General features: G+C 41.4%; 2 protein-coding genes and 1 long non-coding RNA gene across 3 annotated transcripts; 2 read left to right on the top strand and 1 right to left on the bottom strand.

The window, feature by feature from the left end:
- Nucleotides 1-4502: 4502 nt before the first annotated feature.
- Nucleotides 4503-13553, top strand: LOC131723002 (uncharacterized). The gene is made up of 3 exons (XR_009320096.1): nt 4503-4539; nt 12470-12583; nt 13012-13553. It is a non-coding gene; the product is annotated as an uncharacterized LOC131723002 (long non-coding RNA).
- Nucleotides 13554-25410: 11857 nt separating this feature from the next.
- Nucleotides 25411-30901, bottom strand: LOC131722934 (neoverrucotoxin subunit alpha-like). The gene is made up of 3 exons (XM_059016091.1): nt 30747-30901; nt 27823-27943; nt 25411-27257 (listed from the first exon to the last, which is right to left on the bottom strand). Exons 2-3 carry the CDS (start codon nt 27920-27922, stop codon nt 25411-25413), a joined length of 1947 nt encoding a protein of 648 aa, XP_058872074.1. The 5' UTR covers nt 27923-27943; nt 30747-30901.
- An 11108-nt stretch (nt 30902-42009) lies between these two features.
- LOC117965793 (tripartite motif-containing protein 16-like) lies at nt 42010-63773 on the top strand. The gene is made up of 10 exons (XM_059016198.1): nt 42010-43045; nt 45822-45917; nt 46065-46298; nt 46446-46605; nt 47527-47592; nt 52146-52220; nt 54602-54637; nt 56091-56120; nt 61703-61768; nt 62868-63773. The coding sequence occupies exons 1-10, from the start codon at nt 42464-42466 to the stop codon at nt 63395-63397; spliced, it is 1875 nt and encodes a 624-aa protein (XP_058872181.1). The 5' UTR covers nt 42010-42463; the 3' UTR covers nt 63398-63773.
- Nucleotides 63774-65000: the final 1227 nt, after the last annotated feature.

Raw genomic sequence — 65000 nt, 5'->3', positions numbered from 1 at the left:
TGTCTTGAGAATCAAGGCAAGCTGCTGTGTCTTGAGTAGGGGCCTCTGGCTTGCAGACAGACTGAACTATGTGAGCTACTGATTAGAGGAGCGGTGCCTGGACTGGATTAGGCTGAGCGGACAGTTGAATTATGGACAGATACTTCACACGGGCAGCAACAAGCATTTTGACGCAAGGCAGACATAAACTAGCACTGTCCCCGTGGAAAAGGACATTAAAACATCAAAGGACTGGGAGTTTAAAAAAAGGCACGATACACAAATGATCTCATGAAAGTGGATATTTAGCAGAGTGAAACAGACTATAAATATCCAAGCAAAGCTAAACATGTTGCGCTCCACATCGAATGATAAACAAGGTGCTGTCACTCTGAAAAGCAAAACTGCAACTCCGGGACTCTGCCTGAAAACAGAATCAAGAAGAGGAATCGAGCTGCAAGCGAGTCCACGACCACAAGCAACGAGACTGAGGCCCGGCTGGGCACTCTGAAGATGTGAAAAACCTGCTTTTATTTGATCCACAATATTGTCCCGTCTCCTTTCATTCAGTTTGTAACTTTGTTATCTTTTTGGTGTTTGTCTATCCAGAGCGGACATTTCAGTTCTTCTATACTTCACACCCTCAGCTTCTGGGAGGATTCAGGACTGTACCTGTAGTGTTCTTTGAGCAGCTTCACAATAGTATTACCCTGCTATCATTGGCTCCTTCAACTGGCAGGCAAACCTTTGAAAGATTCAATAGGCTGAATCACTCTGTTTTTTTCTTCTTACATCAGACCCAGCAGTCACTGGACAAAGACCTGTATGAAATAGGCTGGTCTGCTGGTATAGTTTAGTTACAAAGACCTGTATGAAATAGACTGGTCTGCTGGTATAGTTTAGTTACAAAGACCTGTATGAAATAGGCTGGTCTGCTGGTATTGTTTAGTTACAAAGACCTGTATGAAATAGGCTGGTCTGCTGGTATTGTTTAGTTACAAAGACCTGTATGAAATAGGCTGGTCTGCTGGTATTGTTTAGTTACAAAGACCTGTATGAAATAGGCTGGTCTGCTGGTATAGTTTAGTTACAAAGACCTGTATGAAATAGGCTGGTCTGCTGGTATTGTTTAGTTACAAAGACCTGTATGAAATAGGCTGGTCTGCTGGTATAGTTTAGTTAAAGCAACACTGTGTGGTCATTGTTATATATGTTATATATATATATATATATATATATATATATATATATATATATATATATATATATATATATATATATATAAACAGTCTTTAAAACAGCGCTTAGAACAGTCCTCAAGGTTGTGTGAATAGCTCTACATTTCCCAAGTGAAAAGAATGGATTTCAATCAGGCTCTGCGCAGCTGCAGAGTTTGTCCTGAAGAGGGCGACAAAGGCCAGGCTTAAAACATGTTTCTGCTTTTCCACTGTGGGCAGATTGCACATGTAATGCAATTTGATTGTGATTTACGAGATCCATGGAAATGTCTTCTTTCTTGTGATGATATTTCACTCACATTGTTGTTCAAGTAAGCAATAAATAAATAAATATTGAAACTTTGAACTGCCTAATGAGTAGACGAAATGCATCTAATTAAGTGCTTGTTAGGGCAATTATCCAACCATTTCAACCATCCGATGAGATAATTTATAAACAATTAAAACACAATAATAATAATAATAATAATAATAATAATAATAATAATAATAATACAAGGAAAAACATTATCCAACAATTTCAGAAATCCAAAGAGATAATTTATAAACAACTAGGGCAGCAGTGTGGAGTAGTGGTCAGGGCTCTGGACTCTTGACCGGAGGGTCGTGGGTTCAATCCCAGGTCGGGGACACTGCTGCTGTACCCTTGAGCAAGGTACTTTACCTAGATTGCTCCAGTAAAAACCCAACTGTATAAATGGGGAATTGTATGTAAAAATAGTGTGATATCTTGTAACAATGCTGTTTGTAACTCTGACATATTGATGGAAACTGAATATGAAGAATTGGGATCAAGGAATTTTGTGCCAAGTAACTCAACTAACATTCATGAAACTGAAGACATTCAGCAAGAATCATCATATTATTCTATTGAAAATGGTGATGATGCACTTTTCCACGGCACCACGGTCACCAAGGCACAATCGATTCTATTGGGTTATGCTGTTATTTTGAAACATGGTTTAAGTACAGAAGCAACAACAGATCTATCACAGTTATTAGATGTCATATGTCCAGGTGTGTTTCCTCCTGGTGTTTTCCAACTGTTCAAACACTTCTCTAACTACAAAGATTGTTGTGAAATTCTCTTTTATTGCCATGTCTGTTTTTCTTATGGTGGAGCTGATCCATCACGCACCAGCTGCCCAGACTGGAATGAGGCCTTGTTACTTGATAACATGAAGAGCTATTTTATTTATTTGCTAATTGAAAAACAACTTAAAAGATTTCTTGCAATTTACTGATGCAGCTACACACATCATAGACTGGGAAAAATGTACCAAAAGTCATGTCTTTTGTGATGGATATGATGGATTGTGTTTTGAAAAATTGGTTGACAGTTTGGCAAAAATGACTTCTCCCTAACATGGAATTGTGATGGAGTAGCAGTGTTTAAATCATCCTCGTATTCAATTTAGCCCCTACAGTTCCATGGAAATGAAATGGCTCCAGAGCTGCACAGGAAACAAACCTTTTTAACAGCTTTGTGGTGTGGCACCTCCAAACCACGCATTGACACGTTCCTTAAACCATTTGTTGGAGAAACTGTAAAGTTGGGTAATGAGGGGTTTGTGTGGGAAAACCCTTCCACTCCGAATTCTGTGACTAGCAGGGTTTTTCCTGTAATTTGTACATGTGACAGGGTTGCAAGGCCTCTTTTACAGAATCTGGTACAGTGTAATGGAGAGTGTGGATGGAGCTGGTGTGAACAGAAAGGGGAGCATGTGCCCAAGGGGAGGGGGTTTGGTCATGTATATCCCGATGTCTTTTCCAATGTAGTGCAAACTCATGATTCAGTGGTACAATGTTCTTTGGATGCCCTGGATGGGTGTCAGCCCAAAAAGGGAGTGAAGGGTCCGTCTCCTTTGATGCTTATTCCTTGTTTTGATTCAGTTGATGGCTATGTACCCGATTCTATGCATGCAGTGTTGTTAGGTGTAGTTAAACAAATGGCATCATTGTGGTTTGACTCTTGTCATCACGCAGATCCTTGGTATATGGGTAGTAAGATTACAGCCATAGATGATGAGCTACAGCGCTTGACGCCTCCAGAGGAAGTGACTAGATACCCACGGTCTGTAAAAGTACAGAAGTACTGGAAGGCAAATGAATGGAGAAGCTTTTTCCTTTTTTATTCCCTACCTTTGTTGCAAGGACGTTTGGGGTGGAAGTTTTATGTTCACTGGTCATTGCTAGTTGCATCAATTTATGCACCACTCCAAAGAGAACTCTATCATAGAGCTAGATGCAGTGCTGCTACATCTCAATTCTTTTGTAGAATTAGTCCAGCCTTTGTATGGAAAGGAACACAGTTCTTTCAATGTTCATCTGTTCTTGTATATTCCTCAAGCTGTCCGCGATTGGGGTCCTATGTGGGCTTGGTCATGCTTTCCTTTTGAATCATTTAATCATTGTATTCTTGGTTTCTGTCATGGGTTCAAAGGTGTACCAATGCAAATATTCAGAAATGTTTGCCTTCTGAGGGATTTGCCATTTAATAGCAGTTTTTATTTTGCAAATGCTTGCCATGAATGTGCTGTTATGTTGCATCAGCTCTTTAAGTCCTTCACTCCCAGGGGTATTTTAGCAGTGCGTACAGATGTTGAATGTCTTGGTCATTGTCATGAAGTGGGCATTTCTCATAGACTTGTGCTTGAAGTATTATATAATGTGAGTTTATCAGGTTTGTCTTCAGAGGAGTACACTCGATTTAAAATTGGTAATGTAAAATGTTCCTCTATTACTCACACAGGGCAGACTAGGAGAACTAATTATGCTGTATGTTTTAACGAAAGATTTGCATTCATTACTGCTTTGGTTCAAGTGTCCTTTCCAGACAGGAGAGATTGTGTTGTCATCCTAAGAGCTTTGCAGATTGTGAAGAGATTTAATGTAAAATGGAAACATTTCTCAATGAAATGTTCCTTTTTATGTGAAGTGGAGGATATTAATCAGGAGACTGCAGTTTCACCTTTAGATTTGGGGGGGAATGTGTCATTACATCAGCCAATGACAGAATGTATATTTGTGCTTTGCCAAATGTTCTAGAGAGAGACGAGTTCATGTGTTACTCAGGTTGGGCTGATAGTCGATCATACCGGAAATCATGACGTTTGAAAATATTATAGATTTATATGTGCTTTCCCTGCTAGAAAAACTATCAGAAAACATCAGAGATTTTACAGCTAACAAAATGGCTGCAAAATTCCTGTTGGTTTTATCTATCTATCTATCTATCTGTTCTGTCTAGTGGTGCATGCTGGGAGAGTGAGGAGTGAGTGTGTGCTGCTGCGGGAGAGTGAGAGGTGTGTAGAGTGAGTAGGTGAGCGTTTGTTTTTTCTTACTTTTTGCTTTATGGTTATTTACTTTTTCTTATAGGTGTTATATCGGGTTTTGTTTTCTGGGGTGTTTGTTAACAAATAAGCTGACTTTTTGTCAGCTTAATAGGCCAGTATGGCCAATTCAAAGGGGAGAGAATCTCCCCCAAACTTTGTGTTTGAAAAGCTAAGCCGCCGCCATGGGGTAAAAATGGTGACGGAGGGGTTTACCTCGTTGGAGCAGTGTGTGCTAGCTTTAGGTAATGTGGTTGGGTGTGAGCGTATCGTGTCTGCGTCTCGAATGAACAGAGCAATTGTTGCTTTTTTATGTGATGCCAGTCTTGTTGCAAAGGCTGTTGAAAAAGGCATTGTTGTAAACGATACTTTTGTTGCGGTTACACCGCTGTCTGTACCGTCCCGAAGAGTCATTCTTTCGAACGTCCCTCCGTTTCTAAAAAATGATTTAATTGAGCGTGCGCTTTCCCGGTATGGTAAGATTGTATCCAGCCCCAAGAGAATACCGATTGGTTGCAAATCCCCGCAGTTAAAGCATGTAGTGTCGTTCCGAAGACATGTCAATATGATTTTTAATGACGTGAATCAGGAACTGAACGTTGCACTTAAATTCAAGGCAGATGATGTTGAATATGTCATTTTTGCCAGTACTGATGTAATGCGATGTTTTCACTGTAAAAAGGAGGGACACATTGTTAAGAACTGTCCTGAGAAAGGAGGTAATGCGGGCGAGGAGAATGAGGGTGAGCAAGGGGAGAGAGAAGCAGCTGGGCAGCCGGAGGAGCGTGGAGCTGAGAGCGGTTCCGTGGTTTCTGAAACCCCGGCTAAAGAGGGAAGTAAGGCGCAGGACACAGTGCAGGCTAGCGGGAGTCTGAATCGGGACAGCAACGCTGAGGAGAGTGTGAGTGAGTCGGCCGGGGTTGAACAACCGGGCAGTGGGCTTACTGACACTAATACTGGTGAGACTTCCACACTGGCTGCAGTTGCTGCAGCAAGCGTCAGTGTGGAACAGAAAAGTAGTGACCAGATTGAGAAAGCAGGTGTCTCTGCTGAGTCAGAAATGGAGACTCAGGTAGAGAAAGACGAAGTGACAGAAACTGAGAGAGACGATAAGAGTCTGAGAATGGAGCGTAGTGAGGTGCAGGAAGCGAGTGGCGGGGCGTTTCATTTTAAAGTCCCGAGAAAAAAGAGGCAGAGAAAAGTGACTGCAGATGTCGTCACTAAGAAAAAAGCAAATTACACGGATGATGGTTCAAGTGTATCCGATAGCTCTCAACCTGAAAAAAGCCGCGAGAGCACACCGTGGAGTGTTCGCATCGCCTGCAAGGATCCCGAGGAGAGCTCAGAGTTTGACAGTGAGGAGGAGGGGAGTCAGACTGATTGTTCGCTGACGGCAGAGCCCCCTTGCACTGAGGCTGGTTACAGCGTGGGCAGTATTAAAACGTTTTTAGAACTTACTAAAGGTAGGAGGGGGGTCAGCGTTGAAGACCATTTTCCTAATATTAAAATGTTTTTACTGTCGGCACGTTTTTTGTTACAGAAAGTTTCAGGCTCTGGTCTTTCTGAGCAGGAGCGCTGGCGTCTAAAGAACCTAATTGCAAAGGTTAATAAGCAGTCTAAAACTGCTTAAAACAGTTGACCGTTTTCTTTTCAATTTTCTCCCATGGATAAGTGGTTTCTTATCTTCTTTCTTGTTTGTATCTTTCTATCTCTCCCTAAAATGAGCTCTCTTAAGATTGGGTCATTAAATATAAACGGGTGTAGGGATGATTTAAAGAGAGCCGCATTGTTTGAGTATCTGCAGCAGAAAGATTTGAAAGTAATTTTGTTGCAAGAGACACACGCTGATTCTAGGAATCAAATAGACTGGGCCAGGGATTGGAAGGGTGAGGCTTTTTTTAGTCACGGATCTAGTGTGAGTGCTGGGGTGGCAGTCCTTTTTTCAAAAGACTTTAAACCAGTTTATGTCACTGAGGTAGTGAAGGGGCGGTTACTTAAAGTGCAAGCGAAAGTCGGTGAAATCTCGCTTGTCTTTATTAATATTTACGCACCAAATGAGGGCAGAGAACGGATTGCTTTCTTTCAGATTTTAGATACAGTTCTGAACGGTTGTGGAAGTGAGGAAGTCCTGTTTTTAGCCGGTGATTTTAACTGCACTGTACATTGTTCAGATGATCGAAATCACCCTGAGCCACACCCACAGTCTGCCAAAGAGCTTTTAATGATTTTAAATAAGCACGACTTGTCTGACGTGTGGAAAGCATTCAATGGCACAAATAGACAGTACACATGGGTCAAAGTGTGTGAAAAGACGATCTCTTTAGCGAGATTAGACCGTTTTTATACTTTTAAGCAGCATCTTAGCCTGTTTACCAAGTGTTTTATTTCTCCCACCGGTCTTTCTGATCACAGTCTTTTAACAGTCAATGTTTTATTGCCTTCCCAAATGACAAAACGTTCTTACTGGCATTTTAACATTCAGCTGCTGAAAGATACGCATTTTAAAGAATGCCTAACTTTTCTATGGAACCGGTGGAGAGAGCAGAAATCTGCTTTTTCTTCTCTGGCTCAGTGGTGGGATGTGGGGAAGGTGCAGGTCAGGTTGTTCTGTCAGCAGTACACTGCTAATGCCACAAAGAGGATGACTGAGACTCTGGAAGAGCTGGAGAGAGACATGTTAGAGCTTCAGGGAGCTCTACAGTCTAATCCCAATAGTAGGACGATTCAAGACCTCAAAAATAAAAAACAGCAGCTGGCTGAGCTGCTGAATGTCAAAGTGCAGGGGGCGCTGGTGAGGTCTAGAGTGCAGTACCTTGCAGAGGTGGATGCGCCAACACAGTTTTTCTTTGGCATGGAGAAAAAGAGTGCACAGCGCAAAGTAATTCACTGCCTGAAGACACTGTCAGGGGACGAGTTGAGGGAGCCCAGAGAGATCCGGCGATGTGCTGTGGATTTCTACACAAAGCTATTCACAGCGGAAGCTGAAGGACAGCCGGAGGAGACACAGCGCTTCTTGGAGACTCTGCCAAAGATCTCTGAAGAGGAGAGAGGTTTTTTAGACAGACCTCTGACTGTACAGGAGCTCTCTGACGCTCTCATGGGGCTGAAGGGAGGAAAAACTCCAGGACTGGACGGACTACCTGTCGAGTTTTTCAAGTCTTTCTGGACTTTGCTTGGGAAAGATCTACATGCAGTCTATGCAGAAAGTCTGGAGAAAGGGGAGCTGCCGTTGAGTTGTAGAAGGGCAGTGATAACTTTGCTGCCAAAAAAAGGGGACTTGTGCCATATCAAAAACTGGAGGCCTGTGTCGTTGTTAGCCTCCGATTACAAAATAATATCGAAAGCCCTCGCTAATCGGTTGAGCACTGTAATGGGGAATATTATTCATCCTGACCAAACCTACTGCGTGCCCAGTAGAAGCATTTTTGACAGTATTTTTTTAATTCGAGACACATTGGCTGCCTCTGAGCTCTTCGGTTTCCCTGCTGGGCTTATCTCTCTTGATCAGGAGAAAGCCTTTGACAGAGTCGATCACAAGTACTTATGGAAGGTATTTGAAGCCTTTGGATTTGGCCTGGGATTTCTATCCCACATACAGTTCCTGTACTGTGACATTTTCAGCCTGCTGAAGATCAACGGGGAGCTGAGTGCACCTTTCCCAGTTCACAGGGGTATCAGACAAGGCTGCCCTCTTTCGGGAATGCTCTATTCCCTGTCCATCGAACCCCTTATTTGCAGGCTCAGGCATGTTCTAACAGGGCTCTCCATCCCAGGTAGTCTGGCTCAGCCCATAAAAGTATCTGCCTATGCAGATGACATCTCAGTTTTTATAACCAGCCAGGCAGATGTTGATAAACTCTGTGACAGTCAACAGCTTTTTGAAAGAGTCTCATCTGCTAGAATTAATTGGTTGAAGAGCGGGGCTTTCTTAATTGGGAAATGGGCAAAGCCTGGGCCTCCAGTGTTGCCTGGTGGATTGCTGTGGAGCCGGGAAGAGTTTAGACACCTAGGGGTTTTTTTGGGAGGTGCGAGAGCAGCTGAGAGGAACTGGGAGGGAGTTTTGGAGGCAATACGGGGGCGTTTGCAGAGGTGGCGCTGGGTTTTGCCACAGCTCTCGTATAGGGGCAGAGTTTTAATAATAAGCAACTTGGCTGCTTCCATGCTCTGGCACAGGTGCATATGTGTAGAACCTGACCTGGCGTTTTTGAAAAAAATCCAGAGTGAATTTTTAAGTTTTTTCTGGGATGGACTGCATTGGCTAAGGCAAAGCATATTGTACCTACCTCTGGATGAAGGGGGTCAGGGATTGATGGACCTGTCCAGCAGGATTGCTGCTTTTAGATTGCAGGCTGTCCAAAAAATGCTCTATAGCGGCGAGAAGCCTCCCTGGGTTGACTTGGCTTTACTCTTCTTTCGTCAAGTTGGAGGGCTGGGTCTTGGGAAGCATATTTTCTTTTTAGACACTGCTGTGTTTGTTTGCTCCAAACTATCAGCCTACTATCAGAGTGTGTTGAAAGCATGGCAGAGTCTGAGGGTGGGTCTGGATGAAGAAGCTTTAGATTTTTACTGGCTTTTGGAGAGACCTCTGGTTTTTAATCCTCTTTTTAAAGTAGAAATGTTAAAATCACAGGCTTTTACAAATGTAATGATAAAGGCCGGGGTCATCAAGTTACGCCATGTTTTAGATCTGGAGAGTTTTAATTGGAAAAGTCCACAGAGTTTGTCTTTAACCTTGGGGTTGCGGTCTGTGAGGGTAGCTGGGTTGCTGCTTTCCCAGATTCATGCAGCGTTATCAAATGCACAGAATGAGACTCTAAGAAAGGGCTTTACTAACTGTATCTCTCTCCCCTGTGAAACACCTTTCCCCTTCATACAGATCTCCCCAGCTATCAGCCGAGACACGGGAGACAAAGGACATTTATTTAAAATCGAGAACTTGACAGATCTCCCCCTGTCAAGTGTGAAGGGGCACACACTGTATGAATTATGTGTTAAGCTAAGACACGAGAAGCAATTACAAGGCCTTCCAGATACATCTTGGAGAGAGCGGTTGGAGGTGGAGGAGCAGGTCAGGCCGGCTTGGAGAAGCTTCTATAAACCCCCCCTGTCAAAGAGGCTGGGAGATCTACAGTGGAGACTCTTGCACACGATTCTCGCTGTTAATGCCTACCTCTGCATACTAGACCCAACGGTATCTGACAAATGTCCTTTTTGTTTACAAAGAGAGACTGTCTTTCATAGTTTTATCTTTTGTAAAAGATTGGCTTCTCTTTTTTCTGTACTCAGTAATGTATTTGTTAAACTGAATGTGGTCTTTTCCGAATGTGTTTTTGTTTTTGGTGTGCCTTATATTAAGGAAAAGAAACATCTGTGCCAGCTACTTAACTTCCTTTTGGGGCAGGCCAAGCTCTCCATTTTAAAATCTAGGAAAGCTCAAATTGCCCAGGTTGGGGAAACAGATGCTCTTACTGTTTTTAGAATGCTGGTGATTAGTCGAATCAAGCTGGATTTCAGTTATCACCGCATGATGCACGACTTAGACTCTTTCCAGTTAAATTGGTGTATTGGGGGTGTGCTCTGTGAGACTGAAGGAGAAACCCTTAATATATATTTATAATATTTATTTATTTATAATGACTTAATGTTTTAAATTTTGTCTTGTGAATATTTAAAAAATAATGTAATTTTTTTGTTCTTATTGTGTTTTGTACCAAAAGTCAATAAAGTCTTTTGAAAAAGTAAAAGTATCTATCTATCTATCTATCTATCTATCTATCTATCTATCTATCTATCTATCTATCTATCTATCTATCTATTTATTTATTTATTTATTTATTTATTTATTTATTTATTTATTTATTGGCTGGCACCCATTCACATCTAAACCGATGGCTGCAAATGACAGGAAAGATGCAGGCATTTCGTGCAATGTTAAAGGGGCTTGTCATTTTTCTGCACAGCGCACTACACGTGATCACAATGTAGCGCTTTCAAATGGAGCGAATCATAAGGACTAAAGGTCAGCGAGACTGCTTTCTGGACACTGTTTATTATTGCTGGGTAGACTCGAGTTGCAAGGATTAACCAACAAACCTTCTTTTGTAAAAACTGGAACCGGTGTATTGTATTGATTTGTATTGTTACATGCATCGCACGTCGCCCTGGATAAGGGGGTCTGCTAAATCACGTCATGATAATAACAGTAATAAAGTGAGGGTTGCTTTTAGATTTTGTTTTCTGTTAATTGTCAATGTTGTTCTAGTGAATCTATTTTTATAAAAGGCTCATTTTTTTACTTCAGTCATGCTGCTGTATTTAGCATACATTTCGTTTTCAATTGTGAAATGCTGTATTAAACACTGTGTTAACAAATGTAACAAAGTAGCCTACATGGTAAACTGTACAAATGTTGCGTTATCATTTTCAGATGCTTTGAATGCTGATTTTTACTGTGCCAATAAATGAAGAGAATATTTGAATTGGTGTGGAAGCTTTTACCATTTTACTGCAGAAAAATCAAACACAAATGCTCTGTGTGCATCTTTCCATCACACTGCTGCCTTGTGGGGATTTTGGCTGCAATCTCTAACCGAATCGCGCTTTGTCTTTGATTAATGTCAGCAAAGTTCCACATTTTAAAGCTGTGCAAACATTTTTATGATTCATGCAATTTAGAAAAACAAAAACATTTAAGATGATTCAATTGTAAACAATGTGAAACACCTATAGGCTATACTTCTCCTTAAATACAACACTATCAATGAAACTGCCTACATAATCCAAAGAAGAAGAACAAACTAACGTTTCATATTCTAAACTTGTGAAGTCTCTTTGTGGTATTGTGTTGGATATTTCATTGTTTTGATGCAGGCCCTGCAGTTTATTTAGTGCACACACGAGAATAAGGGGACTCCAGTTTGAAAATCAACGACACTTCGAAATGAATGTGATTCAACAAAATGCATTAGAAACACGTCAAAAACCTGTTTTCAAATATAATGCATTTCCATCATGTTTTAATGTCTTTTATATACATTTCTTATGTGATTATCTGTTGAATATGCATTTCAAATGTGATTCGCATGACTCATCTCAAACACATACACATGTAAAATATGTTTTAATACAATTCTGTCACAATGTATTGCATTCTAATACAATAAATCTGTGTAAATTTCCAGTAGGGAATATCCAGATATAGATACAAAATCTACATTAACAACAGGGGCAAAGAGACGCAAAGGAAATCCCATTCACACCAAACCAGATTCACTTTACCAATAAAAAAAACACACCGCTCTGTCGCTTTTATTAATCATTATTATTACAATATTACTATTAATTTCTTAGCAGACGCCCTTATCCAGGGCAACTTACAATTGTTACAAGATATCACATTGTTTTTACATACAATTACCCATTTATACAGTTGGGTTTTTACTGGAGCAATCTAGGTAAAGTACCTTGCTCAAGGGTACAGCAGCAGTGTCCCCCACCTGGGATTGAACCCACGACCCTCCGGTCAAGAGTCCAGAGCCCTAACCACTACTCCACACTGCTACACTACAGTAACACAGGCGCGATTTGTTTTACACAATATATTATATATTCACTGCGTTTGAATTTGCAAACAAACAAATAGCAGACTAATCCAAAAAAAGGATTCAACCCAGTACTGGAGTAACAGCAATAATAAGCAATAATAATATCGGGTCTTATCTCCTCTCTCTGCAGAGGCATGCATGCTCCAGTTTAATAACATTCCTGACGACTCCAGTCCAGGTTTACCAGCAGCACCAGCACCTCAATGACTCTCCCAGTAACTGCTGGCCTTTCACTTGGGAGCTGTGTTTAGTGTTTTTAATGAATAGTAACATGTCTTTGATGATGGTTATTTGCATGCGTGTTTCTCATCAACAGAGGGAAAGCTCAGGAGCAGACAGAGGGGGGCTCGGAGGACAAGGAGGAACTGGAGAGACTGAGGAGGGATAACAAGGAGCTGGAGGCGATGTACAAGGAGGAGAAACTGAGGAGGTTTGTTAAAAAATACCTCGCAAGTTTACAGTAGAGGATAAGCCGGTTTTAAATTCTGATTGTGTTTCTACATGTCTCCCCTCCTTATCAGTCTAACAGTGACCTTTCAACTCTGCCTGTACACAGAGTTGAAAGGTCACACTGTCACATGATTTGAATGGGACGGGGAAGGCTGTCTGGCAGTTAGGAGTCTCCAGACAAGCTTCTCAAAGCCAGGTTTTACAAATGATACCGGCTCCTGGGTCATGTGATCAATTTGACCACACAAAGCGTCTGAGAAGCATGACAGCCTCAAAGCAATTTCAACGCGAAATCATTTTACTGTAACGATGTGTTTATAATTTCATGGGGCGATGCAGTCGCGGTGATATTGAAGAGTGTAATATTAAAAACATCCTAACATTAGGATTATAAACTTGTCTTTGCAGAGAGGAGCTTGAAGAGACCCTCAGAGACCTCAAGCCCCAGGGAATGGACCCCCCGTTTGAGACTCTAGCCACCCCCACAGCAACGATATATTTCTTTCAAAACGGTCTTCAGAATTAGTTGTCCCTCTCTAAGCCGGACATGTCTGGAGTTGTCTGAGTTAAAAAACAAACAAACAAAAACATTTTGTATAAATATCTACAGTAGGCCTAAACTACTGCTCTCAATTAGAACTGTTTCCTGTATCTTGTATTTGAATTTACTCTGAAAGGAAACCGAATTCACTTTTTTTTTTTTTTAGTGGAATGGAATGTACTTTTCTAAGCAAATGTTTTTCTGAGACGTTTAACGGCTCTTAGTCGAATTTGCTCTCAAACGTGATTATTTTCTGTATTGTTCTTAGTTGAATTTGCTCCTGTTTGCCGCTGACTTGACTGTATTTTTATAACGGCTCTTATCTGTAATGTGATATTTTGTAACACCTGTAAGTCGCCCTGGATAAGGGCGTCTGCTAAGAAATAAATAATAATAATAATAATAATAATGCTAATAATAATAATGCAGTAAAATCGAATTATTACCTGAAGCGCACTTTCTTTTTTAGTTTAGCCTAATTAGTAACAGTTAAGAGAAAACAGAACACACCCTTTACAGAAATAATCATTTTGAAATGTACACAGAAAGGTTGACAGTGTGTTTATTGCAGTTTATTTTATTTATTTTTCGTCTTTTGCTTCCGTTTTTGACATCCAGTTTTGAGTTTCTTTTTATCGGTCTGGTTCCAGAGGTTCGGCAGGTTTCGTTTTTGATGGTTTAAAATCGTATAATTATAATTCGGACGTTAATGATAATAAGAGACGTTATGATAACGAGGCTCCATAAAACGCGCGTCAAATGAAAGTCTTGCTTGTTTGAAAGTCTGACGGAACACTTTGTAACATCTGTGTCGAGAACAGCCAATAGCTGTCGGCTTTACGAAGCACTGGGGGCGGACCTAGGACTATATAAGGAAGGATAGGACAATGATGTCACAAGTGGGCGGAGTTAGTAAACACCGGTATATCCTGGCGCTGCAGCACAGCATCTCCGCAATGTATTCAGTACTGAGTGGGCTCCACAGCATCTCCGCAATGTATTCAGTACTGAGTGGGCTCCACAGCATCTCCGCAATGTATTCAGTACTGAGTGGGCTCCACAGCATCTCCGCAATGTATTCAGTACTGAGTGGGCTCCACAGCATCTCCGCAATGTATTCAGTACTGAGTGGGCTCCACAGCATCTCCGCAATGTATTCAGTACTGAGTGGGCTCCACAGCATCTCCGCAATGTATTCAGTACTGAGTGGGCTCCACAGCATCTCCGCAATGTATTCAGTACTGAGTGGGCTCCACAAATGGCGCCTGTAATTGAGTACGGAACTGCATCACAGGATTGACTGTCCTATCCTGCTTTATACAGTCCGAGGTGAGGACACAGAAAGTCTGACAGAGTGTTTATTGCAGTTTAACGAAGTCACGTAAAACACAGTCCCTGTGCAGCTCCCACTCAGCACAGGTAGAAATATTGTGTTCCTGTGAGTCCGCATTACAGTGTAAATGAAACGGATGTGTCGCGGGACAGACCCGGACTACGCTTTACATTCATAATACACGGGTTTTAAAGTGACGTTTGGCACAGGTTGGAATATAGAAACATTACATTTTACTGCAAATTACAAATCTGTGCTCCCCTCGTTAATGATCGCGTTGCTATAGGTTTTGTGAATGGAGGCTGTTCTGCTGTGAGTATATCGGGGTGCTCTGTGCTCCCCTCGTTCATGATCGCGTTGCTATAGGTTTTGTGAATGGAGGCTGTTCTGCTGTGAGTATATCGGGGTGCTCTGTGCTCCCCTCGTTAATGATCGCGTTGCTATAGGTTTTGTGAATGGAGGCTGTTCTGCTGTGAGTATATCGGGGTGCTCTGTGCTCCCCTCGTTAATGATCGCGTTGCTATAGGTTTTGTGAATGGAGGCTGTTCTGCTGTGAGTATATCGGGGTGCTCTGTGCTCCCCTCGTTAATGATCGCGTTGCTATAGGTTTTGTGAATGGAGGCTGTTCTGCTGTGAGTATATCGGGGTGCTCTGTGCTCCCCTCGTTAATGATCGCGTTGCTATAGGTTTTGTGAATGGAGGCTGTTCTGCTGTGAGTATATCGGGGTGCTCTGTGCTCCCCTCGTTAATGATCTCGTTGCTATAGGTTTTGTGAATGGAGGCTGTTCTGCTGTGAGTATATCGGGGTGCGCTGTGCTCCCCTCGTTAATGATTTCAGTTGTGCTTCACAGTCGAAACACAGCTAACTGCGGAACGAGTGATTTCGGAGATACAGACACGGAGATGACTTCAAGGAGGAGGAAACAAAGATGTCTCCACAGCTGCATGTGAACCTCAGCATTTCCCCGGGTCATTATTAATAGCGAGCTGTCAAGACTTGTCAGCGGGTCGAGCGAGGTGAGATAAAGACACACACGGGATTATTTAAAGTCGTTCCTGACTCGCATGACTCTGAACAGGTCTGTGTTTCTCTCTCGTCATGAACCAGCTGCTGCCCAACCCAAGGAACTGCTTTGAAGACATTTCCTTCCTGTGTCATGTGACCCGCAGCTCGCTTCAGCTACAGTGAAGAGGAGCGCTTGTGCGAGTCGATTTTATACTTCGTATTGTTCAGGATAGTGGATAATAAAACTATATCCATAATAATAATAATAATAATAATAATAATAATAATAATAATAATAATAATAATAACACACATAAATATAATACTAATAATCAGAGTTGAAACTCAGCCGGTACGGCCCGGAACTGCGTACCGGCAAAACATCTTGTCAAGGTACTTCAATATTTCAGCTTATCACAATGATAGGCTACATCATTTTTTCTTTGTATTTTCCGTCCTTTTCGCTTCTTCTTCTTCGTTGTTCGGTTATTATTGATGTTTAAGCAAAATAACTCGACGTCACGCAGGTTCCGGTCATGTGACTTATGATGTCAGAGCATGCTGACTGCCAAAGGGGCTTCCGCATACTTGTGAACATGGAGTCTTCAAAATAAGGGAGCTTTTGTAAACTGATATTTCCTAAGACACAAGCATACAGCTATTCCAGTATAATTTGATAAAAACTATTATTGTGTTAAATACATAAGAACATAAGAAAGTTTACAAACGAGAGGAGGCCCCATTCGGCCCATCTTGCTCGTTTGGTTGTTAGTAGCTTATTGATCCCAGAATCTCATCAAGCAGCTTCTTGAAGGATCCCAGGGTGTCAGCTTCAACAACATTACTGGGGAGTTGGTTCCAGACCCTCACAATTTTCTGTGTAAAAAAGTGCCTCCTATTTTCTGTTCTGAATGCCCCTTTATCTAATCTCCATTTGTGACCCCTGGTCCTTGTTTCTTTACTGCACAATACTGTTATTTTGGTACTGCGTCAGTGACTTGGAGAAAAAGAACGTCTTATTTAGTTTTTCAGGGCAAATCGGGTAACCCTAACGACACGAACAGTGCGAGAAACTCAAGCTCTAATATAAATTTGGACAGACAACAAAATCCAAGCAGAACACTGGACAAAACATACAAAAAGATCATCGTTTTTGTTTTTCCTATTAAGTGCTGTTGTAACTGTTAGTATTAACCTGTATATTTAAAGTTCAAAATTACTCATTCAAAATGAAACATAATCTTAATTGATACAAAATTGTTTAAAATACAATGCTCCCATGGCACTCAATTAGCAACACAGACGTCTCCAAAAACAAACCCAGCATTTGAGTAACTGTGATAACAAGAAGCACTCGGGATGATTTCAAACAGCATGAAAAGATAAGGGGCCGGTCTAAAGAAAGAGAAAGAAAAATGACATTTGAAGCGCTGTACTCTTTAACAACGGACTTGTTTCAATTGTGTTGCAGAGGAGAAACCCAGCTAACTGAGGAACGAGTGATTCAGTAGAGAGAGGCATGGACCCGACTCCAAGGAGAAGAAGAAGGAGTAAAGAGAATGACCCGCCTGATATGTCACAAGAGCCTGCCAGGTACTGAAAGTCTTTTCTTATTAGTTCACGGTGCGGCGGCATGCTGAATAATACCTTTACTAAGAAGCTGTTCAGGAATCCAAATCACTGAGCTGAGTCTCAAGCCCAGGGTTAGAGTCCAGACCTCTCTGTGCTTTACAATGCTTCCCTATGCTTTACCATGCCTCTCTGTGCTTTACAATGCTTCCCTATACTTTACCAGACCTCTCTGTGCTTTACAATGCTTCCCTATGCTTTACCAGACCTCTCTGTGCTTTACAATGCTTCCCTATGCTTTACCAGACCTCTCTGTGCTTTACAATGCTTCCCTATGCTTTACCAGACCTCTCTGTGCTTTACAATGCTTCCCTATGCTTTACCATGCCTCTCTGTGCTTTACAATGCTTCCCTATGCATTAACAGACCTCCCTGTGCTTTACAATGCTTCCCTATGCTTTACCAGACCTCCCTGTGCTTTACACTGCTTCACTATGCTTTACAGTTATTCCCTATGCTTTACCAGACCTCTCTGTGCTTTACAATGCTTCCCTATGCTTTACCAGACCTATCTGTGCTTTACAATGCTTCCCTATTCTTTACCACACCTCTCTGTGCTTTACAATGCTTCCCTATGCTTTACCAGACCTCCCTGTGCTTTACAATTCTTCCCTATGCTTCACCAGACCTCTCTGTGCTTTACAATGCTTCCCTATGCTTTACCAGACCTCCCTGTGCTTTACACTGCTTCCCTGTGCTTTACCAGACGTCTCTGTGCTTTACAATGCTTCCCTATGCTTTACCAGACCTCCCTGTGCTTTACAATGCTTCCCTCTGCTTTACCACACCTCTCTGTGCTTTACAATGCTTCCCTGTGCTTTACCACACCTCTCTGTGCTTTACAATGCTTCCCTATGCTTTACCAGACCTCCCTGTGCTTTACAATGCTTCCATATGCTTTACCACACCTTTCTGTGCTTTACAATGCTTCCCTATGCTTTACCAGACCTCTCTGTGCGTTACAATGCTTCCCTATGCTTTACCAGACCTCTCTGTGCTTTACAATGCTTCCCTATGCTTTACCAGACCTCTCTGTGGTTTACAATGCTTCCCTATGCTTTACCAGACCTTTCTGTGCTTTACAATGCTTCCCTATGCTTTGCCAGACCTCCCTGTGCTTTACAATGCTTCCCTGTGCTTTACCAGACCTCTCTGTGGTTTACAATGCTTCCCTATGCTTTACCAGACCTCTCTGTGCTTTACAATGCTTCCCTATGCTTTACCAGACCTCTCTGTGCTTTACAATGCTTCCCTATGCTTTACCAGACCTCTCTGTGCTTTACAATGCTTCCCTATGCTTTACCAGACCTCTTTCTCTCTCATTCCCCTCTTTCTTTCTCATTCTCATTTGAAAAGCCATGTTAATGAATATTAAGAAATAAGAAAAAGTCAGTCTATCACGTTAATTTTTTTTTATTAAATCACATTACACACACACAATAAAGCAAACTTAAGTTCACTTTTTTAAAAACTGTTACAGCACTGACTATTGGATGCCATTTTTAATATATATATATAAAACATAACAATTCTTAAAAAATAAATTAAATACAGTTACTTCCTATGAAATCCATTCGTTGCTAAAAACAAATAATTCACCTCGTTTCGCTCTGCAGGTGGCGCCGTTTTACCCCCTAACTTTCATCCAAAGTTGTGTCAGATTGAACATTCCCTTCACCCGAGGAGTGGAGAGGACAGACAGGGAGTTCAATACAAAGGGTTTCTTACAACACAAAACAGTCTAGTTCAGCTGGCAGATTGTTACAGGGGAATCAAAACAATGAAGCCAAAACCCAGGATAGAGCGGCTCAGTGAATGTGGTTTGGAATCTGTGCAGGAGGGTCATTGTGTCAGATACGCCATAAAAGGACAGCGTGCCGGCATTAAAGTCCAGATACACTCCTATTCTGGGGTAGCGGGGGGCAGTTATTGCAGTTTTATTGTTATTGTGCCGGGCAGTGTAACTGGAATCAGAGCAGCGCAAACTCCAGGACTTGTCATTGTATCCAAGGATACAGGAATGATCCTCTCCTTTCCTGCTGATTCCTTTATATGTGACTCCTATATCAGCCCCTCCCCCACTGCACTCAATCTCCCAGTAACAGCGAGTCCCAGACAAACCCTCTCTGCAAAGCACTTGTGCCCAGTAGTCAAATCTCTCTGAGTGATCAGGATATCTCTGGGTCTCTCTCCTGCATGTCACCTTTCTGTTCCCTTCAGACAGACAGAGCAATCTATACGCTGTGTTGGGGTCCAGTGTGAGCTGACAGGAATCTGATTGAAGAGAAGAGGACGGGTAGAGGAGAGACGGTTAGAAAAGTCAAATCACTGAGAAAATCAACAGTCATTGTCTGCTGCATCCTCACATCCTGTTTATGGAAGGTGTGTGTGTTGTTTTAATTATTTTTTTTAATACATTTTGACCACTTTTTTAAACTTTTAAATTGCATTTTCTGCCTCAAGATGGCTTCCCGCGGACCGGCATGGACCTCTCAGAACTACATTTCCCATCATCCTCCTGCTCACTGGTAATTCCATCTCAATTACATATGTGAGCAGGAGGATGATGGGATATGTAGTTCTGAGAGGCCAATGCAGTTGCATGTGAAGCTATCTATAAGTATAAAAAAGTGGTCAAAATGTAAAAAAAATAAAAATAATTAAAACAATACACACACCTCACGTAAACAGTTGTAGCAACACATGGGAACATGCAACACAATAAAATACAAAGGACCTTATGAACTCTTTAAACCCTCTTGCTGTTTGATTGTTTTGTTCATTATAATTCCTCGATCTTATCAAACTTCTTCAACTGGAACCAATCAAATGCAGCTCTGCATACAATTACAGTTCACTTAATGTTCCTACAGGGTATGTGTTGCCATGTTACCCACTCAGACCCCTTGCTTACTAAATATCTTCAATAGAATATCATCCACTCTTCAAATATCTGTCTAATATGTTAATGAGCAATCCATCCCACAAGTGCAGTGATACTGCAATATACATTTACTACCAGCACAGGATGACTGGGAGGGATAGCTGTTAATTTTACCCCACAACTGGTTTCACATGCATTGTACATGTATTAAAAGATGGGATGATTATCTATTCAGGGATACCAAGATATTTAGGGAGAGAAAGGTCTGAGTGGAAAAACAGGCAACAAATGCCCCTCCCCCAGTCATTCTGCATGTATTCATCTGAACCAATACTTGTTGGAGAGGAGTGTAGATTAATGGCTTCACAATTGCTAATAAATAATAATAATTGCTGCCCTCAAGCTCCGCCCCTCCCTGTTCTGTAGTGTTAGCTCTTCTCACAATGGAGTGACACATCTTTCAATCAAATGTTTCAGTGAAAACAGACTTACATTTTAAAAACTCAGCTCTGTTCCTTGGCTCTGGAGCCTGCAGACTGTAAACTGCAACTTCATTCACTGGGCAGAAAAAAGTGAGAGAGAGAAATAGAATTGAAACATACAACAGTCACTGTCTGCACCATCCTCAAATCACTCCCTCCTCCCTGCTTCATCAGTCCCTGTTCCCTCCTCCATCCTCCCTGCTCCTTCCTCTATGCTTCCTTCTCCCTCTTGAATGCTCCCTCCACCCTCCTGCCTCCTCCCACTTGCATCCTCCCTCCTCCCACCTGCATCCTCCCTGCTCCCTCCTCCATCCTCCCTGCTCCCTCCTCTATCCTCCCTGCTCCCCCTGCCTGCTCCCTCCTCCCTGCTCCCCCCTCCATTCTCCCTGCTCCCTCCTCCCTGCTCCCTCCTCCCTGTTTCCTCCTTCCTCCCTGCTCCCTCCTCCATCCTCTATCCTCCCTGCTCCCTCCTCCTTCCTCCCTGTTCCCTCCTCCCTCCTCTATCCTCCCTGCTCCCACCTGCATCCTCCCTCCTCCAACCTGCATCCTCCCTGCTCCCTCCTCCATCCTCCCTGCTCCCTCCTCTATCCTCCCTGCTCCCCCCTGCCTGCTCCCTCCTCCCTGCTCCCCCCTCCATTCTCCCTGCTCCCTCCTGCCTGCTCCCTCCTCCCTGTTTCCTCCTTCCTCACTGCTCCCTCCTCCATCCTCTATCCTCCCTGCTCCCTCCTCCTTCCTCCCTGTTCCCTCCTCCCTCCTCTATCCTCCCTGCTCCCTCCTCCATCCTGCCTGCTCCCTCCTCCATCCTCCCTGCTCTCTCCTCCCTTCTCCACCAGTTATTCAGACGTTATTTTTTGGTGTTTTGGGGCGATCAGCCAATAATACAACCGTTTCCACTCTTTCTGCGTTTTCATTGGTCAGATTATATGTCAGTCACACAGCCTGACGAACCTGCTGAATGTGAGCTGAAGCAATCATGAAACGTCATCACTGAGAGCCGCAGTGGAACCTTATTATAGTTTTAAAAAAAATAATGTTTACACACACACACACACACACAATAGAAATAATAATATGTTTTTATATCACTGATAAATAAAACTAAATAATATTATTATTATTATTATTATTATTATTATTATTATTATTATTATTATTATTATTATTATTATTATTATTATTAATAGGTGTTACACTTATGGAGCGCCGTTTCAAGCCCAGAGATACCAAAGCGCTGGGATGTGAATCTGTCCTCACAGCAACGAACATATATAGACATGTTTTATTTTTAACATCTCTTTATACATTATTCAGCTTCGTGTGATTCTTATTCTTTAGCAGCGTACTGTAAGGTGTCTGTACGCGTATGTTATTAATGTAGTTATAACGTTATATTAAACAGCAGCACATCCCACAATCCTCTCGGGAGCGCTTGATAAAGAAACCCGTCCAGCCCTCCCTGATCAATCCAAGAGAAACCCGCGTTTCCAACATCGGAACCACCTCGGCAACAGCCGCTCCGCATCCCATCTGAGGACAGAGCTGCATTTCCATGAGGGAGTCACCGCGAACATGGAGAAACCGGACACCCGAAAAATCACCCGGACCCGCACCAACGGGCTTTGAAATACACTCTGATTCGGACTGAAGGGAATCCACTTCACACAAAAAGGGTTCACAGAAATGTGAGCAAACACAACCACCCTCAGAACAAACCCGTGAACACAGAAATGGAAAAATAGAAATGTGAAAGCGCGTCATTTTAACACGCTCCCTAACAATTGCCACGGAAACCCTGACGACAGAAAAACAAAACAAAAACAAAACAGGAATGTCACTCTGCAGAGAAGAAGAATTCAGCTCCACAACACCCGAAAAACTACAGGAAACGTCAGCTTATTATCAGAAGAGTTTTTTTTTTAAATGTATTTTTATTTATTTATTTTTTAAAGGGGTTGATACCCATTTCGTGCTTGAAAGGGAACGTGCTGTTTTTAAGTTACAAGTTCAAAGTGTTCTCTTTGGTTGCAGTCTCGTATCACTCCTAGTACAGACCACAGCAATCGCGGTTTTCTCTGTACTGTCTCACACAATGCAAACCTTATTTTAAACTGTGTTCACGTTATCAAAGTGGTTGCTATTTTAAATACAATTCTTTATGGAGTTCACCAGAGATTATAAAGATATTGCATGGGGCAGTGTGTGTGTGTGATAGGCAGGGTGTGTGTGTGATAGGCAGTGTGTGTGTGTGTGTGTGTGATAGGCAGGGTGTGTGTGATAGGCAATGTGTGTGTGTGTGATAGGCAGGGTCTGTGTGTGTGATAGGCAATGTGTGTGTGTGTGTGATAGGCAGTGTGTGTGTGTGTGTGTGTGTGTGTGTGTGTGTGTGTGTGATACATGAGCATGTAATGTCTGGATAACCCCCTCGGTGTGCATTACATTCTCATATCACACACCACCCCATGCTGTATTCTATAGATATTGTACAGCTCCTTTCTGTCCTTCCATTTCTACATAAACTCTGAAATTAAAACGCATTCAGTTCAATTACATATTATTACTTCACACAGTAAACACACTATAAAACTACTAACATGTTTGCAAAAAATAACCCAGCTGCTTAGTACTGTGTGATGTGAAGTACTAATTAGCCAGGTTATTATCATCAAGTATCCTAAATTAATGCTGCCATGTATTCCCCAGTGTGGGGGGAGTAAGCCTGTCATATCTGATCCTGTAAGATACGATCCCCTCTATTAATATAGAGCCTGTCATATCTGATCCTGTAAGATACGATCCCCTCTATTAATACAGAGCCTGTCATATCTGATCCTGTAAGATACGATCCTCTCTATTAATACAGAGCCTGTCATATCTGATCCTGTAAGATACGATCCCCTCTATTAATACAGAGCCTGTCATATCTGATCCTGTAAGATACGATCCCCTCTATTAATACAGAGCCTGTCATATCTGATCCTGTAAGATACGATCCCCTCTATTAATACAGAGCCTGTCATATCTGATCCTGTAAGATACGATCCCCTCTATTACCGAGCCTGGACCTGTGGCATGTGTCATTTATACAGGAAGCTACCAACTGAACAGTACTGATGGAAAGTGATCCATGCATATTTGATTACGTGTCTAAAACAGTAAACTCAGCTCTTAGCAGGACAGGATGGATTCCCCTGCAAGTAAAAAGAAAACGGTGCATATGAATTCAGTTTCACTTTACTGTCACGTAACTACCCAGTGTAACCATGTTAAATACAAGCAAGCCAGGGATTCATATCATTACTGTACTGTTAGAAAGATGAAACAGGATTTGTTGCCGCCCTGCAAAGCCAGATTGTGTTAGTGATCACTTTCTTGTTGTTGTTTCTGTCTCTGGTTAACGTGCACGTCTGATTACTTTGGCATAAGAATTGACTGAGAAAGCACAGTAAGTGCTTTTTGGAATTCCATTTTGTAAATTGCCAAATAATGTATTGTAGCGTGCACAGGGCTGATAGGCGACGCAATCTGAAAAGACATGAGCCGGATAGATGCTTATGTCTTCATGTGCGATTACGTCACCTACCAGCCCCGCTGCTGCCTTCCCCCGTGCACGCTACACTCTCCCCTGCCAGCCCCGCTGCTGCCTTCCCCCGTGCACGCTACACTCTCCCCTGCCAGCCCCGCTGCTGCCTTCCCCCGTGCACGCTACACTCTCCCCTGCCAGCCCCGCTGCTGCCTTCCCCCGTGCACGCTGCCCTCTCCCCTGCCAGCCCCGCTGTTGCCTTCCCCCGTGCACGCTACACTCTCCCCTGCCAGCCCCGCTGCTGCCTTCCCCCGTGCACGCTACACTCTCCCCTGCCAGCCCCGCTGCTGCCTTCCCCCGTGCACGCTACACTCTCCCCTGCCAGCCCCTCTGCTGCCTTCCCCCGTGCACGCTACACTCTCCCCTGCCAGCCCCTCTGCTGCCTTCCCCCGTGCACGCTACACTCTCCCCTGCCAGCCCCGCTGCTGCCTTCCCCCGTGCACGCTACACTCTCCCCTGCCAGCCCCACTGCTGCCTTCCCCCGTGCACGCTACACTCTCCCCTGCCAGCCCGGCTGCTGCCTTCCCCCGTGCACGCTGCCCTCTCCCCTGCCAGCCCCGCTGCTGCCTTCCCCCGTGCACGCTACACTCTCCCCTGCCAGCCCCGCTGCTGCCTTCCCCCGTGCACGCTACACTCTCCCCTGCCAGCCCCGCTGCTGCCTTCCCCCGTGCATGCTACACTCTCCCCTGCCAGCCCCGCTGCTGCCTTCCCCCGTGCACGCTTCCCTCTCCCCTGCCAGCCCCGCTGTTGCCTTCCCCCGTGCACGCTACACTCTCCCCTGCCAGCCCCGTTGTTGCCTTCCCCCGTGCACGCTGCCCTCTCCCCTGCCAGCCCCGCTGTTGCCTTCCCCCGTGCATGCTACACTCTCCCCTGCCAGCCCCGCTGCTGCCTTCCCCCGTGCACGCTACACTCTCCCCTGCCAGCCCCGCTGCTGCCTTCCCCCGTGCACGCTACACTCTCCCCTGCCAGCCCCGCTGCTGCCTTCCCCCGTGCACGCTACACTCTCCCCTGCCAGCCCCGCTGCTGCCTTCCCCCGTGCACGCTGCCCTCTCCCCTGCCAGCCCCGCTGTTGCCTTCCCCCGTGCACGCTACACTCTCCCCTGCCAGCCCCGCTGCTGCCTTCCCCCATGCACGCTACACTCTCCCCTGCCAGCCCCGCTACACTCTCCCCTGCCAGCCCCTCTGCTGCCTTCCCCCGTGCACGCTACACTCTCCCCTGCCAGCCCCGCTGCTGCCTTCCCCCGTGCACGCTACACTCTCCCCTGCCAGCCCCGCTGCTGCCTTCCCCCGTGCACGCTACACTCTCCCCTCCCCTGAATCCGTGGCTACAGAACGAAACTTCGGACACAGCCCTAAAAAAAGGTATAAGACTCTAACTTGTCAATGATTACTATAGAGAAGGGTGATGATAGAAGATATTTGTGACATTTAAAAAAAGGAACTAACCACTGACCTGTGTCTTTTGCAGGTGGACTTGTTGTCTTGACTTTGCTGGTGGTGTCACTGCTCACAGAATACCCCAACTTCCCTTCCACTGTGTATCTAAATTCATACTCTGTGTTCGGCTGCAAGCCTGATACAGTGAGGGTCTCTGTTTTATTAGTGCTGGACTGAATTGCCCATTCCTTCTGATTAATGCACTTATACTCCAGATGGTATTTTAGTTTCTGATCAGCATCACTACTGGGAGGCACCACCTTCAGAGTCACACTGTCATGGGTGACATCACAGACCTCAGGGACATCAGGTTTTGCTGGGATCTTGAAATGTATGTATTTCGATGCTCCATTTTCAAACAGGAGAATGCAGGCTCCAGGAAACTCCTGGTCTTCCTTAGACACTATGAAGAACTTTGTTTTCTTATTCTTCCTGTTGATGTTCACTAACTCCTGGAATACATTCAAATACATTCTTATCTTCAGTTTAGTTTCGCTGCACACCCATTGCTTGGTCTCCTGATGCAAATATTTTCTAGGAGTTGAACTTTGAGTGTTCTTACTTGCTTGGGTTTTAAGGTAGTTTTTTAGATCTTCCAGATATGGTTCTGGCTCGTGCAGTGAGGTGAATGTAAAGCAAACAATATTTTCAGTCTCATTATTTAATTCTTCCTCGTCTAGCTCATTCACAGAAGATACAGCATGTATGTCTTTTAAAATAGCAAGGCAACGTCTCACTGCATTGATTTCTCTTTCTTTGCTGTTCAGCCAAGCATGTTGTGCTTTAAAGTTAAAAGGGGACTCTTCGTGATTTTTTAAAATCTCTCCGAGCGACTCTTCCTCTTGCTCACCTCCGCGGATGGAAGGCAGCACGGCGGACAGTTTTCTCATGAAATTCAGCTTGTACAGCGTGCCCCTTTGTTTCAGTTGTTGAATCTTCTCATTGACTTCAGGAAACGTTTGGGCAACAATGTCTTTTATCATGTCGTTGCTTTGCATTTCAATTGTATTAAATTGCTCTAAAACAGTTTGCGCAGATGTTACCAAGTACTCACTTATGTTCCTTTCCAGCTTGGCAGCCTTGGAGTCCAGCTTGATTAACGGGTACAGCCAGACCTTCACAGGCACTGCATTCTCTCCTTTGTCCCCGAGCAATTTTGGAAGAGTTGAGTATGCTTTCACAGCATCTTGGTAAGTCAACGGGTTAGATTCGAGATGAAAATCTCCATAAAATGTACATTCGAATTTTTCAACTTCAGCTTTTTCTTTTTCCTCCAGGTCAATAGAGCCTTGACCTTCCATTTTAATTTTAGGTATTTTACATATTGCAAGCTCCATTTTTCCGTGGATTTCCTGTTTCTTCTCCTCTGAGGATACCTGCCGGTCGAATACAAAATACGCCTGAGCTCCGTACAGCACAGCGGTGACCACGTGAGTCGCTGTCTTGTCTTCAAACACGCTGGTGTGAGACACTTTCCCTTTGGCCAGGTGATTCATGGTCAGATTCTCAAATCGTGATGTTGTGTAGTATTGCAGAGTGACTCGGGATTGTCTTGTTGATTTCTTTGTGTCCTTGAAGTACTTTGCAGCTCCACTCACTTGAACCAAATCCCCCAGGAGACTCGCCTTCAGGGAAGCGTCCACTTTCAAAGCAGAAGCCTTCTCTTCAATGGAGTCCGAGGTGCTCACACTGAACTCGGTTATCGGCTGGTTTTCTTTATTTATGCTGCCTTTTAGTTCTTCTAGGTTCCACAAAGTAATTCCTGCCATGCAATCAAGATACACAACTTAATACATTCATCTCAAGGCAAAGTTTACTTCAGGCTTTAAATAAAACCACATTAATGTTCCAAAACTGAGCAGTGTGTGTGTGTGTGTGTGTGTGTGTATGTATGTGTGTGTGTGTGTGTGTGTGTATATATATATATATATATATATATATACACTGTATATATATATATATATATATATATAATTAGTTACGAATTTTAGGAAATCTCGAAATAAACATGATACCTCTTTATTGCAGACATTAAGAATAACCAAGTGCCTTTACTAATAAAGCTTCAGTAAATCATAAAATTAACCGGTAAATCCAGCAATCTATTTCTACCAGACATTCCTTACTTGGTAAATGTTGACAGTTTCCAGTAAAATGTAAGATTTTCCAGATTTGAACTTTTACTGTACATACAAACTTTTCAGATGCAGAGTGTCTGATTACCCTGCAGGGGCTCCCTATTGAATCTCTCCTGTTCCTGCGCATCACACTGGTGTGTTGTCTCACTCGTGTGGACTGAATAAGTGCAGGCAAGGGTCAGCAGTCACCTGGAATGAGGCGATCCTTCCGGCAGTCATAGAGCATTCCCAGCTGGAAGGGTCGTCCGAGAGCTGCCATCTCCAGCGTCTCATCCCCTGTATTAGCCATGCTTTATCTGAAGAAGAGGCCCTACAAAACAATGGTGACACATCTGATCAGTAGATTCCATCTTCAAGTGTAGTGCAGTGTTGAGAGTGAAATTACATTACAAGACTGCAGCTTTGAAAATGATAAATGTACAGAATGGAAATCAATGTGCATTTTACTATGGATACATTATTATCATAGCCGTAACTAGCTATGACGACACCAAGGTCGTGTCCTCGATTGTTTTTAATGCTGATGCTCATGTATAAATTCTGGTAAAGTGCAAAAGACTCCTTCGTGTTCTCTGTTGGTTTGCTGTGTAACATAGATTTGGAGGTTGAATAGTAAAGACCAAGCAGTCATATAAATACTGCAGTGTGGCAATGTGCCCCGCCCCTGTGTGCATGTGTGTGTTATATGGTGTATGTTGCGTGTGTTAATGTTGGTGTATAGAGATTGGTACACGGGATATAAACGGGTCTGTGTTTCACATGTATTTAAAAATGTAGATTTGTATTTAGGCACGAGGAGGGCACAAATCACTTCACGTGCTGGTTAAATGTAATATGTGAGCACGGGGTTGCACATAATTAATTCACGTGCTGGGATTCAAGTGAATAATTAATTAGTAATTGAATCCCAGCACAACAGTATATATAGATGCATTTTCATTCACTCGGGGTTGGGTGTTCAGGGCGAAAGAAAGGGAGAGAGAGGAGGTAAAAATAATAATAATAATAATAAGAAGAAAAATAATAATAATAAGTGTTTCTCACCGTGTTTGTTTGTCCCTGTTTGTTAGTGTCTGTCCGTTTTGTTTGTCTCTTTATTTTGGCTACCAGTGCCGTGCCCTGTGTTCTTGTATGTTTACAACCTTTTTATTTTCTGTTCTGTTTATTAAATGCTGAGCGAAAACATTCACTCAGCTCCACCAAACCACACCTCTCTGTCGTTTATTTCCTGGCTCTAGTCTGACGCCACCCCCTCCGGCCGTCTTTGTGACATGCAGGTAGAGCTTGAAACCTAAGCTTGACCTGGTAGAATGTGAGCTCTGGTTATGGCCCTGATTATCATGTATAGTTGGGGTTAAGCAGTCACTTTAATGTTAAACCCCATTTTTTGTATTTTAATAACTTTGACCCCGTTCGATGGATTTGCTCACAATATTGCATGTGTGGTCTCGTGGGTTCAGTCTCTTGATGTGACCCATTTCGTTCTGCTTGGATTCCGAGATCTGGATAGTGAAAAAAAAAGTTCTAGTTGTTTTTTATTTGTCACTCACCAACGCCCAAACAGCTTGTAATTTTGGTCTGAAATTTTCATTCTACAGAAGGGCAGCACAGCTCTTCAAATTAGATGTGAACCGCAGGAGACGATGCGCATAGAACACAGACCAGAACAACCGCAGTGAAGGACTTCCTCGGGGGAGCAGTGGCGACACGGAGGCGAGGGGTGGCAGTGTCCTAGCAAATATCACCGAGTCACAAACGAGTCACATGACGATTGTAGCGATTCAGAGTGAACAAAAAAAAAAGATGTCTGGGGTTTATATTGGTATTTATTGAGGATGGGAATTTCCAATAGTTTCCTATTCGAATACACAGGGCCAACATTTCCGTTTATTCGATTTACCCAAACTCTAGTCCATGCTCTTACACTCCCAAGGCAAATACATATATGTGCCACAAGCAGACAGCATATCACTGTATGTAAGCTGGTAAAGCTGTGAGTTTACTCTTCGGAGGAGCCGGTCAGCTTCATGAAGTGTCCAAACAATGTCCAAGACGACATTTCTTCATTCAAAACTCTTTAGATCCTCAGGCACGGGTTTCTCCTTTTGTTTACTGAGTTAAAATATAGACCTCAATGCAACTTGTACCGAGATGCAGTTGAGCAGCAACGCCACAGCGCGTATCTCTTCTAATTAAAGCTACAGTGGCATAATGTTGTGCAGTACAAAGCAGAGTCCCAAATAATACTTTTTGCTGTATTCAGAATAAAATAACACATCATATATCAACCTGCATTTTCTGCATCTGTTTAATTCTAACAAATAATACCCTTCATAAAATAATTGGAATAGTGCAAATATTGTAACCTGGCCAAAACAATACAAAATACATTACAATACATTACTACCAATTACAACTAGCCATCAAATATTGACCTCAGATGAATCAAGGCAAGTTACTCTGTTTATTCAATAACCTGAAAATAATTCAAAACAACGAACACACCTGGCTGTACTTTTAATGGTCAGGGCAAATGTTGACGTTCCTCCACCATTCAATGAGAAAGCCCACAGCACATGTTTTACATTGAACTGCAGTCCAGAGTTTAAAACAACTTTCCAAGTATCTTGCTTTTTCTTATTAGCCGCTGTGTTGTCCTGCTTAGCATTTAGTATGTCTTTATATTCATCAGGAAGTTAAATTAGCCTTCTAATTTCAATGTTACCCAAGTTTGGGTTCCTTCTATTATAATTCGATTGAACTCAGATTAATGTTACTGTCTTCAGTCACGTTTCTTTCTAAATAAATCCAAAATAAAATATTTCCTACTAAAATACTTAATATGAATCTGTCGATGCAGAAGGCAATTTAACAAACAGATCCATAATAAAATGATAAACTATAGTTTTAAAATGTATCCAGGAGGATTTGTTTTAATTTCAAGAACATTCTCTGTTTTAATTCTCAACACTCCATTTTACAGCTCAAACTCTACTTTTCAGCATAAAAACTACAAATATGAATCCATGAGTAATTCTGGCTGGTTTGAGTGTATTTTTACTTTACTATATAGAATAATATAAAAAAAAAAAAAAAAAAAAAATGTCACTCACCAGACTTCTGAATGATTGAATACAGGATTCAGGTTCAGCAAAGCTCTTGGTTATTTAAGATTAAATATCTGCTAACTTATTTTCTTTTTGAAGATATATAGAAAATAATCAGAAAAGTGTTCTTCACAGCTGCAAATTCTGAGGTGACTTTCTTGTAGTTTTCTCCTTTTAACCAAGGCAGCCAAGCAGCTGCCAACGACTTTTCCAAAAACCCGCCCACTTCTTCCTGGAAACCCGCCCACTTCCTGAAAACCCGCCCACTTCTACCTGAAAACCCGCCCAGAACCCGCCCATTCAGCAGCATAAGTTGTGACATCGCAATCACCTGTTGTTCCCCATTGTATACAAATAGTGACTGTGTTCAATTTGATTGCGTCCCGACAGGACTGCGTAATAACAAAACGAACATTTCTGGGAAGTGATAGAATTTAAAATAAATCCAATCAAAGTGCACAGTAATAATGAAACTGAAGGAAAACACATTTCTTGATAATAGTGGAGTTTAAATAAACAATCACAAATGCATCCTGACGAGCCTGCATTGCACATGTAAAGTTACCCATCAGTTTACCAGCTCTCTTCATCTGAAACTTGAGTTTATTTTTGCCACACAGAAAATCTCATGCATAATATACTTGCATATCTGTGGAGCGTCCTTTCCCTTCTGTTGCTCCTATTAGAACATACACATGAACAATTTTGGTAACAAGAATGTGTTTATTTTGTCTCAATCATGGCTTCTGTTGTGCTCCTAATCCTACACTGGGTTAATTCACCAGCCTCTCATTCCTGCCTTTCACCTCCCTCTGGAGGCCAGGTGCACTAAAATCCATAATCAAAGTTCAAAGAGGATTTGAGACATTTCATTTGTATCACACAGGATTGCCACGCTATATGAATTGAAATATATGTGTTCATGGAACTGTGTATATATGGTGTCTCATAATCAAACATTAAATGACCATTAGATGTAACATCTATTGGTTTAAATACTTTAAAATAATACATACATTAAGTCAGATATATTAATAAATTATACAGTTGTACTGTATGTGACAGATTGTATATTGTAATGTCTACTTGAAGCCTGAAGGAAGGCTAAATTAATTTGCTACACACACTCACACACACACTCACACACACACACACTCTCGCACGCACACACACACTCTCACACTCTCACACACTCACACACTCACACACACACACACACACACACACACACAGAGTTTCCAGTAAGAAGCAATTCAATCTTATCAATGCAGTTTATAGATTCAAAGGTTGAGTTTTTTTTCCACAGTGGTTCTGTTGTTTTATGACAGCTGTATAATAAATGGAACAGAAAGATGTTACAGAACTGGATCAAAGAACAACAGTCTGTTCCAGTCTGATAAACTGCAGGTCAGAGTCTGCTGCCCACAGTGTTTTTATTTTTATTTTATTATTATTTGATTTCTCTTTTTGCATTTGATTTTTATTTTGCTTTAAAGCAGTGCAAAATTTGCAATATTAAAAAAATGATGCACAAGTCTGTCCTCTGAGATGTGCATGAGGTGATGTACTCCAAATATCCCAAGTGTGTCACAGCTCTTGCAAGAGAGAGTGTGCTTCTGAAGAGTGTGATGTGCTGGGTTTGCACTCAGTGTCTGTCTGTGTATCAGGTTACCTCACCTTGTCACTGCCTGTCAGAAACCCTGCTACACAAACACCTATCAACATTACAAAACACAAGCTACACAGAAATCTAATGAAACAACACATATTCAAACAGCACCTTCAAAGAGCAAGCGCAGCAGAAGCAATGAAACGAACAAAACAGATGATTCAAAATTCAGCTTTTGAGAAGATATTAAAAACAATTTTTAGTCAAAACATTTGACATTGAATTTATTACGTTTATTTTAGTATTTCTAAATGGTGCCCTATTTATAGTCCTGGAAATTGCAGGTAACTGTGGCTATAAGGAGAGCAGTGCAGGAAGTAGAGCAGGATCTGAACTGCCAGACACCTGTGACCTGGAAGCAGGCATGTGGACAGCTCTTCAATACAATAATATCAGACCTTACAGGGTTAGGATTATACAGTAAAGTCTGTATTAGTGTATTAGAGAAGCTTGTCTGCTGTTCTGTAAACTGTGTATTTATTGTGTAGATCAGCCTGTTCTATTCAGCGCTCTTCACGCATAGGCGGCGCGTGAGTCTTTCGTTTGGGGAGGCTATTCCACACACTCCCCCTGCATTTATTGGACCCAACGATGTACAGCAAGATACACACATTATATGTATTTATATACTTTATTCATTGTGTTGAGTTTGAAAAAATAGTCAGACTGAGGGACACAAATAAAAGCTGTAAACCGGATTCATTCTCCTGCGTCTTTTTGAGAACTTGTATAGTAATTTATAGCATGAAACAGACCTCGAAACCACTCAGGGATGCTACATATATATATATATATATATATATATATATTTAACTTTTTTTTTCCAACATAAGGCGGCCAAATAGGGTTGCCACCCAGCCGGTATTTTACCGGACTGTTTGGTATTTTTATGTAATTTGACCCCCTGTCCGTTTTATTTTGGAAGATGTCCAGGAAATTCTAAGCATTCTAATCTATTGGATATGTTCTTAAAAATGTGTTACAATAAACAATTTAATATCACATGTTGTGCTTGTATGAGTGAAACTCAAATACTATAACACAGCGGTGTGTAAATGCACCAGATAGAATTGAGGTAACAACGTAAGCCACCAAAACGCTGTGCCGTGATGTTTTTCTCGAGTGCCCACCGCTGTGTGTTATCTGGTGTGAGCATGCGCGCTGCTGTTAAGTTTGACAGCCCTTTGAATGAAGAAGAGTGAAACTATTAAGTAGCGAAACTGTAACGTTAAGCGCGAAACTATTAAGTAGCATACTTAATAGTTTCGCTGTGTGGTCCAGTGGTTAAAGAAAAGGGCTTGTAACCAGGAGGTCCCTGGTTCAAATCCCACCTCAGCCACTGACTCATTGTGTGACCCTGAGCAAGTCACTTCACCTCCTTGTGCTCCGTCTTTCGGGTGAGACGTAGTTGTAAGTGACTCTGCAGCTGATGCATAGTTCACACACCCTAGTCTCTGTAAGTCGCCTTGGATAAAGGCGTCTGCTAAATAAACAAATAATAATACTGTAACGTTAGTCACAACGGCAGAGCCAAATGAAGAAGTAGACAATAGGAGGGGATGGGGCGTCAGGTATTTTCGTATCTCAAAGGTGGCAACCCTACGGCCAAATACATGAAGTTTAACACTGGCTTGGACTTTTAAAACAGGTTCAGCCTATTTAAGCAAATTAGAAAAACAGTCGGGATAACAAGCTGCAATGTTTTAAAAAACCTTTAAATCCGTTAACCTGTTCTGCAGTCCAACAGAACCTACACCAATTTCAAAAACCATTTCCATCACTTCACACCCATTTAAATCAATTATTAATACTGGCTATCTGAAAACTGTCTTTGGTAAGCAAAACCATTCATTTTCATCAGAATATTAAAATACGTTTTCATATTAGAGTACAGTAAGCAGGCAGATGCGGTTTTCTGCTTTCCTTGTAGACACTTTTTCATTAGTTCAAAAGAACCCGCTTTCACTGAAAACAGAGTGAAGGACTGGACAAATCTAAAGAAAACTTTCAAAAACATTCGTAATCTGGCACCAGAAACAGTGTTGTGAAAGGTGTATGTTCTGACTAGCGTCACAGTTATCAAATTCTCACAAAACGATGGTGCGTGAAAACAGACAGTATGCTGTGAAAATATTTTGCCAGAAGTTCTGTAAAATCAGACTTGCATCAAGCTGTTTGTATAGATAACAGCAATTTGAATAAATGTAGAAAATGTGAAGAAGATGTTCCAGGTAAGGGAATGAGCGAGAAGGATTCAGAGTTTTCGTCGGCTGCCTCCACTGTATGGGGGGCTCCGATCGGCGGGAAGAATGAATATTTTGGGGAGGCTTAGCCTCGTATAAGCGTCGCCCATGCCTTCACGTCACAGGGTGGTGGCAAGCAGATGCGAAATTAATTTACCTCAAAACATTTTTTTTCCATAAACATTGTTTCTTTTATAATATTACACAAGCCTTTTGTACGTTGTCTGATGGACACAAAATCGCACATTTTATCCTTTTTTCACTGCTGTATGTTATACTGGATTAAAAAAGCTCTATACTCGCACTTGCTAAGTAATTTCATCTGGATAGTGAAACTGTCCCCACCTTTTCAATGCCAACATTATAAATCACCCTGTATATATAGTTTAAAAAAACAAAAACAAAAAAAAAAAAACATTATTTAGTATATCTTGCAGTTCTTTCAAAACTGTGTATTATATGTGAGATCTTCACAGCATATTGAAGTGCTTGGCGGTTCATTTTTTAATGGGATTATTTAATTTGCTAGAAAAATTAAAAAAAATACTTAGCCTTGCATGCCTTTTCACATACTGACTGACACACACAGTTTCCAGTAACAAGCAATTCAATCTTATCAATGCAATTCATAGATTCAAAGGTTGAGTTTGTTTGCCTCACCTTGTCACTGCCTGTCAGAAACCCTGCTACACAAACACCTATCAACATTACAAAACACAAGCTACACAGAAATCTAATGAAACAACACATTTGAGTATTTCTAAATGTAGCCCTATTTATAGTCCTGGAAATTGCAGGTAACTGTGGCTATAAGGAGAGCAGTGCAGGAAGTAGAGCAGGATTTGAACTGCCAGCCACCTGTGACCTGGAAGCAGACATGAGGACAGCTCTTCAATACAATAATATCAGACATTACAGGGTTAGGATTATACAGTAAAGTCTGTATTAGTGTCCACCTGAACCAAGCAGTCAACCATTTCTAACACGTAAAGACTACATACAGATAGCTGAGATCTGCCTTTTATTAAACAGACCCATTTTAAAGGGAGTTCAGCTTAAATCTTACTTGCTGTGCACCTCCATTCACTTGCAGTGATATCAGGGATGTGTTTTCATACTTTATGAATAAGGAAAAATAATCTGCTGTCTGTGTATGTTTCAGAACTGGTGAAACACTCCTGAGTTATTCACTGCATTTGAAGCTTTGGAATATAAACATTCTGTTTGATGTTTTAGAAAGGAGTAAATGTCCCTTCAATCTGAAAACATCCTGGGTTAAAGAAAGCTCTACACTTGAACTTCCCAGCTCATTTCATCTAGATAGAGTTTACTATATCCTGCACTTCTTTCACAACTGCATATTATATGTGAGATCTACACAGTGTATTGAAGTGCATGGCAGGGCATTCTTTTATGGAATTATTTAATTTGCTTAAACCATTAAAAACAAGTTATTTCATCAGCCTTTCGTGCCTTTACACATACACACACACACACGCACACTGGTACATGTTACTGACACACACACAGACACAGCTTCCAGTAACAAGCCATTCAGTCTTATCAATGGAATGTATAGGTCCAAAGCCCTGAATGTGTTTTTAATCACACTGTTTTATGGCAACTGTATAATAAATGTTGTGTCATAATGATACAGAACTGGGATAAGGTACACAGTACTGTTTCAATTTTGGTCATTTTGCTGTCATCGGGCTTTATTTATGATGAGTGAACACAGCATGCTCTGGATTTCGTGAGAGGACACAATCCTGTTCACTATTGGTCTGGCTCACTTTTAATAAGGTTTGCATTTCTTACCAGAAGAACAATACACAGAGAGCACATTGAATATGATGTAATGGATGAGAAAATAAAATCAAATTGTGGAAATTATAAATTGCTCAAAACATTTCATAAACTCAAAGCTCAGAGACTTATAGGCCTATAGACTGCCTGTATATTACCACTAACTTACTGCAATGTTTGAAAAACAACATTCATTATTTAAAATTCAAAATCATATCGATTGAATAAATGTGTTTGTGGCAGGAGAAAGACTCTGGGCATTGGAAAATACACGGGCAGAATGAGTTCAGGTTAAATGGGTGTGTTGGTTGTCAAATCAACCAGACCACATGTATAAAACTAAGCTCACTTTATAGGTCAGTTGATTGGTAAGAGTACAGCTGTTTGTGTGTTCTTAATGTTTTGTTAAACAATTCTTTTCAACGTCCCGTCCCTGCCTATTGGCTGAGCGTCGCAGAGTAAGCAGGGGCATCACATTCAAATTCCAAACTACACAGACAGACACGGAGCGTGATTTAGATTATTTGTTTTTAAGCTAATGAATGTCTCTGTTGAACCGAATACTGTTTTGTTTTTAGCCGTATTTGTATTTTCATCGGCAGACGCGCTCTGGATGCAAGCACAGTGCTGACATGTCATTTCCTAAGATTATATTAAGCGAGGTTTCGGGTAAATATATAAAGAAAAAAGGGAGTGTGTATTTTAGCACTAGTACAACAAGACCATGTACGGAATTAAAATGAATATACTAAATAATAGTCTTTTTTTGTAACAATTTAATTGGTTTAAAAGCAAAAAAAATTATCCATAAACTAATGTTCACAGAAAATAAATATAAAAAGAGAATTTCGACAAATGCTGTTGTGAAGCAATGTGGTTGAAAGTGAAAACGTTACCCACGTAATGTTTTTATCCCCAGAAAGCTGAAATGAAGAAACGTTAATCTGTTGACGTTTCTCTCGTGAGACTGGGTTGATTGTCCCACCTTTTCAATGCCAACATTATAAATCACAATGTGTATATATATAGTTTTTAAATAACATTTTTTTAAAAAACATTGTTTACAATATCTTGCAGTTCTTTCAAAACTGCGTATTATATGCGAGATCTTCACAGCATATTGAAGTGCTTGGCGGTTCATTTTTTAATGGAATTATTTCATTTGCTAGAAAAATTTAAAAAATACTTAGCCTTGCATGCCTTTTCAGATACTGACTGACACACACAGTTTCCAGTAACAAGCAATTCAATCTTATCAATGCAATTCATAGATTCAAAGGTTGAGTTTGTTTGCCTCGCCTTGTCACTGCCTGTCAGAAACCCTGCTACACAAACACCTAGCAACATTACAAAACACCAGCTACACAGAAATCTAATAAAACAACACATTTGAGTATTTCTAAATGCAGCCCTATTTATAGTCCTGGAAATTGCAGGTAACTGTGGCTATAAGGAGAGCAGTGCAGGAAGTAGAGCAGGATTTGAACTGCCAGCCACCTGTGACCTGGAAGCAGACATGAGGACAGCTCTTCAATACAATAATATCAGACATTACAGGGTTAGGATTATACAGTAAAGTCTGTATTAGTGTCCACCTGAACCAAGCAGTCAATCATTTCTAACACGTAAAGCCTACATACAGATAGCTGAGATCTGCCTTTTATTAAACAGACCCATTTTAAAGGGAGTTCATCTTAAATCTTACTTGCTGTGCACCTCCATTCACTAGCAGTGATATCAGGGATGTGTTTTCATACTTTATGAAAAAGGAAAAATAATCTGCTGTTTATGTTTCAGAATTGGTGAAACACTCCTGAGTTATTCAGTGTATTTGAAGCTTTGGAATATAAACTTTCTGTTTGATGTTTTAGAAAGGAGTAAATGTCCCTTCAATCTGAAAACATCCTGGGTTAAAGAAAGCTCTACACTTGCACTTCCCAGATCATTTCATCTAGATAGAGTTTACTATATCCTGCACTTCTTTCACAACTGCATATTATATGTGACATCTACACAGTGTATTGAAGTGCATGGCAGGTCATTTTTTTTATGGAATTATTTAATTTGCTTAAAACAAGTTATTTCATTAGCCTTTCATGCCTTTTTCCATACACACACAGGCACACTGGCACTTGTACTGACACACACAGTTTCCAGTAACAAGCCATTCAGTCTTATCAATGCAATGTATAGCCCCAAGGTTTAATATTTTTTTGATCACACTGTTTTATGGCAGCTGTATAATAAATGATGAAGATATATGATACAGAACTGGGATAAGGTGCAAAGTTCTGTTTTGGTCAGTCTGCTATCTACAGTTTTTTTTTTTATGATGTCTGAACACAGCATGCTCTGGATTTCGTGAGGAGGCAGGGTTAGGGTTACACTCTTGTTTACCTGATGTACTTGGAGGTTAGACAGCACTGTGAGAGCTCTATTGAGGCAGTGGGTACTTTAATAGCAGCACAAACTTTAATATACAAAGATGACTGTAGTTATGATAACTGTGATATTTCAGATCCATATCTAATTTATTTGACGTATTTCTTTCTTTATAGTGTGTATATAGGAGGCTGTGTGGTTAAAGAAAAGGGTTTGTAACTAGGAGGTCCCTGGTTCAAATCCCAGCTCACTCACTGACTCACTGTGTGACCCTGAGCAAGTCACTGAACCTCCTTGTGCTCCGTCTTTCGGGTGAGATGTTGTTGTAACTTGTAAGTGCCTGCAAAAAAATAATAAAAATAAAACTACCTAAATAAACCTGGGCACCTGAGCGGTGTTGCAAATAAAACCTTGTGTCTCCCGTGTGTGTCGGTGAATTGCCCTCCACCCTTCCACAAGGCGGAACTCGGAGCTCTTGCTGACAGCACTGTTGTGTGAAACCTCAAACTCACTACCATCGGGTTTCAATAAAGTCTAAATTGTATTTTCTATACATTAATTTCCCAACAGATATTCTAGACTCATATCTGTTTGGAAAAGCAGCTACAGTTTGGAGTAAGCATGTTTTACATGGGATTAATAAATAATAATAATATATATTTTTTAATTAAGGCTGTTTTATCAATGAAGACCCAATTATTGATAAAACCAATCATAATTGATCATTTTTATACTGCATAGACAAAATGTCTCTTCGAAAAAATACATAAGTAATTTGCATAGCGCCAAACTTTTATTTCTATTAAATATTATTATGACGTTACCAAAGGAGTCAATAGGGTGTCATTCATATATGAAGAACCCAAGGTGATTTCACACTTTTTATACAGTGTGGGCATTATCTTAGAAAGAATAAAGAATGTTTTGGGGCAATGTGTTTTACACGCCTGCATCCAACATGAAAATGCCCTCACCCACACCTGTATGTGTTAGTTCATTATGGCTGGCTTTGCTATGTAAAGAACGCTTTGTCCCAAGACAATGCAACGTGTTTCTTATGTAATAGACTCATATCTATTAGCAAAAACAGTTAAAGGTTTGAGACACTGTGATTTATATACTCTTATTAATTATTGAGATGACGTCTCCCACAGCTGTACATAGTGGTTCATTAAGGCTGTCATTTACCTGTGAAGAACACCTTGCCCCTGCATAATGACAATTGTATAATATAGTTAGGGCTTGTGATTCTGACCCCCGATACAAAAAAATGAAATCAGTGGATAGCCAATAAACACCGGAAAAACTGTGGAAATGGTTGATCTATTCACGTTGACTTTACCCTTTTCCCATTAAAAAAAAATAGAACCTACGACAAAAATAATAAATACATTTCCCAATGCTGCTGGGCAATGTCCCGCCTTCCTGACTTGCATCTATCATTGATTCGTTCTGAATACTTTAAACCCGCCCCAACTACTGAGTGACAGCACATTCCTACATTTCTATTGGAGACTCCGCTTGCGAGATTTAAAACGAGATTACAATCAGGATGGAGGCTTGTTAGCGGGATTTCAAGCTGTATTAGAGTTAAGACACAGAGGATTTCAAACAGAATTGCGGCGAAATGTACAAAAATGCCTCCAGATAAAACCCCCAGAAGAATGTGCCTGTGACCAGAGGGATTTCACTGTGGAAGACAGCAAAGGAAAGAAGGGACAACTTAAGTGTGCGAGTACTGTTGAGTTTCAATACTTTGACAGAAAAAAAAACAAAAAACGCTCAAGCATTTTGGAAAGTAACCGAAAACACTAATTTCATACAGTATATCAAAAACGAAAACCCCGAAAAAAATGATTTTCTCGAAAATAGCTAAAAATAAACACCGAAAAATACAATTCATAAAACCCGAAAAACAGAAGCCCTAAAGAAATTCTACTATAACAATGACCACACAGTGTTGCTTTAACTAAACAATACCAGCAGACCAGCCTATTAAATACAGATCTTTGTAACTAAACTATACCAGCAGACCAGCCTATTTCATACAGGTCTTTGTAACTAAACAATACCAGCAGACCAGCCTATTTCATACAGGTCTTTGTCCAGTGACTGCTGGGTCTGATGTAAGAAGAAAAAAAACAGAGCGATTCAGCCTATTGTATCTTTCAAAGGTTTGCCTGCCAGTTGAAGGAGCCAATGATAGCAGGGTAATACTATTGTGAAGCTGCTCAAAGAACACTACAGGTACAGTCCTGAATCCTCCCAGAAGCTGAGGGTGTGAAGTATAGAAGAACTGAAATGTCTGCTCTGGATAGACAAACACCAAAAAGATAACAAAGTTACAAACTGAATGAAAGGAGACAGCACAATATTGTGGGATCAAATAAAAGCAGGTTTTTCACATCTTCAGCGTGCCCAGCTGGCATGAGCCAGTGAGGCTCTGTAGTCTTCAGAGCGCGAGCTCGGGTTCAAATGATTTCAGTCGCATCTCGACTCTGGGATCAAGCTATCAGACACCTCCAGATGGTTAGTCAAGCTAACAGCCCCTAGAAGACTAAAACATCCCATTTAAAACACATGAAAGCCCCGTGCAGCCAGTCTACCCAGGCTAAGTGCTTGAGAAAGAGAGAGGGAGAGAGGTCTAAAGGGAAGGGGTGTATATCTCACTGCTCATGAACACACTGTTCCCAGGTAGAAAACTCACTGAAATCATTTGAACCCGAGCTTGCGCTCTAAAGACAACAGAGCCCCAGGGGCTTGTGCCAGCTGGGCACGCTGAAGATGTGAAAAACCTGCTTTTATTTGATCCCACAATACTGTACTGTCTCCTTTCATTCAGTTTGTAACTTTATCTTTTTTTATCTTCTTTCAGTTAAGTGAGAATCAGTCTTCATGACATAAGAGAAGCAGAGCTGAGTCTCTGATGCCATGAACATTTGCTCTGTTCACTCTCAAAGCCCTGCTAGAATATTTGAATGGCGAATGTTTTATTTTTCATAATGACTGTACATTCTAATAGGTCACAGTGATTATTATCCTTAAACGGAAATACAAAAGTAATAAAACACAGCTGTAAAACTCATTTCAATATGTATCTTTTCTAAATGGTAAAATGAGTTCATATCCTCTCCTCCCACATTCCTCACGGCTCCTGTTTAAACACACACTGAGAGCAGGGAGGGGGGCTCCATGTTAGCAGTGGAACAGGAACATCTGCTGGATGCCATTCCGCCACAGGGAGGGGCCCTGTGCTGGTTGCCATGGTGACAGAGTCTCCAGTATCTCTGCAATGGACTCTGACCAACACATGACTGACTGAACCTGTAATAAGCTGATAAAACAGGCAGTCATAAATATTAACAAGCAAACAAACTGTCTATGCATGCAGAAATGTGGAGAACCTTTGATCTGTCTGCTTGGCTATCTTTGTGTAGAAACTCCCCTCCAACTCTCTCCTCTCCACCCCTCTCACTGATTCAACAGTCTCTGCTCAGCCTGCTTGTCTAAACCTGGCCTCAGTCCCAAACCCCACCTCTTAGAGTTTTACACAACTCCAAGAAATCAGCACAGTGAAGTTTCTGTTGTGAAATCGTCAGTCTCTGTGTCTCTCTGCAGCAAGAATGGCTTCAAACTTGTGGTCAGAGGACCACTTGAATTGTCCAGTGTGTCTGGAGCTATTGAAGGACCCAGTCGCTATTCCATGTGGACACAGTTACTGTATGGGGTGTATTAAGAACTGCTGGGATCAGACTGATCATACAGGTGTCTACAGCTGCCCCCAGTGCAGAGAGACCTTTACCCCAAGGCCTGTTCTGCGCAGAAACACCGTGCTGGCTGAAGTTGTGGAGAAATTAAAGAAGACAGGACTCAATCCTCCTCCTGCTCAAAGTTATGCTGGACCTGGAGATGTGCCGTGTGATGTCTGCACTGGGAGAAAGTTCAAAGCTGTGAAATCCTGTTTGACGTGCCTGGCCTCTTACTGTGAAACACACGTCAAGCCACACAGTGAGGTTACTCCATTAAAGAGGCACAAGCTGATCAATGCAATTGGAAATCTGGAGCAGAAGCTTTGTGCTGAACACCATCGATTATGTGAAGTCTTCTGTAGAACCGATCAGACGTGTATTTGCTTGTTGTGTTCACAAAATGAACACAAGAGCCATGATACAGTCTCAGCTGAGGCAGAAAGGACTGGCAAACAGGTAAGGGTTTGAACCATTTCCTTGTAGCTATCCTACAAGATAAGAATTCCCAGGGATATTTAACATGTATGTTTACTAGGTTATACAGTTTCACATTGGATCACTGCTCAAAAACAACTAGAAAATAAAAGTTGACCAAACAAGAAAGGAGGTCCCGCTCCAGGAACAGTCTCCCTGACACCTCCTCTCTAGACTTGGGTGGGATTAAAATCCCCTAAACTGGTTCCCTATTCCTTCCAGTGCTAGCGATCCTGGTTAACTCACACAGTGATCCGAGATACATTTTTCTTCTTGTGTTTTTCTCACCCTGGTTAACACACGCAGTCGTGAGGATCCTACAGCAACACCCTAACCCTAACCCTAACCCTAACACCTTCCCAGACAGTCTGTATCCCTGCTTGTAGAACCAAGAAACTGGCTTTTCAGACCCTTTTTAAAGGCATGTGGCCAGGGCTAAGAGATCATCAATTAATCAATTAACACCTGGCCACATTCCACACCTGGATTTGAATATGCCCTGCCATATCTAGCACAAACTTGATTATCAAAAACATTATTTACAATTAAACAAAAATACACTATTTACACTTGCAGGATTTGTTCAGCTGTTTTGTGGTGCATTTTTAGTGTAAAATTAGCATGATTTATATTCCTAGTGTTTTTATATGTATCTTGCAACTTTATAAAATCATATGTAAGTTTTATTGTGTAAGATATTATAGTTTAATTGGTAAAACTGTTTAAAAATAGCATTCCTAGCAAAGTCAAGCACCTAATTAAAAAAATTATTAAAAAATAAAAACAAGATTAATATGATATGCAATGTATAAGATTAATATGATACTCAATATACAAGATTAATATGATATACAATATACAAGATTAATATGATATTCAATATACAAGATTAATATGATATACAATATTCACAGGGCTTCTGTTTTTCAGTGTTTATTAATTCAGGGGAGACCTGTACTGACTATCTGGCACATGTGTATTGCTGCAGGTAGAGGGCAGCAGTCTCCTATGATCCGCCTGTCAGTCATGGCGATGACACGGAGAGGTGGTGAAGAGTGTGTGTGTGTGCTTTCCCTCTCTCTAAGTGACTGAGAGGGGGGCCTTGGGAGATTGCTCGGCCCTTAAGAACGGTGCTTTAGGTGCACTCGGGTGGCCGGATTGGGGAACACACCGTGACCCTGACTGCAGACGTCAGGTGTTAAAAAGGAGGAAAACGAGGCAAGTCTGGCTGAGGATAACAGCCGGCCTGAAAATAATTAAACGAGAAATCAAAATACGTAGCTACACACCCAAGGGGACTGGTTTAGTTATACGGGGGAACTCCGGCCATCCCAGTGTAAAGCAAGCGAGCGTAGGACGGAGGCTCGTGCTGACCAGCTTAGCGGCAGTGGTTTATTACTGTGTTTTATTTTCCCTTTTTCTTTCGCCTTTGGTTTTCATTATTATTTACGAGCACTTGTTGTGCCCTTGCTTGTGTACCTGTTGTGGTACAAGCCGTGGTGCTGGTTACTGTCGCCAGTATCCAGTCCACGGACAACAACGCCATCTCCTGGACGCAATAAATCAGTGCGCCTGAACGGCGTATCAAATAAAGTACTGTCTCCTGGTGTCAGTGAGTTGCCCACCACCCTCCCACACTTCTTAATAAACTAATACATCACATTTTAAACAAGACTTTAATAATTGTGTTTTGAAATATAGTAAACAAAACCCGTGCCTTTAAAAGTGACACAGACGCATCTATCTGCACTGGCAGAGCTGCTGTGCCCGTGCCTTTAAAAGTGACACAGACGCATCTATCTGCACTGGCAGAGCTGCTGTGCCCGTGCCTTTAAAAGTGACACATACGCATCTATCTGCACTGGCAGAGTTGCTGTGCCCGTGCCTTTAAAAGTGACACATACGCATCTATCTGCACTGGCAGAGCTGCTGTGCCCGTGCCTTTAAAAGTGACACATACGCATCTATCTGCACTGGCAGAGCTGCTGTGCCCGTGCCTTTAAAAGTGACACATACGCATCTATCTGCACTGGCAGAGCTGCTGTGCCCGTGCCTTTAAAAGTGACACAGACGCATCTATCTGCACTGGCAGAGCTGCTGTGCCTGTGCCTTTAAAAGTGACACATATTGGTTTTAGGTTATTTTATTGTATTTTTTCACATGGAAAGAGGTGAAGTCAACGTGAATTAAGAAACCATGTCCAGTGTTTGTCTGGTGTTTATTGGGTATACACTGATTTCATTGTTTTGTATCAGGGCTGTTTTATTTGTGTTTATCGATTAAAAACAGAAATCAGAAGCCCTAAATATCCATTAAAGAGAAAGCTGCTTCAGTTTCCTAGGTGCTTAACAAAACAAACATGTAACACATGCTAGATCAGCCATCATTCACTGTTACTAGTATGAAACAGTACCATCTAGTGGACAGCTACTGTGGATCAAGTATCCTTTTGTATTGCTGGCAGCTGTGCACTGTGCACTATATCTTACTAATATACACACATGTTGCCTGATCTAGCCTGTGCTACAGATGTCTATGGTGTGCAACTAGAACTGAAGAGCAAATTATATTCGAGAACCACTCAGAATTAAAGCAAACATTGTAAACAGGTAAGGGGACAAGAAAACATAAAATCTATTTAAACTAAATTGATTCTGTCAGTTTCAATAGCATACTTAAACAGGTCTGTGTTGAGTGTGACAGGATATCACTCAATGCTCCATCAGAAATGTCACTGTGTCACTGTGTTTCTACACAGAAGCAGCTGGGAGAGACACAGACAGAAATACAACAGAGAATCCAGGAGAGACTGAAAGAAACTGAGCATCTGAAACAGACTGTGGAGTCACTGAAAGTGGGTATTGAAAAGAGGGGGGTATTATTATTATTATTATTATTAACAGGTGGACTGGAACACATCTACAGAAGTTTACTGTCTATGCCTGATGTGTTTTTGATATCAATTCTAACCATGTCTCCTCTACTGTGTTCTTTCACTCAGACATCTGCATGCATAGAAATAAAGGAAAGTGAGAAGATCTTTACTGAGCTGATCCGATCCATTGAGAAGATCCACACTGAGGTTATTGAGCTGATTGGAGCTAACGAGAAGGCTGCAGTGAATCAGGCTGAAGGACGCATGAAGAAACTGGAGCAGGAGATTGCTGAGCTAAGGAGGAGAAACGCTGAGCTGAAACAGCTTTCAGAGACAGAGGATCACATCCATTTTCTACAGGTAACATCACTGCTTGTTAGAAAATCCATAACTGGGACGGTTTTAGACAGACCCCTCCAATTGAATGAATCCTTGCTTTTCCCCAGGAATGTTTTGGACCCCATTCTGTTTCACTGAAAACTCCTTTTCTCCACTTTCCTGTTGTAGAATTTCCAGTCTTTCTGTGCCCCTCCTGAAGCTGGAGACTTACCCAGCATTACTGTCAATACAGACATCTCTTTTGGGGCTGTGAGGAAAGCTGTATCTGAACTTAAAGACCATATTGAGGACTTCTGCAAAGGGGAATTAGTCAAAATAACCAAAACAGGTTGGTGTGAAATAGATTCCTTTGGTAGAGATTTCTCAAATAGTCCATGGCTTGAGGAGGGACAGGACTTGCAAGACATTAATAAAGACCTCTTGCAGATTGCTGGCTATATAAATAATGTAGTATTGAGAAGGGAGGAGACAGCAGGGAGGAAGAGGAAGGAGTGAGGAGGCAGTAGAAAGTATGGAGGAGGGAGCAGGGAAGGCAGAGCAGGGAGCATGAGGGAAGGAGCCTGGAGAGAGTAGGGAGAAGTGAGCAGGGAGCATGGAGGAGACCATGGAAGAGGGACGAGGGAGCATGAAGGTTGGAGCAGGAAGGAGAGAGCAGGGAGGAGACAGGTAGGAGGCAACAGGGAGGATGGAGCAGAGAGAAGGGAGCATGAAGACTGGAAGAGACAGCAGTGAGGAGGAAGCATGAAAGAGTGAGCAAAGAAGAGGGAGCACATAAGTGGGAGGAGGCAACATGGAGGAGGGAGCAGGGAGAAGGGAGCAGGGAGGAGGGAGCAGGGAGGAGGGAGCAGGGAGGTGGTAGGAGGGAGCATGTAGGATGGAACAGGTACTGATGAAGCAGGGATGAGGGAGTGATGTGAGGATGGAGCAGACAGTGACTGTTGTATGTTTGATGCACAAGGCTGTCCTAATATGGACAATGTACTGTTGGGTAAAGATATGTGATGGAGAGGAAGGAACACAAGACTCCAGTGCAGTGGCAGACGTGTTCACATTGACTTTGGCTGCTGCACCGATACAGAAGGAATACATATTCATTGTAATCATGAACATCTTGAAGTACAGATTTTTACATCCTGAAATGCCGTGAATAAGCCTTGTTTCTTTTCAGATTGCTGTTTGGAGTCTTGTGTGTGTTGTGTATTAATCCACATGTTTCAATTCTATTTCTCTCTCTTTTTTTTCTGCCCAGTGAATGAAGTTGCAGTTTACAGTCTGCAGGCTCCACAGCCAAGGAACAGAGCTGAGTTTTTAAAATGTAAGTCTGTTTTCACTGAAACATTTGATTTATAGATGTGTCACTCCATTGTGAGAAGAGCTAACACTACAGAACAAGGAGGGGTGGAGCTTGAGGGCAGCAATTATTATTATTTATTAGTACTTGTAAAACCATTAATCTAGACTTCTCTCCATCAAGTATTGGTTCAGACGAATATATGCAGAATGACTGGGGGAGGGACATTTGTTCCCTGTTTTTCCACTCAGACGTTTCTCTCCCTAAATATCTTGGTATCCCTAAATAGATAATCATCCCATCTTTTAATACATGTACAATGCATGTGAAACCAGTTGTGGGGTAAAATGAACAGCTATCCCTCCCAGTCATCCTGTGCTGGTAGTAAATGTATATTGCAGTATCACTGCACTTGTGGGATGGATTGCTCATTAAAATATTAGACAGATATTTGAAGAGTGGATGATATTCTATTGAAGATATTTAGTAAGCAAGGGGTCTGAGCGGGTAAAATGGCAACACATACTCTGTAGGAACAGTAACTCTTTGTGGTGCTATTTCGGACCCGATCCGACATTGCAATTTTCCCTTTCCGGTCCAATGTCGGTCCCTGTCCGACATCATCATAAAGACGCAAGAAACAGGTATCTAGTTGTTTTTTCTCCGGAAAAAGCCGAGAAAACCGTTCAATGGCCGAGTGAGACCGATAGGAGCCGAAAGGGGGAGTGTGACAGGGTGATGAGGCCCAGAGACAGACTGCAGTTCAAACAAAAGACTTTTATTAAATAAGACACAAAATAATCAGGCACGAGGGCCAAACAAAAAGGTTCTTAAACACAAAAAATAAACACAAAGTACAACTTACATAAATAAGGCTTCCAGGCTGAGCTTTGCCTTCACTGGATTGCAAAAAATTCAAAAAACAGCACACAAAGAACAACCAGCAAGCAACACAAAATACCCGCTTGCTTCCTCAGCTACCTCTCTCTACTGAGGAGCTGAGGCCTCCTTTTATGTCAGGTGGCTGGGTGCTGATTGATTGTGAATTACTCCCACCTGACACAATAAACCTGGGCAGTGAGGGGAATTTAACCCCATCCCTGCCAATATTTAAGGGAGTTTCTCATGAATACAGATAGCCCCGACACCACATAGATGACATGGACATAAACAAACGAGATAGCTGCTTCCGCATCCAGCGCTCAAATAATATCACAGACATTTGCAGAGCTTGTTTTAGATGTTATAGTAATAAAATAATGACTTGGATCGCATTATTGAGGAGTTTGGTGATAAAACGAGAGATCAGAAGATGATTTATTGGTATGCACTATGAAGAGGTATGTGATAAATACAGCAAACAAGGAGCGGGGCTGGAGAAGCAGTACTGAGAGTCCTGTTGATATGCAGAGACTTTTAAACCTGTTTAACTGAAATAAAATACTTTTAAACAGCGTGTGTGAAAATAAATTGGACCTGACATGCCTGAGACCCGCTGGATAAATGGACCGCTAAGGGTTAAGTGAACTGTAATTGTATGCACAGTTGCATTTGATTAGTTCCAGTTGAAGAAGTTTGGTAAGATTGAGGAATTATAATGAACAAAACAATCAAACAGCAAGAGGGTTTAATTAGGAAGAAGGGAAGAGGGAGCAGTAAGGAGGGAGCATGGAGGAGGGAGCAGAGAGCATAAAGGGAGGAGGGAGCATAAAGGAGGGAGGAGGATTCATAGACCAGGGAGCAGGCAAAAAGGGAGCATGCAGGAGAGATGAATTGTGACAGGAGTTAAATTAGGCGCAATCCTTATTTTTCCATTTTAAACGTGATTCAAATGCGTTTGTCTAGACTGATGTGAACTGGAGGAACGCTAATCAAAGTTTATCAGTGTTTATATTTATGTCATGTAAACTAGATAACTCCGCTATTCAGAAGAAGCTTCTTTTTATACATGGGATATAAACAGAAAAACTGTGTCATGCAAGATATAGCAAAGTTATATTTTGAAAAACCACAATGTGAAACAAAACAGAGCACAGAAATGACACATTGTTGCATTGTCGTTGAGACACTAATGACTCAATAATCATCAATTGACTTAGTAAAGGGGAGAAGAAAAGGACAAAAACACAGAAAAAAATAACGTTAATCAGACGACACTTAACATGTGACAGTGTGTCATCATGATGTCACAAATAGTCATGTGACCCACAAAAGTGCAATTTGTCCCACAGAATAGGTATTTTGTGCACATAATTAGCATTTCGTCCCATAAAATGATAGCTATGTGTGGCAATGTGCCCCGCCCCTGTGTGCATTTGTGTGTTATGTGTTGTATGTTGCGTGTGTTAATGTCGGTGTATAGAGATTGGTACACGGGATATAAACGGGTCTGTGTTTCACGTGTATTTAAAAATGTAGATTTATATTTAGGCACGGGATTGCACTATCACTTCACGTGCATTTAAAGTATGTAATAATATGTGAGCACGGGGTTGCACGTAATTAATTCACGTGCTGGGATTCAAGTGAATAATTAATTAGTAATTGAATCCCAGCACAACAGTATATATAGACACATTTTCATTCACTCGGGGTTGAGAGAGAGAGAGAGAGAGAGAGAGAGAGAGAGAGAGAGAGAGAGAGAGAAAAAGGAAGAAAGAAGAGTAAAGCGTTTGTTTGTCTCCGTGCACCGTTTGTTAAGTGTTTGTTCGTCTTTTTATTTTGGCCTCAAGTGCCGTGTCCTGTTTTGTGTTTAAAACCTTTTATTTTCTGTTCTGTTTAATTATTAAATGCTGAGCGCGATCACGCACTCAGCCTCATCAAAACCCCAAGTCTCTGTCGTTTTATTTCCTGGATCCGGCCGTCTTTGTGACACTATGTTAAATAATTTTGTGGACGAAACTGATAACTTACTGCTCCTGTATAAATATCCAGAGAAATTAGCAGACCAATGTGATTTAACCCCTTAAATACACTGTTACTTATTCAATTATATTACCTACATTGGCATGTGTGCCATGTTTGTTAGCTGTTTTGACCATGAAATCAGTGTTGGGCTGAGCAAAAAATATAAATGAATATTGTTTAGGAGCTGCCCCTCTATAAATATCCAGAGAAATCAGCAGCCCAACGTGATTTAAGCTCTTACATACAAAGCCAATCATTCAGTTTGGAGCAGATCAAAGTCTGAATAAGAAACAAGCGAATAAGAAACAGGTGAATAAGAAGCTATCTTCAGCCTCGTGTGAAGCTGGCCATTTGTGAACAGGGTTCGGGTCAATTCCTTTTTTCCCCCAATCTCAATAACTTTTTAAAATCAATTCCCATTCCCTTTTAATCAATTCCAACACATCATTGATCACAATTGTAATTAGCAGTATTCTGTTAAAATGAGCTTCTCACAGTGGCAACAAATTACATTGAATTCACTCCTGTTTGTTAGTCAATTAAATCGACTTCAGATGAAAGATGTTGAACAATCACAACAATTATTATAACATCTCTAAAATATCAATTCCAATTCCTTTTGAAAGAATTGCTTTTATAAAGGAATTGCCTCAACCCTGGTTGTGCATTGCCTGTATATTAAACACAAAGTGTCTCTAAACCTTCTTCAGTAAATTCTGCAGACCCCGACTGGAATCACTTCTGAATAACCATTTTAATCAATCCCAATACCTTTTACAACACAGGCTGTATTGAACAAACTTAAAAACACCTTGTCAACACACGTACAGCATGTACACAAGCTGACACGCTTAATAAACAACCAAATAAAACAAACAAAATAAACAACTAGCTCTTTCCGAGCACTAACTAAACTTTCAGGAACACCCTGACTATAAGTGGAACTGCTAAGCCGTTTCCCCAACAAACAAACACAATCACACAGGTTTACACAGCTTACGTTTTACCTCTTGACTGCTCGGAAGCAGAGCACCTCTCCTGCCTCCTTCTCCTCAGCAGCCCTGAGAAGGCTGGCTGCTCTCTTTTTAATCCCCCGCACCTGGTATTAATTTACAATAGTCACCAGGTGCGGGTGATAATTAAACAATAAACAATTAACAAATTTAATTAAACAATAAAGCACAACAATTAAACAATCAAACCAAATACAATTAAATTAAACAAATGTGCATTCCGCACATGTTTTTCTTCAGGGAGGCTTTAACCCCCTCCCTGCTGTCTTACAATATATATATATATATATATATATATATATATATAACCCTACCCCTAACCCTATATATATATATATATATATATATATATATATATATATATATATATATATATATATATATATATATGTTATGTTATGTTATAAAAGGAATGTGAATTAATTAAAAGGGAATGGCAATGTGAATTGGGAATTGATTTTAAAAAGGAACTGACCCCCACCCTGGTTGTGAATATGTGACTGTCACAGTCACAATGTTGAGCAAAACAAACTGAAATATCAACCAATATGTTAGATTGTTTTTGCAAACTTTATTTTATTTGATGTATTTGTTTGTTTGTTTAAAAGAAATGAGTGAGAAAGAAACCTTGTTTTTTTTGGTTTTGTTTTATCTCAGCAAAGGAAAAGTGTGAAGAGGAAATGAAGGACCAGCCTCGACGAAGACGCAGTAATGAGATGGACCGTCCTATCAGTGAGTGAAGAGTAGAATGCAGAGGATAGAGTCGTGGAGGATCACAGAGTACAGAACAGGGTTGCTATTCCATGAATGAGGATGCAGACAACATGTTTATGGATATCCTCATCAGTGAAATAGCCACAGCACTGTGTGAAAGTTCATGCAGTATTCTGTTTATATAACTGACATATACAGCATCCTGTATGGAAAAGAAAGCATGTTTCAACCTGTACTGTATTTAACAGCTGAATCCAGAACATGTCCTCAGATTGCCAAGTAAAGTTATTTGATGCTGAACTCTGTACATTGTTGTGAAGAGTTCAAACATCCAGTAACCTTTTCTTATTAATATTCATTTTCATTATAGGTGTAACTCTAATGTCACGATACGATACACATCACGATATGCAGGTCAGGATACGATATGAATCACAATGCATGCAATGGTCCTGATGGGCTACTTGTATGAAGCATAATAGGATCAAATGATCATTTAACAAGTGACTGTTTTATTAGAAGACAAGTGAAATGAGACAGGGAGAGTATGCATTCATTCTAACTATAAAACACACTCTTCATTCAAGAACCGCTCTGTGATCTACAGTGAGCTGAGCTGTGCTTTGGTCTTGAATCACGATGCACACGATACAGACCTCTATGATGATACGATATCTCATGTAAAGAAAGTGTCCTGATTCATCGATACATGATGTTCTATTTTTCTCTCTTGTTTATACCAGGAATGTACATTGGTTAAAATCACAATTTACAGCCACAATAGGTATGCGGTCGTTGTTTTAAAACAAAAGCCTCATTTTAGTGTCCATGTAGGCTCAAGCAAGGCTGTACTGTTTATGGGATGGGACTTGCAGCATCACTTCCACATATATGAAGCTTGTCCTTTCATATTCAATTCCACACACTTACAGCTCATAATCTGTTTGAGATACAGAGCCAGGTTCATATTTAAATATTTTGAAATCTCCTTAGGCCAGATCTTAACAGTACCCTATCTGTGACCTCATGAGGCTGCCATATATGGTCCATGTGACTGTGTGGTTTCCAGATGACACGTAACAAATGATCTTCATATTCAGATCACAGCTGTATTCTGTGATCCTCTAGTTCAAGTTTGATCACGGGTATCACACAAGAAACATGAACCCTTTGTGCCTGTCATGTAACAAAGCTGCCACTGTCGCAGGGTGAAAGACTCAAACCTGAGAAACCATCTGAAGTGCTGACTTCATATTTGCATTTGTATAACACTGCCTGCTCAATGTTTCAGTGCCCTTGACAGTCCAGCAGGTCTTATAGGTAACCCTTACATCAGCCATTTCTGAAGAATGCAAGTTTTTGATCAATTTAGCAGCTTCATGTGTTCAATTAAATCAGGAGTGTTCAGCTCTGGTCTAGGAAAGCTGCAGGCTTTTCAGGTTTTCATTCAAATTATCTCTAAATTACTTAAATGAACAATGACCTGCTTAACTAGTCAAAATGAAATTGTTCCAAGTCTTTAGAAATTGATTATTTAAGGGTTACCTATAAAACAAGGGATGGCCACCACGGTCTAGCTGAAACAGCGCCCCCCACTGGTAAGGGACCTCACGATTCATGGCAGAGACTTCCTTCCTTGCTTCCAGGATTCAGTGACTTTACCTCGCTTCCATGGACAGCCAACTCGAGTGGACTCGAGTGTGCTTGAATTGGCCTGAATTGTCCCAGAACTCGAGTTGGTGATAAAGGAGGCGTTTCCATGGTTTTCTGAGTTATTACGTGAGGTGGGCAGGAAACACTACCGACTTTCCCCAGAAATACTTGCAAGTTAAACGTCAAGGCGTGAATTCAATGCAGACGGAATTATAGTCAAACTCTCAACAATTTAAATGATAAATCCATCTCGATATTCTTTGACATTGCTCTATATCACGACATAATCATTAATGTTTTCAAATCTCCCCTGTCAGAGCAAGTCATAATAGTTACTTGTGCAGAAGGGAGGCTTGCAAAAAAACATACCCCCAGCTCTACCTCAGTTATGCAGCCCCGCCTGCCTTCTAAACAAGATAAACAGTAAAATCATTTCACCCCCGCCCTCTATACAGGACTCACGGGAGCACAGAGGCCACATTAGGCCCCCCTGCATACTGGCCCTGCACTGAGCTGGTATAATCACCCTTAACAAACTATTATACATCAACAGGGAAGTCAATTTCTTTTCTTTCTTTGAAAAATGTTGGAATTCTCAGTTTGTTTTCCTTCATACATATTTGAGGTACTGAAACACTGTTCTCTCAGCGCTGTGAAAATGTGCTTTTCAGGGAGATGGCGGCTTTCAGCAGTCAGTGCAGTTCTATTTAAATTACTGACCGTTTCTTTATTTCTTCTTCTTACAGCTGTGCAGATGCCCGGCCCCATTGCCCGCTCTTCATGTAAGTACATTGTTTTTATTCTTTACATTTTTCTCTTTTGTTTATACCAGGGATGCACATTGGTTAAAATCACAATTTACAGTCACGATAGGTATGCGGTCGTTGTTTTAAAACAAGTGCCACGTTTTAACCCTTTGTGGTTCTGTGTCGGACCAGGTCTGACATTACAATTTTCCCTTTCCTGTCCGACATCATCAAAAAGACGTAAAAAACAGGTCTCTAGTAGTTTTTTCTCCGGATAAAGCCGAGAAAACCATTCAATGGACGAGTGAGACCGATAGGAGCCGAGAAAATAAAAAAATAAAAAAATGGTCGGATCTAAGCAATACACAAGCCCCGGCACCACATAGATAACACGGACATACACAAACAAGATAGCTGCTTCCGCATCCAGCGCTCAAAGAATATCACAGACATTTGCAGAGCTTTTTTTAGATGTTATAGTAATAAAATAACGACTTTGATCACATTATTGAGGACTTTGGTGATAAAACGAGCGATCAGGAGACGATTTATCGGTATGCACGACTATGAAGAGGATTGTGATAAATACAGCGGACAAGGGGTGGGGCAGGGCTGCAGATGCAGTACTGAGTGTCCTGTTGATATGCGGTGCCTTTTAAACCTGTTATACTGTGAAAAAAAAAAACTTTTTAACAGCGTGTCTAAAATAAATTGGACCTGATGCACCTGAGACGCGCTGAATAAATGGACCGCAAAGGGTTAATGTCCACGTAGACTCAAGCAAGGCTGTATTGTTTATGGGATGGGACTTGCAGCATCACATCCACATATCTGAAGCTTGTTCTTTCATATTCAATTCAACAGACTTACAGCTCATAATCTGTTTGAGATACAGAACCATCTTATCGCACAAGTTACATGAACCCTTTGCGTCTGTCATGTAATAAAGCTGCCACCGTCACAGGGTAGTTCTGAGAGGTCCATGCAGGTACATGTGAAGCCATCTTGAGGCAATTTGGGTATGCAATTTAATGCAATTTAAAACAAAAACAAAAATTAAAACAATACACACACCTCACGTAAACAGTTGACGCAACACATGGGAACATGTAAAACAATAAAATAAAAAGGACCTTATGTACACTTTAATTAAACAAAAAGTGAATTAAATTAGCAAACAAATAAATGCAAAATCTAAAACTTGGATTTACAAAAAAACATAAACCCCCTACCCTAGTTCTGCAGCCCCGCCTGCCTAACCATGACATACAGTGAAATCAATTCACCCACACCCTCTATACAGGACTCATGGGAACACAGAGGGCACATAAGGCGACCCTGCAATACTGGCTCTCACTGCAGCACTGGCCCTGCCCTGAGCTGGTGCAATCACCCTTAACAAACTATTACACACAAAAGGGAAGTCATTTTCAACAGTCAGTACAGTTCTATTTAAATTACTAACCGTTCATTTTTTTCTCTCTTACAGGGTGGACACGATGGATCTCCCCCCTTCTAAGTAAGTACATCACTCTTTTCTTTACTTTTTTTCTCTTTTGCTTATACCAGGGGTGTTCATTGGTTAAAATCACAATTTACTACCACAGTAGGTATGCAGTCGTTGTTTTAAAACACGTGCCACGTTTTAATGTCCATGTAGGCTCAAGCAAGGCTGTATTGTTGATGGGATGGGACTTGCAGCATCACATCCACAGATCACAGATCTGAAGTTTGTCCTTTCATGCTTGTGTGTGCTGTGAGAGGAGTGATTTGAAAAAAGGAACTAGCTGTTCTGTGAGTTCAATTGTGTGGAATAATTTTGGAGTTGTATATACAGAAAAGTGTACCAAAAGTCCAAATTACCTGAGAAAACCTTCAGTCAACCTCGTGATTTAATGTATGTATTAATTTATTTAATTATTATCGCAACTCCATTACCTCTTCACCCCTCAACACAAGGAAACGATACGATGGTTGAGGTGAAACCTTACTTTAGTTTTATAATGTATTTTTAATTTATCATTAACTCTTTAATAATACTGTTAGCCCCTTCAACATGTTTTTTTTTTTAATTTGTCAAAAAAAGCAACAACAAAAAAGTTCAGAGGATTATTTTGCATGCTGCTTATTTTGAAGCATTTAATACTGTTAATTAACCAGAAGAACATTATTATTATTATTATTATTATTATTATTATTATTATTATTATTATTATTATTATTATTATTAGTACTACTACTAATAATAATAATATTTCATAACAACAACAATATTTTGATCGTTTTTAAATTATCCATTTCTCTTTGGCTAGCGCTTCTTTTTTTTTACAAAAAAAATGTAATTTATTATAAAACAAATCCCACTGCAGCTACTCCATCCCTCAAAACAAAATAAAAATATATTAGCGGAAAAATGCAACTAAACCCTGACATTAGTGTGTGTGTGTGTGTGTATAAAAATAACTGAGCTCCGCCAGCCGAACCAGCGCACTGATAGTACCAGCGCACTGATAGTACCAGCGCACTGATAGTAGCAGCGCACTGATAGTAGCAGCGCACTGATAGTACCAGCGCACTGATAGTAGCAGCGCACTGATAGTAGCAGCGCACTGATAGTACCAGCGCACTGATAGTAGCAGCGCACTGATAGTAGCAGCGCACTGATAGTACCAGCGCACTGATAGTAGCAGCGCACTGATAGTAGCAGCGCACTGATAGTAGCAGCGCACTGATAGTACCAGCGCACTGATAGTACCAGCGCACTGATAGCACCAGCGCACTGATAGCACCAGCGCACTAATAGTACCAGCGCACTAATTTGTGAAATTCTTTTTTTTTATTTTATTTATTCGTTTTGATCCAAGAACACGGACCGATGCGATCTCCAATATAAGCATTTCTTATGAAGTGTGATTAATAAACCAGAATATCAAATATAATTTTTGCTCAACGATGTTGTAGATGCTGTATATTTGTAAAGAGTAGACCAAAGTAATATAAAAACACATTGCCACAATTTTTCCTTTTTTTCTTTTTCTTTTTGCAATAGTTCTGCATAGTTCTATCACTATTATTAATATTATTATTATTATTATTATTATCATCAAAAGGTGCTTTGACTAGGAGTTCAGGAGCTGCTCTTGCATTCTAGTTGCACTACCCTGCTTACCGTGAGTCACCATGTACCCTGAGCACCATGTGCACTGTGCGGCACCGTGCGTCCCTGCACTAGCACTGTATCACTGGGCACCGTGTGCTCCACGACCAGGCACCATGCACACTGAGTACCCTGAGCACCATGTGCACCGTGCGGCACCGTGCATCCCTGCACTAGCGCTGTAACGCTCGGTGTGTACTGAGTACCGTGGCACTGTTTGCACTGTGTGGCATGTGCAATGAGCACCGTGCATACCTAGATACTGAAGTACCAAGGGCTATGCGTGCACCAGGGTACCGAAGCATCAGGGGGGGAGGCTGCTGAGCAACAATGTCTACCCAAACTGCATGGTGACACACCTGGTCAGCGCGTAGCATAGACCAGGGAGTCACAGGGGCTGAAGCCACAGCGGGCGAGTTGAAAGCAGACAGCAAAAAACTACAGTAAAAATAGATAGAGAGCACACTGTTTGTTTACAAGGCCCGACTCACTGAGGTGGTGCTAGATGCTGGTTAACACAGGCAGGTAAAGAAGAGCGCGCCCCCTGTTAGTCTGTCAGAAGCATTGTAACTAGCAAGGCAGGGCGTTTGGTGCAGTTTCATTGATAAACTTAAATAATGTTATTAACTGTGCGCGTTACAAAAATGTAATTATTGAATCGATTATTCAGTATTTATATCGATGTATATAACGAGGAATGGAATCGAAAGAAAAATCGATTTTCGATTTAATTGTAGCAGCCGTAGTCCTGAGATTCTACAGTTCAGTAAAACACAACAATTGGGGATGAGCAAAAAATACAAAACATAATTGGCAACTCTTAAAAAAACGGATGCTTTTGATTAACGGTGCATTTGAAGATGTATATGGAAATGCATATCACCAAGGGAAGAAATGGTTATTATTGCTTTTGGAAAAGAAGGTACAATTAAATTAGTTATTTACACCCCGTTTATAGTTTACAAATCATGCACAACATCACATTTCATTTTGAATTTACTGACTTTCCTTGATAAACGAATCCATGTCTGGGAGGTTTCTAGAAGTCCTGTGCTTTTCACCAACTCTGAGAACGCCTGATTTTAGTCCCGTGTGATGCTTCAGAGACTCAAACAACAAACCTCACAACCATAAACTGGTTTGGAGGGTGGCAACACATCTTTTTAACAGCACAGTAATGATATGAATGCCTTAGTTTCTTCTATTTGACATGGTTACACTGGGCAGTCACGTGACAGGATGTGAAAACTGAAACTGAATTCACAAATGCACCGTCTTTGCGTTTTCTCTGCTGCAGAATCCATTGTGTCCTGGTAAGAGCTGAGTTTACTGTTGTAGACCCATAATAAAATATGCATTGATATAGAGGGTAATAGAGGGGATTGTATCTTACAGGATCAGATATGACAGGCTCTGTATTAATAGAGGGGATCGTATCTTACAGGATCAGATATGACAGGCTCTGTATTAATAGAGGGGATCGTATCTTACAGGATCAGATATGACAGGCTCTGTATTAATAGAGGGGATTGTATCTTACAGGATCAGATATGACAGGCTCTGTATTAATAGAGAGGATCGCATCTTACAGGATCAGATATGACAGGCTCTGTATTAATAGAGAGGATCGTATCTTACAGGATCAGATATGACAGGCTCTGTATTAATAGAGGGGATCGTATCTTACAGGATCAGATATGACAGGCTCTGTATTAATAGAGGGGATCGTATCTTACAGGATCAGATATGACAGGCTCTGTATTAATAGAGGGGATCGTATCTTACAGGATCAGATATGGCAGGCTCTGTATTAATAGAGGGGATTGTATCTTACAGGATCAGATATGACAGGCTCTGTATTAATAGAGGGGATCGTATCTTACAGGATCAGATATGACAGGCTCTGTATTAATAGAGGGGATCGTATCTTACAGGATCAGATATGACAAGCTTACTCCCCCCACACTGGGGAATACATGGCAGCATTAACTTAGGATACTTGATGATAATAACCTGGCTAATTAGTACTTCACATCACACAGTACTAAGCAGCTGGGTTATTTTTTGCAAACATGTTAGTAGTTTTATAGTGTATTTACTGTGTTAAGTAATAATATGTAATTGAACTGAATGCGTTTTAATTTCAGAGTTTATGTAGAAATGGAGGACAGAAAGGAGCTGTACAATATCTATAAAATACAGCAAGGGATGGTGTGTGATATGAGAATGTAATGCACACCGAGGGGGGTATCCAGGCATTACATGCTCATGTATCACACACTCATACACACACACACACTCTCTCACTCACTCACACAGACACACACACACTGCCTATCACACAGACACACACACCCTGCCTATCACACAGACACACACACCCTGCCTATCACACACACACTCTGTCTATCACACACACACTGCCCCATGCAATATTTTTATAATCTCTGCTGAACTCCATAAAGAATTGTATTTAAAATAGCAACCACTTTGATAACGTGCACACAGTTTAAAATAAGGTTTGCATTGTGTGAGACAGTACAGAGAAAACCGCGATTGCTGTGGTCTGTACTAGGAGTGATACGAGACTGCAACCAAAGAGAACACTTTGAACTTGTAACTTAAAAACAGCACGTTCCCTTTCAAGCACGAAATGGGTATCAACCCCTTTAAAAAATAAATAAATAAAAATACATTTAAAAAAGAAACTCTTCTGATAATAAGCTAACGTTTCATGTAGTTTTTCGGGTGTTGTGGAGCTGAATTCTTCTTCTCTGCAGAGTGACATTCCTGTTTTGTTTTTGTTTTGTTTTTTGCCGTCAGGGTTTCCATGGCAATTGTTAGGGAGCGTGTTAAAATGACGCGCTTTTACATTTCTATTTTTCCATTTCTGTGTTCACGGGTTTGTTCTGAAGGTGGTTGTGTTTGCTCACATTTCTGTGAACCCTTTTTGTGTGAAGTGGATTCCCTTCAGTCCGAATCAGAGTGTATTTCAAAGCCCGTTGGTGTGGGTCCGGGTGATTTTTCGGGTGTCCGGTTTCTCCATGTTCGCGGTGACTCCCTCATGGAAATGCAGCTCTGTCCTCAGATGGGATGCGGAGCGGCTGTTGTCGAGGTGGTTCCGATGTTGGAAACGCGAGTTTCTCTTGGATTGATCAGGGAGGGCTGGACGGGTTTCTTTATCAAGCGCTCCCGAGAGGATTGTGGGATGTGCTGCTGTTTAATATAACGTTATAAATACATTTAGTTGTATTTATCAAAAATATAAAAACATATTATTTCTATTAGTTGTGTGTGTGTGTGTGTGTAAACATTATTTTTTAAACTATAATAACGTTCCACTGCGGCTCTCAGTGATGACGTTTTACGATTGCTTCAGCTCACATTCAGCAGGTTCGTCAGGCTGTGTGACTGACATATAATCTGACCAATGAAAACACAGAAAGGGTGGAAACGGTTGTATTATTGGCTGATCGCCCCAAAACACCAAAAATAACTTCTGATAGCTGGTGGAGCAGGGAGGAGGGAGGATGGAGGAGGGAGCAGGGTGGAGGGAGCAGGGACAATGGAGGAGGGAGCAGGCAGGATGGAGCAGGGAGCAGGGTGGAGGGAACAGGGAGGATGGAGGAGGAAGCAGGGAGGATGCAGTTGGGAGGAGTCAGGAGGGTGGAGGGAGCAGGGAGGATGGAGCAGGGAGCAGGGTGGAGGGAGCAGGGTGCAGGCAGGATGGAGGAGGGAGTAGGGAGCAGGGAGGATGCAGGTGGGAGCAGGGAGGAGTGAGCAGCGTAGATGGAGGATGGAGAGGGAGAAGGAAGCATAGATGAGCGAGTAGGGAGGAGGGAGCAGGGACTGGTGAAGCAGGGAGGAGGGAGTGATTTGAGGACAGCGCAGACAGTGACTGTTGTATGTTTCAATTCTATTTCTCTCTCTTTTTTTCTGCCCAGTGAATGAAGTTGCAGTTTACAGTCTGCAGGCTCCAGAGCCAAGGAACAGAGCTGAGTTTTTAAAATGTAAGTCTGTTTTCACTGAAACATTTGATTGAAAGATGTGTCACTCCATTGAGAGAAGAGCTAACACTACAGAACAGGGAGGGGTGGAGCTTGAGGGCAGCAATTATTATTTATTAGTAATTGTGAAGCCATTAATCTACACTCCTCTCCAACAAGTATTGGTTCAGATGAATACATGCAGAATGACTGGGGGAGGGGCATTTGTTGCCTGTTTTTCCACTCTGACCTTTCTCTCCCTAAATATCTTGGTATCCCTGAATAGATAATCATCCCATCTTTTAATACATGTACAATGCATGTGAAACCAGTTGTGGGGTAAAATTAACAGCTATCCCTCCCAGTCATCCTGTGCTGGTAGTAAATGTATATTGCAGTATCACTGCACTTGTGGGATGGATTGCTCATTAAAATATTAGACAGATATTTGAAGAGTGGATGATATTCTATTGAAGATATTTAGTAAGCAAGGGGTCTGAGTGGGTAAAATGGCAACACATACCCTGTAGGAACATTAAGTGAACTGTAATTGTATGCAGAGCTGCATTTGATTGGTTCCAATTGAAGAAGTTTGATAAGATCGAGGAATTATAATGAACAAAACAATCAAACAGCAAGAGGGTTTAAAGGGTTCATAAGGTCCTTTGTATTTTATTGTGTTGCATGTTCCCATGTGTTGCTACAACTGTTTACGTGAGGTGTGTGTATTGTTTTAATTATTTTTATTTTTTTTACATTTTGACCACTTTTTTATACTTATAGATAGCTTCACATGTAACTGCATGGGCCTCTCAGAACTACATTTCCCATCATCCTCCTGCTCACATATGTGATTGAGATGGAATTACCAGTGAGCAGGAGGATGATGGGAAATGTAGTTCTGAGAGGTATATGTCGGTCCGCGGGAAGCCATCTTGAGGCAGGGAATGCAATTTAAAAGTTTAAAAAAGTGGTCAAAATGTATTAAAAAAAATAATTAAAACAACACACACACCTTCCATAAACAGGATGTGAGGATGCAGCAGACAATGACTGTTGATTTTCTCAGTGATTTGACTTTTCTAACCGTCTCTCCTCTACCCGTCCTCTTCTCTTCAATCAGATTCCTGTCAGCTCACACTGGACCCCAACACAGCGCATAGAGAGCTCTGTCTGTCTGAAGGGAACAGAAAGGTGACATGGACGAGAGAGACCCAGAGATATCCTGATCACTCAGAGAGATTTGACAGCCAGACCCAAGTGCTTTGCAGAGAGGGTTTGTCTGGGACTCGCTGTTACTGGGAGATTGAGTGGAGTGGGGGAGGGGCTGATATAGGAGTCACATATAAAGGAATCAGCAGGAAAGGATGGGATCGTTCCTGTGCCCTTGGATTCAATGACAAGTCCTGGAGTTTGTTCTGCTCTGGTTCCAGTTACACTGCCCGGCACAATAACAATGAAACTACAATAACTGCCCCCCCCTCCCCCAGAATAGGAGTGTATCTGGACTTTAATGCCGGCACGCTGTCCTTTTATGGCGTCTCTGACACAATGACCCTCCTGCACAGATTCCAAACCACATTCACTGAGCCGCTCTATCCTGGGTTTTGGCTTTTTTATGATTCCCCTGTAACAATCTGCCAGCTGAACTAGACTGTTTTGTGTCGTAAGAAACCCTTTGTATTGAACTCCCTGTCTGTCCTCTCCACTCCTCGGGTGAAGGGAATGTTCAATCTGACACAACTTTGGATGAAAGTTAGGGGGTAAAACGGCGCCACCTGCAGAGCGAAACGAGGTGAATTATTTGTTTTTAGCAACGAATGGATTTCATACGAAGTAACTGTATTTAATTTATTTTTTAAGAATTGTTATGTTTTATATATATTTTAAAAAATGGCATCCAATAGTCAGTGCTGTAACAGTTTTTAAAAAAAGTGAACTTAAGTTTGCTTTATTGTGTGTGTGTTTTTGTTTTTTGATTTCCATAAAATGTTTAATATTTCAGATTTTAGTAATGTGATTTAATAAAAAAAAAAAAAAAAATGTGATGAACTGACTTTTTCTTATTTCTTATACTCATTAACATGGTTTTTCAAATGAGAATGAGAAAGAAAGAGGGGAATGAGAGAGGAAGAGGTCTGGTAAAGCATAGGGAAGTATTGTAAAGCAGAGAGGTCTGGTAAAGCATAGGGAAGCATTGTAAAGCACAGAGAGGTCTGGTAAAGCATAGGGAAGCATTGTAAAGCACAGAGGGGTCTGGTAAAGCATAGGGAAGTATTGTAAAGCACAGAGAGGTCTGGTAAAGCATAGGGAAGCATTGTAAAGCACAGAGAGGTCTGGTAAAGCATAGGGCAGCATTGTAAAGCACAGAGAGGTCTGGTAAAGCATAGGGAAGCATTGTAAAGCACAGAGAGGTCTGGTAAAGCATAGGGAAGCATTGTAAAGCACAGAGAGGTCTGGTAAAGCATAGGGAAGCATTGTAAAGCACAGAGAGGTCTGGTAAAGCATAGGGAAGCATTGTAAAGCACAGAGAGGTCTGGTAAAGCATAGGGAAGCATTGTAAAGCACAGAGAGGTCTGGTAAAGCATAGGGAAGCATTGTAAAGCACAGAGAGGTCTGGTAAAGCATGGGGAAGCATTGTAAAGCACAGAGAGGTCTGGTAAAGCATAGGGGAGCATTGTAAAGCACAGAGAGGTCTGGTAAAGCATAGGGAAGCATTGTAAAGCACAGAGAGGTCTGGTAAAGCATAGGGAAGCATTGTAAAGCACAGAGAGGTCTGGTGAAGCATAGGGAAGCATTGTAAAGCACAGAGAGGTCTGGTAAAGCATGGGGAAGCATTGTAAAGCACAGAGAGGTCTGGTAAAGCATAGGGAAGCATTGTAAAGCACAGAGAGGTCTGGTAAAGCATAGGGAAGCATTGTAAAGCACAGAGAGGTCTGGTAAAGCATAGGGAAGCATTGTAAAGCACGGAGAGGTCTGGTAAAGCATAGGGAAGCATTGTAAAGCACAGAGAGGTCTGGTAAAGCATAGGGAAGCATTGTAAAGCACAGGGCGGTCTGGTAAAGCATAGGGAAGCATTGTAAAGCACAGAGAGGTCTGGACTCTAACCCTGGGCTTGAGACTCAGCTCAGTGATTTGGATTCCTGAACAGCTTCTTAGTAAAGGTATTATTCAGCATGCCGCCGCACCGTGAACTAATAAGAAAAGACTTTCAGTACCTGGCAGGCTCTTGTGACATATCAGGAGGGTCATTCTC

The sequence above is a fragment of the Acipenser ruthenus genome, chromosome 52 (genome assembly GCF_902713425.1).
Source record: "Acipenser ruthenus chromosome 52, fAciRut3.2 maternal haplotype, whole genome shotgun sequence".
Classification (NCBI taxonomy): Eukaryota; Metazoa; Chordata; class Actinopteri; order Acipenseriformes; family Acipenseridae; genus Acipenser; species Acipenser ruthenus.
The sequence above is the reverse complement of the archived record's forward strand: the minus strand, read 5'-3'. Positions and strand labels throughout refer to the sequence as shown.

Excerpts from the sequence above, each read along its gene's own strand:
- LOC131722934 (XM_059016091.1), bottom strand. The coding sequence starts at position 27,922 with ATGGCTAATACAGGGGATGAGACGCTGGAGATGGCAGCTCTCGGACGA. Across the intron at positions 27,258-27,822 it reads GAAGGATCGCCTCATTCCAG|GAATTACTTTGTGGAACCTA; the intron begins GTGACTGCTGAC and ends ATTGCATGGCAG.
- LOC117965793 (XM_059016198.1), top strand. The coding sequence starts at position 42,464 with ATGGCTTCAAACTTGTGGTCAGAGGACCACTTGAATTGTCCAGTGTGT. Across the intron at positions 54,638-56,090 it reads CCCCATTGCCCGCTCTTCAT|GGTGGACACGATGGATCTCC; the intron begins GTAAGTACATTG and ends TCTCTCTTACAG. Across the intron at positions 56,121-61,702 it reads ATGGATCTCCCCCCTTCTAA|TGAATGAAGTTGCAGTTTAC; the intron begins GTAAGTACATCA and ends TTTTCTGCCCAG.